The sequence below is a fragment of the Impatiens glandulifera genome, chromosome 7 (genome assembly GCF_907164915.1).
Source record: "Impatiens glandulifera chromosome 7, dImpGla2.1, whole genome shotgun sequence".
Taxonomy (NCBI): domain Eukaryota; kingdom Viridiplantae; phylum Streptophyta; class Magnoliopsida; order Ericales; family Balsaminaceae; genus Impatiens; species Impatiens glandulifera.
Genome location: NC_061868.1, coordinates 45,022,366 through 45,078,516, shown reverse-complemented (window position 1 = coordinate 45,078,516; position 56,151 = coordinate 45,022,366). Strand labels below are relative to the sequence as shown.

At 30.4% G+C, this 56,151-nt stretch overlaps 5 protein-coding genes across 5 annotated transcripts; 1 reads left to right on the top strand and 4 right to left on the bottom strand.

Annotated features, from left to right (window-relative positions):
* Positions 1-14,585: 14,585 nt before the first annotated feature.
* Positions 14,586-20,675, bottom strand: LOC124910039 (7-deoxyloganetin glucosyltransferase-like). Its single transcript, XM_047450664.1, has 3 exons — positions 20,559-20,675; positions 16,310-16,853; positions 14,586-15,523 (listed from the first exon to the last, which is right to left on the bottom strand). The coding sequence occupies exons 1-3, from the start codon at positions 20,673-20,675 to the stop codon at positions 14,586-14,588; spliced, it is 1,599 nt and encodes a 532-aa protein (XP_047306620.1).
* A 4,027-nt stretch (positions 20,676-24,702) lies between these two features.
* LOC124910449 (7-deoxyloganetin glucosyltransferase-like) lies at positions 24,703-26,358 on the bottom strand. The gene is made up of 2 exons (XM_047451092.1): positions 25,804-26,358; positions 24,703-25,715 (listed from the first exon to the last, which is right to left on the bottom strand). Exons 1-2 carry the CDS (start codon positions 26,321-26,323, stop codon positions 24,766-24,768), a joined length of 1,470 nt encoding a protein of 489 aa, XP_047307048.1. The 5' UTR covers positions 26,324-26,358; the 3' UTR covers positions 24,703-24,765.
* Positions 26,359-32,440: 6,082 nt separating this feature from the next.
* Positions 32,441-33,943, bottom strand: LOC124945816 (7-deoxyloganetin glucosyltransferase-like). Its single transcript, XM_047486318.1, has 2 exons — positions 33,448-33,943; positions 32,441-33,384 (listed from the first exon to the last, which is right to left on the bottom strand). Exons 1-2 carry the CDS (start codon positions 33,941-33,943, stop codon positions 32,441-32,443), a joined length of 1,440 nt encoding a protein of 479 aa, XP_047342274.1.
* Positions 33,944-43,205: 9,262 nt separating this feature from the next.
* Positions 43,206-44,722, bottom strand: LOC124945663 (7-deoxyloganetin glucosyltransferase-like). The gene is made up of 2 exons (XM_047486133.1): positions 44,236-44,722; positions 43,206-44,170 (listed from the first exon to the last, which is right to left on the bottom strand). The coding sequence occupies exons 1-2, from the start codon at positions 44,714-44,716 to the stop codon at positions 43,209-43,211; spliced, it is 1,443 nt and encodes a 480-aa protein (XP_047342089.1). The 5' UTR covers positions 44,717-44,722; the 3' UTR covers positions 43,206-43,208.
* A 6,689-nt stretch (positions 44,723-51,411) lies between these two features.
* On the top strand, positions 51,412-52,581 carry LOC124945972 (protein PHOSPHATE-INDUCED 1-like). Its single transcript, XM_047486516.1, has one exon. It carries the CDS (start codon positions 51,501-51,503, stop codon positions 52,467-52,469), a length of 969 nt encoding a protein of 322 aa, XP_047342472.1. The 5' UTR covers positions 51,412-51,500; the 3' UTR covers positions 52,470-52,581.
* The last annotated feature ends 3,570 nt before the right edge of the window (positions 52,582-56,151 follow it).

Sequence of the window (56,151 nt, the reverse complement as noted above, 5' to 3'; positions counted from 1 at the left end):
AATTTAAAATTTATTAATATTTGAGTTAATTAAATATAAATTCATTATTAATATTAAATTAATTAGATAGAATTAATACTCTATGAAATAAAATAAATATATTTTTTAAATAAATAATATAATAAAATTAGTTATTGAATAAATTATTTATAATTTCAAATTAAATTTAATAAATTTATAATTTTATCTGAATTCAAATAATTTTTTCTCTCATTTTAATACCCAAAATATTTTGTCAAGGAAAAACATTAATAAGTAAAATTTTGATAGCCTCATATGACAAAAAGTTCCACATCAAAATCGGTGAAACACAACCCAAATTTGATAAGTAGAAAATCGGCCCTAAAAAATTATGTGTTTTTTCATTCTAATTTAGCTTCAAATTCTATTTTGTTAAGTCTCATTTATATATATAAAAAAAAAAACACTTTTTGACCAAAAGCCTATTTGAAGAAGAAGTATCAGATTACTTAATAGGAGCTTGGGTCTTGTGAATTTTGTATGGGCCTTTTTTTCAAATGATATATGAGCTATTTTAGTGGCGCCTTTTTACTATGGATTTATTAATTTGGGTTTGCGCCCATAAACTGAAATTCAGAACTATTAATATTTTCTCTCCACTAGCTAGGTTTCTTTAATTTTGTTAGATTAACATCATCATTAAATAGTATCTAAAAAAAATCCTCACTCAAAGTTCATAAACTTCTTCCGCTTCATCTTCCCCGAACACCCTCTCTCTCCTTCAACTTTACACGTCGGGCTTTCATTTCTTTTATTGGCCGTCTTCATCCTCTCAGCTTGACAAGAATAAGAATTAACTAGCTTCTTTCCCTTCTTTAATCAGATCCATCATGTTAGGTTTTCGTTATTCTTGTTTAATCACGTTTTTTTCTCGATTCCTTAATTTCATCTCATATTTTATTATTGTTTCGTAGAAACTATTCGTAATTTGACGATACAGATGAGATGAACTCTGCCTTCACGAATATTATTTAGCTAGTTTCCGATTATCATGATGCGAAATTTAATTAATAGATCTCGTTGGTGTAGTAGCGCATTTGTTTATTTTTTCCTGTCCATTGATTGTTAATACTTGTACAATAGATCTAATTTTTGTATGTTTTAGTTACCCAACTCTAGGGTGTATTGTTTTGTGATAAAATATAATATATATATATGATTGTTGTTTTGTTCCGTCTCTGTAACTTCTCAAATTTCATGACTATGAAGTTCTCGGCCTAGATTTATCTGATCTTCTTTAGTATATATTTGTAACACAACTTTGTAGATCTTCTTATCTAAGTTTTATAAGTTGTTGATTCTGAAAACAACAAAAAGAAAATGGTAGCCTTTGATATTTGTTATAATATTATGGGTATAATCTTTCCCTTTAAGCAAATGGAAGATAATGATGATAAGATCCTTCTAATAAACCATTGATGTTGGCTTTCAGGTTCAATAAATTTGGGGTTGATGGTGGATCAGTAGCCAAGACCTAAGATTTTATCATCATTATCTTTCATTTACTTAGAAGGGAAAGATGAATACCCATAATATATTAAGAGGAATGATAAAGCCAACGAATGACTAGCGAAAGCAAGGCCACGAATTCTACGTGGCCTTGCCAGCTAGGAGAGAGAAAGAAAAAAAAAAAAAATTAAAAAGTTTCTGCATATCCTCTTTCACCCAATAGGGTTTCATATTTCTGCATTTCTTTCTCTCTCTGAAACGCTTCATTTATTTCTCTTCTCCAGCTCCGGCAGCATTTATTTCTCTTCTCCGGCTCCGACTGCATTTATTTCTCTTCTCCGGCTGCATTTATTTCTTTCTACGGCAGCATTTACTTCTCCATGGTATCCTTTTTAAGGATCTTTATTTTTTTTTGAATAGATCTAGGGTTTAGATTTTATAGATCTAGGGTTTTGATTTTACAGATCTAGGGTTTACATTTTACATAAGTATTTATGGATTTAAACCGTTTGAATTTTCAGGAAACCGAAGCACCGAACTTGAACAACCCAGTAGATGAAGAACTTAACCTGAACAGATCCACCCATGTTGAACCCGAAAGGTACCCTGAACAGATCTAGTGGTTTCGGGACAAGAAAGGGTCCTTCCTTGTCCCGAAATGGTTGGTTTCGGGACAAGAAAGGGTCCTTCCTTGTCCCGAAATGGTTGGTTTCGGGACAAGAAAGGGTCCTTCCTTGTCCCGAAATGGTTGGTTTCGGGACAAGAAAGGGTCCTTCCTTGTCCCGAAATGGTTGGTTTCGGGACAAGAAAGGGTCCTTCCTTGTCCCGAAATGGTCCCGAAACGGTTGGTTTCGGGACCCGGAAGGTGGTTTCGGGACCCGAAATGGTTGGTTTCGGGACCCGAAAGGTGGTTTCGGGACCCGAAATGGTTGGTTTCGGGACCCGAAAGGTGGTTTCGGGACCCGAAATGGTTGGTTTCGGGACCCGAAAAGGGTGGTTTCGGGACCCGAAAGGGTTGTTTCGGGACCCGAAAAGGGTGGTTTCGGGACCCGAAATGGTTGGTTTATGGACTTTTTTCTTACGGTTTCACTTAATTTTTGCAGTCACATTCCTAGTGTTGGAATGACATTTTCCTCCGAAGAACAACTTCTTGAATTCTACACATCATATGCCCACTTAACGGGATTCGGCATTACCAAATTAGGGAGCAAAAATGTAGGTGGTAAGAGGAAATACTTCAGCGTTGGTTGTGCCAAGAGTTTTCTGAAAGAATCGAAGTCAAAAAACAAGTTTCATCAGCCTAGACCAATAACGAAGACAGATTGTAAAGCAAAGATTAATGTTGTTGTTCGAAATGAAGGGGAATATGTGATAACAAGTATTTTTCTTGAGCACAACCATTCTTTAAGCCCTAAGAGAATACGTCATGTTAGATCCTACAAAGTAATTGACGGAAATGTAAAGAGAAGATTGGATACAAACGATGAAGCTGGAATAACTGTGGCCAAAACATTTCAATCACTTGTAGTTGAAGCTGGAGGGTATGAAAACATGTCTTTCGATGAGAGGACATGTAGAAATTACGTTACAGAAGCACGACGGTTGAGGTTAGGGATTGGGGATGCTGAAGCACTCACTAATTATTTCTTAAGAATGCAAACCAGGAACTCAAACTTCTTCTACCTTATTGATTTGGACGAGGAATCCCGAATTAAAAACGTGTTTTGGGCAGATGGTAGGTGCAGGGCTGCCTTTGAAGATTTTCATGATGTTATCTCTTTCGATACAACCTATTTGACAAATCGCTATGACATGCCTTTCGCTCCGTTTGTTGGTGTTAATCATCATGGTCAATCCATTTTGCTTGGATGTGGATTATTGTCTAGTGAGGATTCAAATTCTTTCACTTGGTTGTTTAGAACTTGGTTGGAATGTATGCATGATAGACCTCCAAATGCCATAATCACAGACCAATGTCGATCCATGGCGATTGCAATTGAGACGGTATTTCCTAAAACTCATCATCGATTTTGTTTGTGGCATATAATGAAGAAACTTCCTATAAAACTTGGAAGCCATACTGAATATCATCTAATAAAGAAGAGGCTGAAAAACATAGTATACAATTCCATAAATATTCAACAATGTGAAGAAGATTGGAATAGATTAATTGAAGATTATCAGTTGGAAGATAATGTTTGGTTGAAATCTTTGTATTTGGAAAGATCTAAATGGATACCTGTTTATGTCAAAGGACAATTTTGGGCCGGCATGTCAACATCTCAACGGAGTGAAAGTATGAACGCATTCTTTGATGACTACGTGCAGTCCAAAACATCTCTCAAACAATTCGTCGAGCAATATGATAGGGCTCTGTTGCGAAATATCGAGAGAGAAAAGAAATTGGATTTCAAATCGTTTAATTCTTTGATACCAACTGTAAGTGGATTTGCCTTTGAAAGACAATACCAAACCTTCTACACTCCAGATATATTTAGATTGGTTCAAGAAGAAGTTAGAGGTTTGATGTTGTGCGACATCTCAGTCATTGAAGAGGAAGGGTCAGTTAGTATATTTAGAGTTGAGGAAATCATTCTTGGGGTTAATGGAGAACATGTAAGAGATGTTTCTTACAAAGTACATTACACAGAAAATGATTGCAATGTGAAATGTCAATGTCGATTGTTTGAGTTCAGAGGTGTTTTGTGTAGGCATATCATGGCTGTATTGAAAAAAATGAGGGTGAATGAGGTACCAATGCATTATATAATGGACCGGTGGCGTAAAGATATTAAGCGTGGGTATCAAAATATCACCAACATTTATGATTCAGATATGTCTGTTGAAGAAAAAAAACGTCACAATAGTCTAACTCGATTGATGCAAGAGGTTCAACAAGTTGGAGTAAAATCTGAAGTCAGCTGTTCTTTTTGGATGAACGGAATAAAAGGCTTGATGAAACAGTTTCTGTCACTTAATCATGGAAGCCATACTGAAGCATCTAAAGACCAAAGCACAGAGGCATCTCCATCTCCATCTCCATTTCAATCTCCCGCTACATCCATTTTGATACACTCTCCTAAGAAAGTTAGAAGTCGAGGACGACCACCAACAAAGAGGAAACAATCTTTAATTGAAAAAATTCCCAAGACTTCGAGATCAAAAAAGAAGGGAAATACGGCCACAACATCTACAGTTTTGGATTCAACACAACAACAACAACAATGGAATGATCCACTTTCAACTCAATTATCCTTCACATCACTTTTGTCCTCTCAAGTATATGTCGAAGATCATGCGTGTGGTGATAACATTCAACGAAGATAGTACTTATTTTGATCATGTTATAACTTTGAATATTTCATTTTATTAATTATTGTCCTTTCATTTCTAACGAAGATAGTCCAACCAAGTTAAAGCAAGTTAAAAACCAAGAGAAAACAAGTTAAAAACCTAATTTCGGGTCCCGAAACCACTTATTTCGGGTCCCGAAAACAACCATTTCTGGTCCCGAAACCACTTATTTCGGGTCCCGAAACCACATTTCGGGTCCCGAAACCAACCATTTCGGGTCCCGAAACCACATTTCGGGTCCCGAAACCAACCATTTCGGGTCCCGAAACCACATTTCGGGTCCCGAAACCAACCATTTCGGGTCCCGAAACCACATATTTCGGGTCCCGGAACCACTTATTTCGGGTCCCGAAACCACATTTCGGGTCCCGAAACCACATTTCGGGTCCCGAAACCACATATTTCGGGTCCCGAAACCACATATTTCGGGTCCCGAAACCACCTTTCGGGTCCCGAAACCAACCATTTCGGGTCCCGAAACCACTTATTTTATACTTGGTTTTTAACATAATTTATTTATACTTGGTTTTTAACTTGTTTTAACTTAGTTTATACTTGGTTTTTAACATACTTTATACTTGGTTTTTAACTTGTTTTAACATAGTTTATACATGATTATAATTGAAGACAAAAAATGTACTAAATTAATTAAGATGATTATAATTACTTGTTATCATACAACTTATATGTTTCAGGACATTCTACTTTTAAAATGTCTACAAACTTCTTTAAGATGTTCGGGATATTTTTGTTTAAGTTTGAACGGATGATCATTGCAGTGTATTTGACTCGCAATGCTTCAAGCATTCCCCTTGCCTGTAGGAAATTATAATTCAGCGGTTATTAAAGATTTGTAAAACAAATGAAATGTAAAAAATATGTAACTTACATTTTCTATGGTTATACCACAATTGAAATTTGTTGAATCGCCCTTGTACCAATGAATATGTCTCATACAGTATACTCCGCAATCGGTTTTATTTGAACTGTCTTGCCAAGGTAATTTCAAAACATTGAACGGGAATTGAGCAATTTTATCCGCGATCCCTTGGTCGATAGTTCGGAAGTAGTCCACAAAGTTCTGTACCTGTTTTACCAAAGAAGTTAATAAACACTTTCAAAGAAGTCAATACATTATGTGTAAAAAAGACTTCAACGTTACCAGTTGCCGAGTTGTGACATATTTATCATCCCATTCAATATCTGGGTCCAGTGGGAGGTTGTCGAGGATTTCAATTGCTTGGTTTTGCATATTGATGACAACCACATAATAGTTATTTTCATATAAAATTGGGAAAATTATCTGCAAGAATATCACCAAGATTCACATATAATCAAAAATCAGATAATATAAAAAAGGACTTACCAGCTTAGCAGTTTTCATGTATTCGGGAGTTAATTCGAAAATTCTCATTTCTTCAACCAATCTTTCAATGAAAAGGTCTTTCATTCTCCAAAAGTCCTGCAAATGAAATCAACATCAGAATAAGAGAAAATTGGTTTAAACAACAATGAAAGATATAGACTTACAGAAACGACTGTCGAAAAAGCTATTTTCGAGTCGGGAGTTGATTTGCAATGAAGAGTGATCATGTTTGCCCACGCATCAATTATCCCACTTTCAACATGGCATTCATTTTTCATTGATTGAAATTGCTCTATGTTGATATTGGTAAGCTCGGATACATAGAATACTTCCTTGCTGAAACCAGATAAAGAAGAAAAGAAGTTAAAAATCAAACTTTCGGGTCCCGAAACACATTATTTGGGGTCCCGAAACCAGATTTCGGGTCCCGAAACCACCATTTTCGGGTCCCGAAACCAACCATTTCGGGTCCCGAAACCAACAATTTCGGGTCCCGAAAACACCTTTCGGGTCCCGAAACCAACCATTTCGGGTCCCGAAACCACCTTTCGGGTCCCGAAACAAACCATTTCGGGTCCCGAAACCACCTTTCGGGTCCTGAAACCAACCATTTCGGGTCCCGAAACCTCACTTTCGGGTCCCGAAACCACCATTTTCGGGTCCCGAAACCACACTTTCGGGACCATTACTTCAGCCAAACAAACATGATTTAAAAAACTATGAAATATTGACTTACAAGGCATTCGAATCAGCTGCATAAATGAATCCCACAACGACTTCATCTCGGTATTCCATATTGACATAATGATAGAACTCTACATTTCTTTGCTTGTTCTGCGTCATATATTGAGATTGAAGGCTTTTTGGAAGTTCCATCATATGTATGGGATATTTCTTCTGTTTTTTGGAAGCAACCAATTCTTTTCCCGCATGAGTTTGAGGGGCAGGCTCGATGATCTTCGTCGGCTTGTTCTGCGTCATGTATGGAGATTTAAGGCGTGCTGGAATTTTCATATGTCGCACTGGATTTCTCCTTCTTTTTCTTGGAGATCCATCTTTTTCAGGTACTTCATCTTCATCTTCCCCTTCGAGATCACCCACCTGAGTGTGAGCTACCTCAGTTTGAGCCCCCTCACTGTGAGCTACCTCAGTTTGAGCCCCCTCACTGTGAGCACGCTCAGTTTGAGCCCCCTCAGTATGAGCCCCCTCAGTGTGAGCCCCCTCAGTGTGAGCCCCCTCAGTATGAGCCCCCTCAGTGTGAGCGTTTACCCCATCATCCTCTGTGGGTGTTCGATCTTTGAAGTATCTGTGCATGGCATCCCTAAAAGGTTTATTCCTATCCATTGCTCTATAAATTACGTGGATGGCGTTGTCATACATTGGCGAGGCATCCCAGCCTGAAGTTAAAGATTCCAGTCTTCTCGTGGCCTTTTCAATAAACAGCGTACATTTAGCAATCCACGCCAAATTCTCTGTAAAAGTCAGTTTATCAACGTCCGGACCTGCCGTGTTAAGAGGTGTTATATGCATAGGTGGTAGGCCTTGATTCGTAGGTGTTGATTGCGTTGGTTCTGACCTCATCGTAGGTGGCCTAGTCCTAGGTGGTGACCTAGTCCTAGGTGGTGACCTAGTCCTAGGTGGTGACCTATTCCTAGGTTCTGCTGCTGCTGCTGCTGCCGCCGCCTTCTTTGGGGTCTCAGACACCCCCTCATTCATATCCTCCTCATCATCATCCCCCACATCATTATCCTCCTCATCGTTCTCCCCCCACATCCCCGGTAGTGGAATTCGTCCCACAACGCTTCCTTGTCCGAATCCTCCATTTTCTAACTCCGTATCCAGTCTAAACTTCAAAGTCGTGTCATTCCAACATGACAGTATTGGAAATCGACGGTCATTAACTCCTCCCACTTGTGGGTTGCTCACCCTATACACGTAGCACAACTGAAAACGTACATATGTTAATTAAAACCAATTATTTTTGCAAACAGAGAAATTAATTAACGGATAACTTACAATAAGGAAAGTCTGTGGTCCTTGGAAATGTCGTTTTTCATTCTCCTTCACTTTTGCGCATGATTGAACTAATCCTTGAAGTACAAATTTGCACCAATTGAACTTCTTGATATTTTGAACATCTGAAATAGATTTCAGAATTCTATACCTGCAAGGGGAAAAAACATATTTGAGTCATATTAACATATCATATAAGTTGTGATGCAAATGAAATAACAAAAATGATAGTACCTTGATAGTTGACCTAGGTGATCACACCAGAGAAAGCAGCTGACAACAAATAATACGAAGTCTATCTTAAAATTGTTGTCAGCAGCTTTGTTCTCAATCATTTTCGTCGGCATAGCAGTCACTAAAGGAGCGCCATTAATAGGGTTACCCCATCGAGTCCTAAATGCCTTCAGCTTGTCATCAGTCTCGTTATTCTGATATTCTACAATGTCCAACTCCCCTCTGGGGAGACCCAATACCATTTCAACATCTTCTTCTTCGATTTTCACTTCCTCGCCATTCTCTAGAGTGAAAGAACATTTATCACAGTCAAACTGCCTCACTAGATAACGGGATATCTCCCCGGGGCATTTTGAAAGTGATAATGAAAGTAGATGGCCAAAGCCTATTGACTTCACAGCCTCCTTTTGATCATTAGACAGAAGTTGGAGAAGATTGAAAAGGCCAAAAGAAGATGTCCTAGTTAAAAAAAGGTTGTGTGGGGCTGCTTTGGGAGCTGCTGCTCTGGGGGATTTCGGAACTAATTTGGGAGCTTTTGGGGATTTGTGAACTGCTTTGGGAGATGCTGCTTCTTGGGCATTCTTTTTACGTTTATTTGCCCTACAAAAACAAAAGATAAACATTTAAAAAACATGAAACAGATAATCTAAGAGAAACAAAGTTAAAGCAAGTTAAAAACCAAGAGAAAACAAGTTAAAAATCTAAATTTCGGGTCCCGAAACCACCCATTTCGGGTCCCGAAACCAGATTTCGGGTCCCGAAACCACCATTTTCGGGTCTCGAAACCCCCATTTTCGGGTCCCGAAACCAGATTTCGGGTCCCGAAACCACACATTTCGGGTCCCGAAACCACCCATTTCGGGTCCCGAAACCACCCATTTCGGGTCCCGAAACCACACTTTCGGGACCCATAACAGCCAAACATTACAAAATACGATTTATGGGTCCCGAAACCACCCATTTCGGGTCCCGAAACCACACTTTCGGGACCCATAACAGCCAAACATTACAAAATACGATTTATGGGTCCCGAAACCACCCATTTCGGGTCCCGAAACCACCCATTTCGGGTCCCGAAACCACACTTTCGGGACCCATAACAGCCAAACATTACAAAATACGATTTATGGGTCCCGAAACCACCCATTTCGAGTCCCGAAACCACACTTTCGGGACCCATAACAGACAAACATTACAAAATCAGATTTATGGGTCCCGAAACAACCCATTTCGGGTCCCGAAACTAACCATTTCGGGTCCCGAAACCAACCATTTCGGGTCCCGAAACAACACTTTCGGGACTCATAACAGCCACACATATCAAAATTCAATTTTGGGGTCCCGAAACAACACATTTCGGGTCCCGAAACAACACTTTCGGGTCCCAAAACCACACTTTCGGGACCGTTCATTCAAAACACATATCAAAATCAAATTTCTGGACTATGTAATCATACTTTCGGGTCCCCGAAACAACACTTTCGGGACCCATAACAGCCAAACATATAAAAAATCACATAAATCATCACATAGAAGCAAATAAACACAAAATAATCAACCATTTCTATCGTTAAAATCATTAGAATCAGCAGAATCATAAAAATCCATAACCCTAACCCTAAACCCTAACCCTAACCGCAAAAACCTAAACGGTCTTCAAATCATCAAAATGTTTCAGAATTCAAAAGGAGATGTTATTTACCTTGTCCTTGGAGATTTTGGAGTATTGCTTGGAGATGTACCAGCCTGAAAAGGGGAGAGGAATGACACCGCTCTGAGTTTCCAATGCATATATACAGACAATGAAGTGAACGGAAATACCCGAAGGAAAAGACCTACCATTTTCGATCGAAAGAAATAAGATGAATAAAGTTGAAGAAGTCGGGGATGCTGCCGCCGGAGAGAAAAATCGCCAGAGAAGAGAAAAATCGCCGCCGGAAAGAATAAATGAAAAGAAGAAAGAGAGAGGAAAGAAGAAGGGGAAACTGAAACGTTTTTCTTTTTTTTTTTCTTTTTTTTTCTTTTTTTTTTTTTCTCTCTCCTAGCTGGCAAGGCCACGTAGGATTCGTGGCCTTGCTTTCGCTACTCATTCGTTGAAAATATCATTTCTCATATATTAACAAATATTAAAGGCTATCATTTTCCTTTTGTTGCCTTCAGAATAAACAACTTATTAAAACTTAGATAAAAAGATCTACAAAGTTGTGTTACAAATATATACTAAGCCGAGACCTTCATAGCCATGAAATTTGAGAAATTACAGACAGAGACAGAACAAAACAACAATCATATATATACTATATTTATCACAAAAAAATACACCCTAGAGTGAGTAACTAAAACATACAAAAATTAGATATATTGTACAAGTATTAGCGATCAATGTACAGGAAAATAAACAAATGCGCTACTACACCAACGAGATCTATTGATTAGAATTCACATCATGATAAGCGGAAACTAATTAAACAATATTTTTGAAGACAAAGTTAATCTCATCTGTATCTTCCAACAGCAAATTACGAATAGCAAACTCCGAACAATAATAAAATATGAGATGAAATTGAGGAATCGAGAAAAGAACGTGCTTAAACAAGAAGAGCGAAAGCATAACATGATGAATCTGATTAAAGAGGGAAAGAAACTAGCTTACTCTTGCCAAACTGAGAGGATGAAGACGGAAATGAAGAGAAGCCTGCCAATAAAAGAAATGAAAGCATTGATGCAGAAATTCGCAGCTTAGAAGAATTTAGATCAACATTTACTCTTCTCCGAATCGATGTGTAAAGTTGAAGGAGAGAGAGGGTTTCTGGGGAAGACGAATCGGGATTTGAGCGATGATTTTTTTAGACGACGGATGACGATGTTAGTCAACCAAATTAAAGAACCTATTCGAGAGAAAATATTAATAGTTCTAAACTTTTTAGTTTATGGCGCAAGCCCAAATTAGTAAATCCATTGTAAAAAGCACCATTAAAATAACCTATATATCATTTGAAATAAAGGCCAATACAAAATTCACAAGACCGTGCTCTTATTATTAAGTAATCTGATACATACTTCTTTTTCAAATAGGCTTTTTTTTTTTTACATAAAGTGTTTTTTATGATACCAAATGAGACTTAACAAAAAAGAATTTGGAGCTAAATTAGAATGAAAAAATACATAATTTTTTATGGCCGTTTTCTACTTATCAAATTTGGGTTGTTTTCACCGATTTTGAGTTGGAACTTTTGTCATATGAGGCTATCAAAAGTTTACTTATTGATGTTTTTCGTAAATTGACAAAATATTTTGGGTATTAGAAGAGAGAAAAAGAGAGAAAAAATTATTTGGATTCAGATAAAATTATAAATTCATTAAATTTAACTTAATTTATTCCATAACTAATTTTATTATATTATTTATTTTAAAAAAAATATTTATTTTATTTTATAGAGTATTAATTTTATTTAATTAATTTAATATTAATAATAAATTTATATTTAATTAACTCAAAATATTAATAAATTTTAGGTTTGAGATAAAAATAAGTATATACTTTGATTTTAAAAAATAATAGTCTATATTATTACAAAATAAAATTTAAAATTAAAAAAGTATAAAATACAATTATAAAATATTAAAACAAAATTTTATCTAATTATTTGCTTATAATTTTTTTTTAAAAAATAATAAAATAGAGATTGGCAAAGATAATTGAAAGGCTGCCAAAATATTTTTTATTCTGACTTTTGACAACGCTTAATATGAATTGGCGAGTCGTACAAAGCCTATTTTGTTGTAGTGTTATAGTAAAATTATTAATCTAAATTTTTTATATAAAATGTACTTAACATTCTAAAAAATATTTTAAAAGTTTTAATTACTTACATAATTTAACCACAATTAATATTTATCTTTCTAATAAAAACGTTATACAAAAATATGAAAAAGTTGTATTATATAAATTTAAAAGATGGATGAGTGAATTGTAAATATTCTATGTTAATTATTAACAGTTGTGCGGTTAAGAGACTCTTAATTCTATAGGGGCATCTTATGGGATGCTTCTGGCATTATGAAAAAAAACTGCATTATGATAAATCGTATATGTTATAAATGAAATCGGTGACTCACTTACTTTTGCATTTATCAAAGGTGACTAGTATGTGGAGTCTTTGGTAGAGTATGATTGAGATTAGTAAAAAACTCATTGATGGGATAGATCCATAATTTCATTAGATGATGCACGAGTTTTTGAGTTGTTACGGTAAAATTTGGATTGAAACGACTAATATGACATGAATACATATTCGAATTACCATTCCGATTATTTTTTGGTAAACTATAGTCTATATTTAGTTGAAGTGAAATCACTAAAAATTCAATGATCGTAGTCGTCAGATGCTTAACATTTATAATGTTATTATTATGACACTTTATGATATTCGTACTAGAAAGTCTATAGAGTAGATCGGGAAGTTTTTCGTTCTTTTTCAAGATCTATGAGCTCGATAATTTGTTGGATAACGTGCTTTAATTAATATTATTTTATTTATGTCATTTTTTTTTATTACACTTAAACATTTTTTTTATTATCATTTTTATGGACAATTTAAAAAAAAATGTATTAATATAAATATATAAATGAAAAAGTAATTATTTAAACTTGACATAATAATTACTTAAAAAGTAAAAAAAACTTATTATTATTATTATTATTATTATTATTATTATTATTATTATTATTATTATTATTATTATTATTACGACGCATTATTAGATTCGTTCTGAAAAACCGGTAAAATCCGTCACGGAGTTAAACATTACTTGCGAGCTCGATAACATATTTAGTAACGTTTTTATTTTTTAATTTTTAATTTTTTAAACGATATTTATTATTTTTAATATAAATAAACCTTTAAAAAAAATATAATTGTTTAAGTTTGACATAATAATCATTTAAATTACAATTACAAATATTCTTACAAAACTTCAAAATATACTCTAAAATGTTGACTTTTCCTTTATATGAGGACTATGTAGTCAAAAAAATACACATTTATACATGTACATGTAATAAATATAAAAATGAGTTAGATACATATTTTTATTTAAATATGGAATAACATTATTTAACCACATAAAGAGTAAAAAATCATTCTAGCCTGAAATTCCTCCATTAGATCTAGAACCCGAGACTTGGAGAGACACTTAAAAGTTTATATCAATCAACGTCACAAGGATAAAGTTGTAAAGAAAATGTGTAATTTATAGTTTTCATATTTATAGTTAGGGGGGAAATTTTCGATATTAAAGGTATATCGAAAATACCGTACCGTAATATATTAAAAATATTGACTTTTAAGGTATACCGAAAAAAAGATAAGGTATGATACCGATACCGTAATTATTGGTATAGTAAAGGTATAAATTTTTTAAAATTTTGGTATATTGAGATATACCGAAATACCGAAATAATATTTATAAGTTAATATATATATATATATATATATAATACTTATAAGGAAATAATTAAATAGATTTGAAATTAATTTAATTATAGAAATATAATTTTTGAATAATATTAAAATATAATTATACTGAAATATTATTCAATATATGTCATCTCTACCTTACCTTACCTTACCGATGAGATTGATTTTTTTTAAAATTAATATATTTTTTAGGTATTAAAGGTATAATACCGATACCGTACCGAAAATAAGGTAAACCAAAATTAAGGTAAGGTAAATGTATGAATTTTTTTTATACCGAAATTAAGGTATATCGAAACAAAGTATACCGAAGTCAATGTAAGGTAAAGATATGCATTTTTTGCGTACCGAAATTTTAGGTAAAGTATAAGGTATAAATAAAATATTAAGGTTTACCGTACCGACCCACCCATATTTATAATTGTGTTTTAATGAGATAATCCACCACAAAACTACCCGAAATAAAGTTTTGTTTCTTCAATCCCGCTATTTTGATCGATATAGTTAGACAGTATATGATATTACTCACTTCTACGTTTCTTCGCAACATATACTATGACGGTTAGCTATAATACAATAGTACTTTTATTTATTATTCAAACATCAAAGCAACTTATATAAAATTCAAAAACATGAACTTAAATAATAATTAAAGTAGATAAAAAAAACTAATAATCTCTTGAAGGGAGAAGCACTTGTTGAATCAGCTTGTCAAGATTTCCATATGAAGAACCGCCATCCCCAACGGCTTCCTCCGCCATCTTCTTCCACTCCATTGTTTTATCTTTCATCTTCTTTCCTTCTTCTCCATCCATCAATCCTCTAACCAATCCCTCCACATTTTCCCTCTTCACATCGCAGTCCATCTCCTTCGCTATCCCCCATTTCTCACAGCAATACCAACAATTCGTAGGTTGCTCTGCGAAAAAAGGCCAGCATATCATCGGGACTCCATAAGAAATACTCTCAATAGTCGAATTCCATCCGCTGTGGGTCAGAAAAGCCCCAATCCCTTGATGAGCCAATACCTTTTCCTGCGGGCACCAACTCGCCATTATACCTCTTTCCTTAGTCTCCTCTAAGAACTCCGCCGGCAAGATTGCTTCATCTCCGGCCACGATGTCGGGTCTTATGATCCAAAGAAACGGTTTCTGGGTATTAGCCAATCCCCATGCGAACTCAATTAAGTGATGGGCAGTCATCACGGTTATGCTTCCAAAGTTAACGTAGACGACTGAATTGGGTTGTTTGGTTTCAAGCCAATCTAGGCACTCTGTTTCCTCTTTCCATAGATTGGAATCCAGAGAACTGAGAGCTTCGTCATTTTTGCAGAGATGGAGAGGGCCGATGGTGTATATCGGCGGTGGGAGGATGTTCGAGATAGATTGAAGCACGTCGTACTCGAGTTTGTCGAAGGTGTTGAGAACAATGGCTGAGGCTCGTTTTGCTCTGTTTGTTTCTTTAACGATGAAGCTGAACATGAAGTCATTTGGATCTGTAGTTCGGATGAAGCTGGGAAAGTCTTTCAATCGAATGCCTTCCATTCCAGCAGGGATATCCTCGATTAATGCCGTATTCAAATAACCATTTCCAATATAACTCTCATCTGCAACAAATTAAGGGATACAATCGGTGCTTGGTCATGTTCTATTCCAATTTTATATGTAAATCCCATGTTCTAGGGTTAAGTATATCATCTTCTTTGTTTTAAATTTCAATACATTGATTTGATTTTAGGCATGTAATCCTCAATCCTCATGCTCTAGTTTGTTATAAATTGGAAAATATACATTTATAAGAAACAGTATAAAACATAGGTCAAGAATGTAAACGTGACTGAAATTGGTTGACTAACTTGACTTGTCTAGCTTATGAATCACAAGAAAATAATGTAGCAGAAAATATATATTTTGGATTTGGAGTTAAATTCGTTTTTAAATCTCTCCTTTATTATTTCAAAGAGATGGGTGACTTGTATTAATCCATTTCTAAGCTAAACATTTATAATATATTTTATTTAGAGATATTTGATTAAATTATATAATTTATCTATCTTTTAGAGTTGGGATCAACAACCGATCCCATACCACATATTTTTTTTTGACAAACCCATACCACATTATTATAAAATATTATCTCTCATAAAGTTGGGATCTAGTCTCATTAAAATATTTATTATAACAACCTAACACCCAATTTGAAAATATATACATATATATTATTTTATCTTATTTTTATAAAGTGGTGGCTCAAACCCATAAACCAGACTTAATTTAGATGCACATATTATGAATACCAAACTTAATTATAAATAAATTGAAATTGTTTTTAAATGGTTAATTAAAGTGTATTTTAGAATAATAATATTAAAGTGATGCAAGATTGGATGTACCTTTGAAGGGAGTATAGCCCTTGTTCCTCAATTTGTAATATTGAAGGTAACCCAATAATCCGGATGCACTAGTCGTCCAGAAAATGATCTCGGGAAGGCTCAACTCCTCCGCCGCATCGACAGTAAAGCTCATGGCACCGTCTGAGACTATACACGTCACCGGCGGAGCAGTGAGCCTTGAGAGCAAATCTTTAAATGGACCCAAACATGTATTCGTGGTTGATTTACTGATAGAAGGAATATCCTGAGTGGCATCGATATTGTCGGTCTCAGGCAATCCATCAGGGATAGTCTCGAATCGAAAAGTGCTGAGACCGTCGAGGGAATTCGGTCCCCGAGATTTGAGGAGGCGGCGGTGGTTGAACTCGGTGTTGACGAAGGTGATGTAGAAGCCTCGAGCGTGGAGGATCTTGGCCAGCTTCAACATAGGGTTTATGTGACCTTGAGCTGGGTATGGTATGCAGACAGCATGCCCCAATATCGGATTATTGGACATGGTTAAATGGTATATGTGACCCTTTCTTTTTTCTCTTGATATTAGGTACTATGATATTGTTGAATGTTTATGAGTTTGGGAATTCAGCCGTTCAATCATTTCATTTTATAGGCTCAATTGTTTTTAGAGATGTGAAGTTATGTTTTTTTATTATTATTATTTTTTGTATTATTAGACTTTGTTCAAACTTTGAATGGTGCATATGGATTCAAATTATTAAAATTTTAATTATTTTGAGTATTTTTTTAAATGGATAAAATTTTTATTTATTTATTTGTAAATCTATATTATTTTTGATTTTCTAACTAATTTATCACGTTTATAAATGAAATATATTAAAAGATGTTTTTGACTTATTTTTAAAAAAAAAATAAGTATATTTTTCAAGATTGATGCATTCTAATTTTCGAAGAAGTTTGTTTGTGTGACTACAAGATTTCTAATCTTAAGAAATATTTCGAGAAAATTTGATAAGAGATGAATTTGGTATTTATTTTTCATATAACTTTGTAACTACGTAATTTTATGTATGATTTATCGATTTGAACATATATTTGTGTGTTTTAAATTTAGTATATTTTTGAGATATACATTTTCAAAACTCTTCACTACAACCGTTTGAGTTCATTAAAACTTTAAAAGATGTGTAGTAGGTAAGAATAATTGAAAAAAATTCATAAAAAGAAATTTAATATCTTATTTTTATAAATGTGATAAACTAGTTAAGAAAAAGAGATAAAACTATTTTAAAATAAGAAAATAGATACTTATTTGTTTGTAAAATAATTTTAAATAATTAAAATGGTAACAATTGAAACCTAATATGGCACCATTTATTTATTAAGCCTTATTTTATAAAAATTATTCAAACTGCTTGAAATAGTAATAAACCTTCTATGTAATAAATAATTAAAATATTAGTCAGTCAAATTAAGCATTAAAATTAATGGGTCTAGACAGTTGTGAGAACAGGTTACTAAAAATAATATAAATAATATAGGGACGGTAATTTTTGTAAAAGTAATATTTTGTTCTTGGCAAAAGAAAATTATATCTCCAATCAAAATATAATATGTGATATTATTTTCTTTTTTCACTCTCTCCTCATTTAATCCCTTTATCTCCAACCGTTTGGTTTCCTTCCCCCTTTCTCTCTTCTTCTCGACAACTAAGCGTGCCAACGAATGGAAGCTCGAAGCTCGAAGCTGATCGATCAACTTCCCGAGATCACGCCGGAACGCCTTATCATTTTAAGTGAAATTTTCCTGTTTTTCCGTCTTAGGTTTAGGGTTTTAGGGTGTCGTCTGCACTGATGCATTATTCGTCTTCGATGATGCATTTTTGCAGGCGAAATTGCATTTTTCACTATAAATAAATATTCACTCTATCATCCTTATAAATAATTGATAATTACTAATAAATTTAAAATATCTTAACCATAACAATATAATAATTTATAAAAATAATTACCATTATCATTTTTTAAATTATTGACGATTTTGCTCAGGATATCGTTGGCTACATTTCGTATAACTTTTTTGGTCACACCTCCCACAAATTTTGGTCTTTCGTGAATTATTCATCTTAGTTAGAATACGCAGACTTTGATCTTCTTGGTTTTCTTCTTTATTAAATTTTCTTGAGCATCTTTGAAATCGTTAAAGCTAAATTTTATGTTAGGTTTGTTCGCTAATGACTAATCTCGTTATGTTTCGACTTATTTTGGTTGCACTTTGAACGGTCGTGTTTTTTTCATTATATTTAAACGATTCTCTCTATATAATATTAGATGAAACCCTTTAAAAAAAATAATAATTGAAATGTAAATATATATATATTAAAATATAAATAATCAAATTTATAAAAATAATAATTTAAAATATATAACAAAATATAAATAATCAAATTGATAAAAATAATAATTTATATATATATATATATCAAAATATAAATAATTAAATTTATAAAAAAATATTAATTTAAATATATATATATATATCAAAATATAAATAATCAAATTTATAAAAATAATAATTTAAATATTATAATAAAAATAATAACAAAATATATATATATATATATTTAATAATGAGTTTAAATGAAAATAAAAATAAAAATAAAAAGTTATAAGAAACTGAGTTTAATATAGGTTAGTTTTTAGCTTGAAAAGTTGAAGTTGAAATAAAGTTATAATGAATTAGTTCATGCACATGACACTTTACACCACAACATCAACTTGCATATATATTTCAATGTTGAAAGAGTAACGTTTGAGATTATGCATGTTCATATTTAAAGTAGATTGTGCTATATATCTAACTTCATTATTTTCTTGATACATTTTATATATTTAGCTTCATTATTGTCTTGTTACAGATTATTTGCTCTTGTTTGGACTGGGTCCCTTTCTCTAAACGGTTCCACTTGATTTTAGATAGGTATCAAATGTTACAGAAAATTTATTACTCGATCGATTAGGAAAGATGTAAATTTTGATCTAAATCGCACAATTAGATCAAGCTCAACCCCTATGGCTGTGTGTTGTAAGTCTAAAAATCGTTTCATAAGTTACTTTACATTCCTCTCAAATTTCGTAAAATTGGACGAAGATGCGACGCTTCTAGGAAGTAACCTTGTCTAGATTCAAAACATAAAAGTTAGGGGTGACGTTTCAGGTCGAGTTCAGATTGAAGGGTTCGGGTTGATAAGTTAGTGGGTTGAACGATACTAATTTGAACCTAAACTATTTATTAATTCGGGTCAAAATCTCTAACCTGAAGCTAACCTATTTATTTGTAATTGACCCGACCCGATTGATGTAACTTAACTCGAACCAACTTGATTTTATCACTTATAATAATTAGTTATATGATTTTCTTTTTATTTAAGCTAAATTGGTGGAGTTATGAAACATAATTTTCTCCCAAATTTTATATCCTTAATTTATGGCCTTATTCTTCTTCTTCTTTCCATATTTGTAAAACTTGTATACATAGGAATTTGTATATTTTGTAACAAATATATAAAATTTATTAAGAACATTATTTCATACATGGTATCAAAGTAATACAGGATCCTCTTCTCCCTTTCCTTTTTTCATTCAACACAGAACATCGCTCCTTTTTTGTTTTGCCTCTCATGACCACAGACAACTCTTCATCTATTAGCAACCCTCATGAGTCATCAAAACCCTTCACTTGCATCACCCTCAGCATTGTCACCAAACTTCTTACCTCCAATTAACTCACCTAGAAACTTCTAGTTGAAACTCTCCTCGATGACTACGATCTTCTCAAATATTCAGATGGATCCTTTTCTACACCGATGACAACAGTCTCCACCATCCTTGAGTCTCCGATGACAACTTTGAATCCTGCTTATCAAACCTAGCATCAACATGGTCGTCTTATATACGGTGCTCTCTTCACCACACTCTCCCTTGAAGTGGCATTCCTAATATCTCAAACAAAGACATCACATGATCTTTGGACTCTTCTCCAGCGCACCTATGCCAATGCATCCCACATCCACCTCAAGTAGTTAAAGGAGCATCTCCACACAACATCTAAAGGTACCCAATCCATCACCACCTACATGCATTCTCTTAAACAAGTTATAGATCTCCTTGCCTCCCTTAGCTCTCCTACCTCCGTTGAAGACATGACTCATCATGTCTTGCGTGGCCTCGACGACAACTACAGAGTTTTCATTGATAGAGTTAATGCAAGGGACACTTCCATTCTATTTGATGACCTCCTCAAGAAACTTCTCATTCAAGAACTCTCCCTTGTTGCTGCTCAATAACAGCCTTGAATGCATAGACTCAACCCAACAATTCTGACAAAACTCGGCCTGAGCAATTTTCTTCATCATCAACTTCACTCCTTAGCATGTCAGTGGTGCAATGTCAAGGTTCATGTTTTGTCTCAATGTCACACCTTCAAGTAACAACATCCTGGTGTCCCGCCACCTTCTCGTGACTCTTTTACTAACCCTGGACATGTTCAGTTCCATGCTACAACTGCTAGCACATCTCAAAATAATTTTCTAGTTAACAGTGGTGCGACGCATCACGTCACCATTGATCTTGCTAATTTAGTGCTTCATCATCCGTACATGGGTCTGGACTCACTATTTATGGGTAACGATTCAAGTTTAAATATCTCTCATTCTGGAACACTTTTACTTAATGACTTATCCCTCTCAAATATTGTGTGCGTTCCTTCTATGCAACAAAAAATCATTTATGTTTCTCAGCTTACCAAACAAACTAACTATGTTGTTGGTTTCTTGCCAACCTCTTTTTAATGTAAAGAACTTGCAGACGGGCCAAACAACCCATAAAGTCCCGTGCGTGGATGGGCTTTATCTCTGGTCGGCTAACTCCATGTTTGTCCACTTTGTCCGCACAAACTTCTCTACTTCATGACACTATAGACTTGGGCAACCCTCCTCTTCCATCTTCACTTTTATTCAGCAACATTTTTCTTTAGGTTCAAATAAACTCTAACAATCAGATTGTAACTCATGTCAGATAAGCAAAATTCATAAACTTCTTTTTTATGAATCCACTCTTAAATCATCTTATCCTCTGAAAATAATTTTCTCTAATGTATGAACCTCATATGTTTTATCAATTGATGGTATTCGCTACTATCGCATGTTTGTTGATCATTTTACTCTCTATATTTGGCTATATCCGATAAAACGCAAATATGATGTGCAAACTCTATTTCCCAAATTTAAATCACTTGTTGAAATTTTTTTAATCATAACATCAAAATTCTTTACACGGATAATGGTGGAGAATATATTGGTCTTCGTCCCACCTCATACACCTGAACACAATGGAATTTATGAACGTCGGAATCGGCACATTGTCGAAACTAGTCTCTCTCTTCTCCATCACTCAGGTTTGCCCCTCACATATTGGCCTCACGCTTTGACAACTACCGCCTATCTCATCAATCGACTCCCAACATCAATTCTTGGGTACCAATAACCCTATTCCAAATTACTCAAAATTTCTCCGGACTATCATAAGTTAAAGTGTTTTGGTTGTTTGTGTGTTTTTTAGATTAAACCATATGCTAACCATAAATTTGCAACAAAGTCTACTATGTGTGTTTTTATAGGTTACTCGATCAATCAACATGCATACTTGTGTCTCAATCCAACCACGGGAAGAATCTACACCTCTCGCCATGTCAAGTTCGTTGAATCTGAATTCCCGTACAACTCCTTAGTTCCTCAAACCAGTCCGAGTACAGAGCGACAACAAGGTCCACTTCAGCTCTCCAAACTCCATCCCATAAACTAACCCATGGTCATTACCACCATAAACCCCTAGAGGAGGTCTCGGCTCCCCCACCTTTCTTTGGCCACTCTAAGTCCCCTCCCTCACCATCCCCACAATGTTTTGTGCCACCATCTCAACGCGCTGTCAACCCTCATATGAAACCCCAACTTGATGGGGGTGACATCATCACCCAATCTAAAAACAATATTGTCAAACCCCTTAAGAAGCTTAATCTTCATGTCCAACCCTCTCTTCCACTTGAACCTAACACCATCACCCAAGTTCTTCGCGACCCTGATTGGCGCTCCTCTATGCAAGCTAAGTGTGACGCCTTACACCGCAACAACACTTGTGAATTTGTCAGTCAGTCCTCTACTCAAAATTTGGTTGGCTACAAATGGGGTTTTCGAATCAAACGACACCCAAATGGCTTGATTGATCGATACAAGGCTCGACTAATCGCCAAAAGTTTTCAACAACGCCCTAGTTGGGACTATATAGAGACATTCAGTCTGGTTGTTAAATTGGTCACCATTCACATTGTTCTCACACTTGCAGTTCATCAAGGATGGTCCATCCGCCAACTTGATGTCAACAATACCTTTCTTCAAGGGACGCTCAAAGAGGACGTATTAATGCTCCAGCCCTAGTTTTATCAACAAAAGTTTCCCTGATCATGTTTGCCGCCTCAAAAAGGTAATCTATGGCGTAAAGCAAGTCCCTCACGCCTAGTATAAGGAGCTTCGCGCGTTTCTCCTTTCTCTTGGCTTTGTCAATTCAACTACAAATGCATCTTTCTTCATCTACCAAAAATCAAGTTCCACACTCTATTTATTAGTATATGTTTATGATGATATCATTGTAATGTGAGTTCCCCTGCAGAGTTGTCCAACCTTATTTCCACCTTTGCTGCTCAGTTTTCATTGAAATATCTTGGATTTCTTACCTATTTCTTGGGCGTCGAAATAATTCCTTCGCCACATGACTCTTTCTTTCGCAAAGGAAATACATTATTGATCTACTCCATAAGTCAGGCATGACTAACACCAAATCAATATCCACTTCCTCGTTCATTCGTCCGCTAGTGTTCAATTACTCAAAGATTTTGGTGATCTCCTACCTTCCCTAACCGAGGATCTTGAACTTGTGAGAACTCTTCAATACTTAAGTATTACTCATCCGATGTAGGACCAACAAACATTATAAGTATTTTTTAGTATTTTTTTTATAAATCCTTAAAATAAATAACTCATTATTCAATTATATATATTTATAACTTTAATTAATTTTACACAAAAATAATTTGAATTTTGTTATTAACTTTAAATATTATTATTTTTTAAAATTATATATATATATATATATATATATATATATATATATATATATATATATATATATATATATATATATATATATATATATATATATATATATATATATATATAAAAAAGAATAGATTGATTTATATAATTTTTATTAATATGTAATTTGAAATTTTATTTAAAATATTTAATAATTATATAATTAAATAAAACATTATTTATTAATAAAAATATCTGATATATAAATATAAATATTATATTATTTAAAAAAACATTACATCTATATATTCACCATAAACTAATATATATATATATATATATATATTATTAATTATTAAATAAATTATATAAAATAAAAATAATAAAAAAGTTGGTAGAATAAAGAGAATAAAAAGAAGAAAGAAATGTTGAATTTGAAAGAGGAAAAGGGAAAATTGTTTTTTCAGTGTAAAATATTTGATTAAAATTTATTTTATTTTTTTGATAATTTATTAGTTAAAATGAATGTACTTCATTATTAATCAAACTAGGTTTATGAATTATGAAAGGTTATAAGATTAATAAAATTAACCCATAATTGAGTATCTATATATATATATACAATAATGCTTAATTTTTAAAGTTTCCGGATTGTCACGAGACTTGTGGTTAACTTGGATATATATGTGAGAGTAAATGGATACTTGGGTCGGATTGTGGGTTAACCTGCCCATAAACTTATAACGCTTAAAAATAAAATTAAAAATACTATAGGTATGGTTCGAACTTACAACCTAACAAAACAAATACAACACTTTAACCAACTAGACTAATAAAACTTTGTATTTTAAATTCAACACCAAATTTGATGAACGTGTTGGTTCATCAATAGTTTTTAATAAGTCATAATTCTATTTTGAATCTGCGTTATATATTTCACTATTATTAGTGAGCAATAATAGAAGAATTTCATCATATTTATAGAGATAGGGGTAATAATTTATATGGATATAATAAGTCACGCATATGCTACTTTAATGGTAGTCTTTATATTTTCTCTTTCACTCGTATTATGGGAAAAAAGTGGAGTCTAGAGGTCAAACTAATTGAGTTGAGAAATCAAACTGTATCATTTGTTTTAAAGATTGTTCTGCAATTTGAGACAATTTGAGAGTAATTGGATATTTGGGTCGGATTGTGGGTTGACCCGTCCATAAACTTAAAACGGTTAAAAATAAAATTAAAAATAATATCACATTTTTATCCTAATATTAGTTTTATGATTTTTTATATTATTACACTTGTCCATGCAAGGGATACATACTAGTTATTATTATTAAAAAAGATAAAAAGAAATTTAAGAATTTCTTGAAGGGAGAAGAAGCACTTGGTTAATCAACTTATCTAGATTTTCCTGTGAAGATCCGCCGGTCCCAACGGCCTCCTCCGCCTTCTTCTTCCACTCAATTGCCTTATCTTTCATCTTCTTTCCTTCTTCTTCTCCATCCATCAATCCTCTAACCAATCCTTCCACATCTGCCCTCTTCACATCGCTGTCGATCTCCTTCGCTATCCCCCATTTCTCACAACAGAACCAGCAATTCGTAGGCTGCTCTGCAAAAAACGGCCAGCATATCATCGGAACTCCGACGGAAATACTCTCAATTGTGGAATTCCATCCACCGTGGGTCAAAAAAACCCCAATTGCTTGATGGGCCAATACCTTTTCTTGCGGGCACCAGCTCACCATCATAGATCTTTCCTTAGTCTCCTCCAAGAACTCCGCCGGCAAGATTGCCGTATCTCCGGCCAGGATGTCGGGTCTTATGATCCAAAGAAACGGTTTCTGGGTATTGGCCAATCCCCATGCGAACTCAATTAAGTGATGAGCCGTCATCACGGTTATGCTTCCAAAGTTAACGTAGACGACTGAACCGGGTTGTTTGGAGTCAAGCCAATCGAGACACTCTGTTTCTTCTTTCCAAAGATTGGAACCCAGAGCGTTGAGACCTTCGTCGTGTTCGAGCTCGTTCATGAGGAGGTGGAGAGGGCCGATGGTGTAGATTGGCGGTGGGAGGATGTTACAGAGAGAGCGAATCACGTCGGCCTCGAGTTCGTTGAAGGTGTTGAAAACAATGGCGGAGGATCGTTTTGCTTTGTTCGTTACGCTAATGGCGAAATGAAGCATGAAATCATTCGGATCTTTTGTTCGAAAGAAGCTGGGGAAGTCTTTCAACCGCATGCCTTCCATTCCAGGGATCCAGTCTATTGCCGTATCCAGATAACCATTTCCAAAATAACTCTCATCTGCAACAAATTAATCATGGAACAAGATCTGATGCATGCTAATTAAATATGTACGTAAAGAATGAATTAAGCTAGCTAGCTAGCTAACCTTTGAAGGGTGTATAGCCGTTTTCCATGAAATTTGTATAATGAAGATAACCCATAAATCCGACAGCGCTGGTCGTCCAGAAAAGGACCTGAGGAATGCCCAATTCCTCGGCCGCGTCGAGAGTGAAGCTCATCACCCCGTCTGAGATTATACACGTCACCGGGGGAGCTCCACTGTCTCTGATTTTGGAAATCAGATGTTTAAACGGGGCCAAACAGGTATTGGTGGTTGATTTACATAAAGATGTGATATCCTGAGTGGCATTCTCGTCAGACTCTGGCAAGCCATCAGGGATCGTTTCGAATCGAAAGGTTTTGAGACCGTCAAGGGAATGAGGGCCACGAGATTTGAGGAGGCGGCGGTGGTTGAACTCGGAGTTGACGAAGGTTATGTAGAACCCTCGACCGTGGAGGAGCTTGGCCAGCTTCATCATAGGGTTTATGTGGCCTTGAGCTGGGAATGGTATGCACACTGCATGCGCCAATATCGGATTCTCAGACATGTTCATTTGGGAGCTCATGATTTTCAATCTGTAGATAATTTGTTTATGTATGGTTGTACTTATTTGTGTAAAAGTTGACACATTTATTTTGTTCTTATTTATATTAAGAATTGTCAAGTCTATTATGGGTGATGGGAATGCATCAATTCCCCAGCTGCCCGTAACCGGAAGTTAACATCTGGAGCTGGATTTTAATTATTATTTTTTAATTATTTTATTGATATTGATATATATATTTTAATTATGTATATATTAACAAATTTTCACTCTAATTCCAATTTAAGTAATTTTCAATCTTTTTGGTGTAAAGCTATATATACAAATGGAAGTCGTCCTATGTGACTATTTGTCTTTGTGCCACTCAGAATAGGTTTAAATTAATTATTATTATTTTAATTATTTCAACCCTAGTCTAATACAAAAGATTACCTATTTACTTTAGAAAAACAAAAAAAGTTTTAACTAAAAAGAGAACTTACACCTAATAATCATGATTCTTCATTTTCATTCCAAATTAACACTACTAATAGAATCATCGAATATGTGATTTTTGTCATTTTAATCGACTTTTTCCACTTACCATTTTAGTTGGTATCTATCTTTCAATTTATGTCTCACTTCTCAAATATATTTCATTCATATCTAATTTTATTTGTGTTTTATTTACTTTTATTAAATCAATAAAGAATTTTTTATCACAAAATTATTAATAATGGATCAATCTAAACCATTTATAATAATAATAAAAAAGTAGAAAAAAAACAGCAAAATATTTTAAATTAAAAATATTTTGTAACTATAATAGACTAAACATGTATTGTCCAATGCTAAGATTATTTATACAAATAGGCATAATATTATATATTATTTAAATAATTAACTTTAATAATGAATTAAAATAATATTATGTCTTTCAAATTTATGAATTATATATACTTTACAATTTAACTAAAATAAAATAAGAAATTGACATGTATAATTTTAAAAAAGCAAAAACAATTCCTCAAATTATCATTACCAGTGTCGAATATTGATATTTCTTGTGAATTATAAGGATTTTAACTATTCAACCACTTAAATCAAATATTTATAAATAATTAATTATTATGGTTTTTTTGGGTTATCACTATTCAAGCAAATTATGAATACTACATTATGCTTAATCTTATATTTTGAAAAAATAAGCAATTGCATGGTTTGATGCAAGTAGTTAGATTAATTCCTAAAGTGAAAATCAATCTTATTAAATATGAACTATTATATAATATAGTTATATCTTATGTTTGTGATAAATAATTAGTTTTTTATATTATTAATATTTATTTAGTATGAGTATTTAATTTTTTTTAATACAAATTAGGGGTGCATATATATTAAAGTTGAAAGCTCGTCGTAAAATAAAAAATAAAAAAATGTGACATAACTTATCTCAAAATTAAAATATATTTCCTTAGGTCTCACATTTTCCTCTATACTACTAAGAAATACTAATCAATTAAATTAAAATATATTTTTATTAATTTTAATATTAAAAAATTATACATTTTTATACTATTTTCAAAAAGATGTTAAAAAAAGTACATAAACCCCAACTATATCAACCTCATAACCATCCTGATTCATCAACGTACCAAGAATATGTTCAAATGCACTTTTAAATTGATAAATCATTTTGAAATAAACTTATTAATCATATTATTCATATATAATTAATATAATCAAACATAAAAATACTTGTGAATTTGTGCTAAATAATATTATATTGGTATTAAATATATATTTAATTAACCATAATAATATGAATGGATTATTATATTACGTATGTATTTCTTGAGTTCAATTATGAATGAATTGAATTTTTTTTTTTTTTTGAAGTATGGGTTTAGTTAAAAGCAGCCAAAGAAAGATACAAACAACATTAATGAGTTTGGACCAAAAGACAAGTACATATCCTGGCTACCTTGATATCACGGTAATCACTCAAGATTTGCTTTTCTAAAAAAGGAAGAAAAAAAAAAACATTTCTGTAATAAATAATCCTTACTTATACAATAGTTTTTAATTGGGAAAAATGTCAATTTTATCATCGAACTATAACGGAATATTCACGTATATCACTAAACTAATTTTTGTTCGTTCATACCATTGTACTTGAGTTTAATGTTCATCTATATCATTGCTAGACAAAAACATCCAAATCTGTTAAGTTTTCCGTTAAATGATGACACGTGTGATTGACCTGTCATTTTTTTAAAATTAATATATATTATATTTTTATTTTTATTCACTATTTTAAATAATAAAACTTAATTTACATTTTCAAATATATTAATCAAATAAATTATACATTTTGAGAAGTATTAACAATAATTCATTTTTTTTAATTAATATATTTTCAACATTTATTTTTGTTAACATTTTTAAATAATAAAATTCATTAATAAAAATAAATGTTAAAAATATATTAATAAAAAAAATGAATTATTATTATTGTCTCTCATGTCTATATTGTTTGGTTAATGTCTTTGAAGATATAAAAATTTTATTATTTAAAAATTATGAATAAAAATTAAAAATAATATATATTAATTTAAAAAGAATGACATGTCAATTAAATGTGTCATCATTTAACGGAAAACTTAACGGACTTGAATGTTTTTGTTAACCAGTGATATAGATGAATATTAAGTTCAACTACAGTGGTATGAACGAACAAAAATTAGTTCAGTGATATACATAAATATTTCGTTATAGTTCGATGATAAAATTGACCTTCTTCCCGTTTTTAATTTAATATATATAAATTATTAATATTATTATTATTTTAATACAACTCATACTCATATCACCATATTTTAACTTATAGACATTTTTAATAAGAGTTACTTAAAATTTTAATTATTTAAGTTCTAACTTAACAACAATCAAACAACAATCAGATATGTATAGTCTCAATTTCCCGATATCCTTCGAGTCAATCAGCTGACAAATGTTCATAAAATTAGTTGCTGCAATTTAACCATAAAAGAATTACTTAATGAAGGCTTAAATTATTTGTACCTATAAACTTAACATTTACCAAATTATTTGATTTTATATTATATCTTTTGTTCCAAAATTAACTAAACACATAAATGAAATGACGAGATAATTACTTTACCAGAAAAAAAAGTTTAATTAAATAGAATTATTAAAATAAAATATTCTTAACATTTATGTTTATTTTCACATAAAAATAATACTAGAACCCCAACAGTGACATTCAATGTCACTTACTCATACGGTACATGCCAGCTGTGTGTTAGTTCTGGAAAGTATTAATTGGATCAGGGAGATGTATTATTATTATTATAATCTATTGGAAAAATCTATAACTTATATATATTATATATATATATTTAAATAAAAATATTATTTGTATTAAATATTATATTAATAATTATATATCAACATTATTTAAAAAAATGTCAACATTATTAAAAAAAAAAATAAAAAATTGTTTGGGCCCTCTTATACCTGAACTCATTTATTGACACTCACCCAAATTTAAAAAAAAAAAAAAAAAAAAACTTATGCCAAATTAGCTAAAATAAAACTAAAATAGAGATCATCTCTTTTCAATTTATTTTCTTAATATTAATGTAGTCTTGAACAAAATAAACTGAAGTATCAGGAAATTAAAAACATAAATTTTATTTTTACTGTTAATTAGTAATTCATGTATGATGTGTGTTTATTAGAATGAATTGAAATCGGGTATGTGTATTTGTTACAGTTATGAGTGACCTAATTAACATGCTTATTTAAATGTTGAAGAAGGAGTAACCGTTTGAGATTATTATATATGTATGTTTATATTTAAAGTAGATTGTGCTATATATCTAACTAAGGTCTTCACACACTTTCTTTGTTCTTGGTTGGAATCAGTCCCTTTCTCTAAACCGATAGAAATCAAGAGAAAACTTATAAATTGATTTATCATATTTAAAGTAGATTATGCTAAATATCTATCTCATTATTGTATTGTACACTTTCTTTGATCCTTGGTTCAGAATCATTCCTTTCATCTAAAATATTGGATAGATATCAAATACTAGAGAAAAGTTATAAATTGATCAATCAAAATGATGTGAATTTCCAAGTTCGAACAATAAGTTCAAGTTCAACACCCATTTGGTTGTGTGTTATAACGTATAAAATTTGTTTCGTCTTTTAGCTTGCTATTTTTTTTTTAAAAAATTAGTAAAATGTGTCAAAGATGCGGCACTTCTCAATAGTAGTCTTGTCTAATACGAGATGAGAAACCAAAATAAGGTTCGACTAGATTTAGAATAATTTTGATTTCATAAACCATCGTCACTCGGTTTTCTCCCTGAGAATATTTATATTAGATAGACCATCACCATAAAAAATCATTTCAATTGAACCTTTAAAGTCGACTAAATCGCTTAGTCAAACCACTGCATTTTAAGTTTGCTCACTAGGTAACCAAAACCAGACCAAAATCTTGTTAAGATAAAAGTATCAAACCAAACAATGAAATGACATAATTGGTTCGAGCTTGTCACTTTGTATAGATGAAATCTAGACTGTGACAAAATCTTAGCCCATTTGGACATCTAGAAGTCACCTAAGTCACTTAGCAAAATTTCTACACATTTTAAGGTTATGACCACAAACTTTTACTAAATAAAAGTGTGGAGCCAAACATGAAATTTCCATAATCTACTTTGGCTCAATTATTCTTCTAGATGAAATCAAGGTGGTGATAATTTTTTTTAGCTCATTTGAATCATTGGAAGTCATATAAATCACTTAGCCAAAGTTATCAAATTTAAGGTCAAGGGCTAAATTTGTATCAAATGTTCTTGTTTTTTTAAATCTTTTTGTTTTGAAGTTAGGTTTATTTTAGTGATTGAATTATGGGTTTTGAATATAACACTAGATAATCCAACATCAAATAATCAAATTCAATTCACAAATCAAATCAAATCAAAATCTAAAATCAAACAAGATTTGGAAAAATTCAATTATTATCCTAAACCATTATGAAAAACATTTTTATATTTAAAAAATTGTTAAATTTAACTAAACATCTTAATTGTTTTACTCAATGGGCTATCTAAAATAGACTATCATAACATTTATCTTGTTATATCACTTTGGGCATCCCAACACCCAAAATGTACTTTTAAGTTATAATTCACAATCAATTATTTTCATTGAAGTTTCATTTTAAAAAAATTTAAAATTACATGAACTCGCAATTATACAACCCAATTTTAAAAAAGAATACACTTATGTTGAGAGGGAGTGACACATTAAAATTTTAGAAACTAGTAATTTGTTAATTTACCATCACAATTATTTTTGAAAATTGTAGGATTAATTTACCAAAGAGATTTTATTTTCATTTAACATGAAATATATGATTAAATTGATATTTTTGTAAGTAAAAGGTTGATAAATAAAAACAGACTTTAATAAATTTTTAGATTAAATTACATCATTTTTTTTATCTAACTTTTAATAACAATCATTACTTGTTTTTGTATTTTAACAAAAGAAGAAAAAAAAAAGGTTGCAGCAAAAAAGTTGCGCTTAAATTGGCGAGTCCTAAGGAATTGTATAAAAATTTCAGATAATGTCAACAAGTGTTGATGGGTCTAAATGAATTTTAGATTATTTAGATATCTATATTAACTTAGTTGTAGAAATGCATACTTGTATGTATAGATTTTTTTTATGAAATAGTTATAAAATAATGATTTAAAACGGTCTTAAATTTAAAAGAGTTAATAATTATGGTCATACTCTCTATCAACCATTAGAAAAAAGTTTGAGATTAAATATTATTGTTACTATTTAGTTTAAGTAAATATGATATATTTAAACAAATTTCTATGTGCATAAACATAAACAAAATACTTTAATACATAATCAAATTTAACATTTTTGGTCTACTCGAAAAGACCTAGAACTTTCGATTACCAACTAATACGATTAACTTCACGACTATATAAATAAATTTGTTTAGCTAGACGTTAATCGGGTGTTATTTAGTTTATTGCATCTTATTGTTTAAATTATGTTATTATTTTGTGATTTCTAACATCAATCATCTTCCCTTCAACTTCAAGGGAGAAGCACCTCGTGAATTAACTTGTCAAGATTTCCATGTGACGAACCGCCATCCCTAATGGTCTCCTCCGCTTTCTTCTTCCACTCCATTGCATTTTCTCTCATCTTCTTTCCTTCTTTTTCTTCTCCACCCATCAATCCTCTAACCAATCCCTCCACATTTTCCCTCTTCACATCGCCGTCCATCTCCTTGGCAATCCCCAATTTCTCACGACAGAACCAGCAATTCGTAGGCTGCTCTGCAAAAAACGGCCAGCAGATCATCGGAACTCCATAAGAAATACTCTCGATCGTGGAGTTCCATCCGCTGTGGCTCAAAAACCCCCCAATTGCTCCATGGGCCAATACCTTTTCCTGTGGGCACCAGCTCGCCACCATTCCTCTTTCTTTAGTCTCCTCGATGAACTCCGCCGGCAAGATCGCAGTTTCTCCAGCCGCCATGATGTCGGGTCTTATAATCCAGAGAAACTGTTTCTCGCTATTAGCCAATCCCCATGCGAATTCAAGAAACTGATTCGCCGTCATCACGGTTATGCTTCCAAAGTTAACGTAGACGACTGAATTAGGTTGTTTTGAGTCGAGCCATTGAAGGCACTCTGTTTCTTCTTTCCAGAGATTGGAACCCATAGCCCTGATACCTGATTCATTGTTTTGAAGCTCTGATTTTGTAAGATGGAGAGGGCCAATGGTGTATATTGGTGGTGAGAAGATAGTAGAGAGGGAACGTAGAACGTCGGGCTCTAGTTCATCGAAGGTATTGAGAACAATGGCGGAGGCTCGCTTAGCTCTGTTTATTTCGTTAATGGCGTAGTGAACGGCAAAATCATTAGGATCTGTGGTTTGAATGAAGCTGGGAAAGTCTTTCAACCGCACGCCTTCCATTCCAGGGATCCAGTCTATGGTCGTATTCAAATAACCATTTCCAAAACAGCTCTCATCTGCAAATCAATATATGGTTATTATAAATATATAAGGACATTGGTATGCTAAAATGATCTCACCTTTGAGCGGAATATAGCCCTTGTCCTTCAAATTCGTATATTGAACGTAACCCATAAATCCAGTAGCACTAGTAGTCCAAAAAAGGACATTAGGAACTCCCAACACCTCAGACGCATCAATAGTTAAGCTCATCGACCCATCGGAGACTATACATGTCACCGGAGGATCTCCCAGCTGCTCCTCCCTGACCCTGAGTCTGGAGAGTAAATCTTGAAATGGACCCAAACATGTATCTCTGGTTGATCTAAAAAGAGACAGAACATCCTGAGTGGCATCAACATTGTCGGACTCTGGCAAGCCATCAGGGATTGTCTCGAATCGAAAGGTTTTGAGACCATCAAGGGAATGAGGGCCACGAGATTTGAGGAGGCGGCGGTGGTTGAACTCGGTGTTGACGAAGGTTATGTAGAACCCTCGACCGTGGAGGAGCTTGGCCAGCTTCATCATAGGGTTTATGTGGCCTTGAGCTGGGAATGGTATGCACACTGCATGCATTTTCTTTCTTTATTTCTTATCTATCTATGTGTTAATTAATTATGTGTATCATATTCATATTTATAATAACAAAGTTCGATGAATTATTCATATAATCCACATTATTAGTTTGACATTGAAAGGCCAAATTATGTAGAATTGATACAATGAATCAAACCACGTTTATTAATTATTTAAGTTAATTTTAATTTTTTAATAACATAATAATTCTAATATATATAAAAAAATACTTTTAAACAATGGTTTTATTTAAAAAAAAATTAATAAGATTTTTTTATATATAATAAATATATTTTTGTATGACCTGATTTGTTATAGTTACCTATGTTAAAATCTTTAATCTAAATCTTTAATCCTTAAATCTATATTCTTAATTCTCTATGTCAATAAATCGAGATAAACTGTAATTGCGGAAACGTACCTGGATCTTTAATGAAGAACGGTTCATTAAGCCGTTCTTCGTTATTCTCTTCTTCTTGTTCTTGGATTTGGACCTGAATCTGAATGTGGATCTTCTCGTTCTAGATCTGGACCTGAATCGGAATGTTTGATGTGGGTGGGGTTTAAGTCTTCCAACCCTATATCGATAGCCTTCTTCTTTAGTGTTCTTGAGAGATGAACATAACCTTATTGTTCTGATGAGAGAAAACAAATAGGTAGGCTATCTATATGGGTTGGGGACCTAGCCCTAATATACCTATTTATTATTCGGCCCATCAACGAAATAATGAATGGTATTTCTGCTTCTACACAAATATCCCCCCATACTTATTATAGATGTCTAAATAAGCCCATAACCTTTATACTTTAATAGATCACTTTATTTGGGCTTTAATCTTTATTATGATAACAACTAATATACAATTATTAAATAATATATGTACCCAAATATTGGAAATAATTCCAACAATCTCCCACTTGGGTCATATAATATTTCCTTCAATTGTATATTATAACCTTAAGAGCTCAAAATATTGTTATCATTACAAATACATCTATATCAATCTCGTCCATCAATTATACCAACATAGGATTAAAACGGTTTTTGTTACATTAATTCGTAACTAAACCCTCAATAGTCACATATGTCAATACAATCAAATGACATAGATTAAACATGGGTGTGTAGTGTGAATTAACATGTAGTGTGATCTTTAACATGTCTAATACTAACTCTTCCTCCTTTATTCCTTATAGAGATCAATCTGAATAACTTTTAAAATCTTGATTTTCTTTAAAAACTAAATCTTTAATTTCTTTAGAAACTAATTCTTTAATGTGCACATAAATTCCAAATTGTATCTATACAAGCATCACAATACAAACTCCCACTAAAACTGTATATCATCTAAATATGTAATATTCATATGAACAATATGTTCATGAAAGACCTCGGATAACAAATATTTAGAGAACGGATCCGTAATTTTAGAGTTTGTCCAAATATGCTCAATAGATAAATAAACATTCTGAATTCTTTATTTTCTAAATAGTTCGACTTAGTCAAACTCATATTACTATTAAAGTAAAAGAACTGCAAATTATTGTCCCATAATAACTTTAGTGGTCTTTCTATATCATCCATAATTTGCAACCTCGTGACAAAATTTTGCAGTCAAATTCTTTAATTGAATGTCACAAAACACCTAATAAATTCTGCCATCATGTCGAAATAATTCTAGTGTCTGCTTAACACTCTTACAAGAATTAATTCTTTAAACTAATGATTAAACTAAAAGTATGTGGCACGAATTTCCGACTGTTTTGGTATCCAACAAAATTCGAATCAATATACCAAATGATCTCTATCCGATTCGATTTAACTATATGAGTATGTAATGTTTTGTTCTTAAAATATCACATTAGTTGTTTGGTTGCTTTCTTAATGATCCAAACCAGGATCCTTCAAGTATTTGTCCAACATCATAAATATTCTTAATTTCTTGATTCATATAATCTAGAGAATACATTAGACTCTTGTTTAAGGAGTCTTATGTATGTATTTATTTTCAAGGCTAATCTTGAAGTACTTATGAGACTAAATTTGTCTCTAGATCTTTTAGAATATCCAATAATTAACATCTAGAAATTCTTTAGTCTAGTTTATTTTCTTTAGACCTATAAGGCCTGACCTTAATTGGACAACCCCAAAAGAATTTACTAGTTGTTTTAGTTGAATCTTTATTCCATATATAAGTTGTAATTCTTAACTCTTCCTTCCAAATGAATCAATTACATTAAGATATTCCATAAATGTTTGTTTCCAAATAAAGAGTATCTAAAGTAGGTCTTTATTTCTTCATCTTTAATATGAATTGCCAATGTCCACACCGATGTTTCTTTCACCATCAATTGACTTTTGACAACTAACTCAACCGTACATCAACACATTTACTTTATATAGTAATAATGAAGTTACCATCAAATGTGTATGAGTACTAAAGTTAAATTACTCTTAGAACAAACAAAACAAACTATAATATGTATTCTTTTATGCACCACTTTCTTTAGTAATTTTCTTTTAGGTGCAATATCTGCAATTCTTACAACTTTATTTCTTTATTATGTATTAAGGTATTTGCTAAGTGAACACTATTTATGTTATTTTTGTTTCAATCTTTTATTTTTCCTACACACAATTGATGTGAGTTCATATAGAGACTATGTCTCCTTTAGACAACTACAATTCACATCAATTAACTTAAGTGTAAATAAGAAAATCCAAATTAGATGCATGAGAATACATTATTGTAACTCTGACTTTAATGCATTACTTTTGAAACAAAATAAAACATATATTATTTATGAAATCTTTATTCTAATAATACCCTTAGCAATTTTAACCATTTTAGATATAAATCTTAAAAATACAACAAATTCTAAATATGTCTTAAAAATTATATCATATAAAATGAACTTAAGATGTTGACAAAAAAATAATCCGTATAAGCAGAAGTGTTAACTTGATTAGATAACAAAACAAATGAACAACCATACTCACAAAATTTTAATAATCACATAAATTCAAAATAATGGTACGTCTCATCATAAGATACCAAACGCAACATTAATATTTAGTCTTTGGACATTAAATATTAACTTGCAAACGGTACTCTTTTGTAGTAATCAAATGTTAACAATAAGTCCTGTCAAATAATTGGTTATCTTTAGATATTCCAATTATTCACATGGCCCACCGAATAATTGTTACATATTTATTACCACATGTGCATAATGTTATTCTGACCAATTATTTATCTTCCTTTGGGCCGATTAAATAACCGCATGAAATACATACACACTACCTTCTTAATTTATAAAACATATTAACTTTTACAAGAGAGCCTACTTTGGTAGGATGTTGCTTCAATTAATTGATTTAATAAATTAATAAATTATGTACATACTTTAAGTGTGTAACTCGACCAATTATTAAACTTTCTTTTGTCCGATTAATAATCGCATAGTTACAAACACAACCGTCTTAATCTTATAAAACAAATATGTTCTATAAATTAATAATTTGTACATTATTTAAATTTGCAATCCGACCAATTATTAATCTTCCTTTGGGCCGATTAACAACCGCATAATTACAAATTTAAGTGGGCCTAAAATTGTACCAAATTTTGAATGTGTTATTAACACCGAAAATCCGAATGTTGTTTTATGTATCAAATTGCATAAATTCCATATGTGTTACACAAAACAAATAATTGTGATTTTACTAATCACTCAATTATTTCTTAATATCAATCAACACAATATATACATAAAGACCGAAATATGTATATATATTCGAATGTGTAATATAACATGATTGATTATTCATCCAAATATAATAATCATAATAAATAATTAAATAATCAATTACAAAGATTACCCAAAATTCTAAATTTATCAATTATTAGGTTAATTGATTTCCTTAATTCTGGATAAATAACTTAATTCTTGATAAATAAGTTATTGATATTTATTTATTCTTTAATTGTAAATTATTATTATTAATAAAATAATAATCTCTTTATTCTTGTCTTTTCTTAATTTCTGAATATATTTATATAAAATGACTTTTTCTTAATTTCTGAATGTATTCCATACATTAATTAAGTCATAAATTAAATGGACGATACATCCGGTTTTATACTAATTCATTAACTATATTACAAATTTAATGTAATCAATATTTATAGAAAGATTATAAACATAATAAGTAACTATTTTTTTTTACTTAATTCTCAAATCATAATAGATATATATTAAAGTTTTAAAATTCTAGAATTCCATAATATATTTTACTTTATTTTTAATTGTATATAAATATATTAATACATTAACAATTATTTCAGGAATAAATATTTCTTCAATCTTTAACTAATTAAAATAATATTATCATTATTTTAATTCCTTAAATTAATTATAATAAGTATAATAATTAATTATTATTCTAAAACTGAATTCCTTAATTCTTTATGTAATTATATAATTAGAATGATAATAAATTATTATTCTAAAATTCAAAATTTCTTAATTAACTTAATTAATAGTTTAAGATTCTTTTATAATTATTATTAAATTCATACAATTCTATATATATATCAAATATAACCAAAATATATATAATATATTAATTAATATCTTCTTAATTATCTAATCATATTTCAGTTTCTTAATTATATATATATATATATATATAACTCTTCAAATATTCTTACTAAAAATTATATATATAATTCTTGATTTTATTTTTGTTTATCCTTAATTTCTTTTATGACATATACATTAATTATTATAAATAATTAATATCTTAATTAAGTTATAAAAAAACTTAATTAGAATTTGAAGAGTTCTTTATTCCATCCTTCCTCAATATATATAATTACATTCCTTAATTAATAATAATAATAATAATTATTATTATTATTAAAACATTAAATTCCTTAATTAATTCCTCAATATATATAACTAATTTCTTAATTAATAATATTAATAATTAATTATTATTCTTAAAATATTAAATTCCTTGATTAATTATTTAATTATTAATTTGACAAATTCTTTAAAAAAATTAGCATAATTATATAATTATATAATTCCTTAATTAATAATAATTAATCATAATTAATTATTATTCTAAAATCTGAATTCTTTAATTAATTATAATTACTAAATTCCATATATTATATATATTATATATAATATATATTTCTTTAATTAATTATTTAAATAATAATTAATATAATTAATTCTATAATTAATAACAAATATATAACTTCTATTGATTATCTCATTTTTTATTTTATATATAATATTTAGAATTATTCTCTTCTTAAAGAAAACCAAAAAAACCTATTCAACTCCCCTGTCATTATCATCCTTATCATTAAACCCTTACAAATCCAATAATCTATACTAATCCTTATTATTATATACTAATCCTTATTATTAGTTCTTATCATCCTTACTAATATCATTAAACCCTTACAAATTCAATGATCTATACTAATCCTTATTAGTTCTGATCGAAATAGATGAAGAACATATATGAATATGTCATAAAATTCTTATAAACCTAAATTTCAATAGATAGACATAGAGATGGCTCTGATACCACTTGTTAAAATCTTTAATCTAAATCTTTAATCCTTAAATCTATATTCTTAATTCTCTATGTCAATAAATCGAGATAAACTGTAATTGCGGAAACGTACCTGGATCTTTAATGAAGAACGGTTCATTAAGCCGTTCTTCGTTATTCTCTTCTTCTTGTTCTTGGATTTGGACCTGAATCTGAATGTGGATCTTCTCGTTCTGGATCTGGACCTAGATCGGAATGTTTGATGTGGGTGGGGTTTAAGTCTTCCAACCCTATATCGATAGCTTTCTTCTTTAGTGTTCTTGAGAGATGAACATAACCTTATTGTTCTGATGAGAGAAAACAAATAGGTAGGCTATCTATATTGGTTGGGGACCTAGCCCTAATATACCTATTTATTATTCGGCCCATCAACGAAAAGCCCTAATATACCTATTTATTATTCGGCCCATCAACGAAATAATGAATGGTATTTCTGCTTCTACACAAATATCCCCCATACTTATTATAGATGTCTAAATAAGCCCATAACATTTATACTTTAATAGATCACTTTATTTGGGCTTTAATCTTTATTATATTATGATAACAACTAATATACAATTATTAAATAATATATGTACCCAAATATTGGAAATAATTCCAACAACCTAAAATCAACATGCATATTTAAATGTTGAAGAAGGAGTAACGTTTGAGATTATGCATGTCTATATTTAAAGTAGATTGTGTTATATATCTAACTCTCAATATTATTGTCTTGATACACTTTCTTTGCTCTTGTTTGGACTCAGTCCCTTTCTCTAAACATGTTCCATTGACATTAGATAGAGATCAAATACTAGAGAAGATTTGTAAATTGATCTATCATGAAAGATGCAAATTGAATTTCGAATTCAACCCCGGTTGAGTGTTTTAATACTAAAAATTGATTTATAATTTACCTTACATTCCTCTCGAATTTCGTAAAGTGAGACGAAAATTGCGACATTTTTAGTAAGACATCTTGTATATATTCAAAACATAAAAGTGCATAAAACCAATTTTTCAAATTTTCAAATTTTGCTCGAGTTACATGAGGTTTAGATCATCACAAAAATTTAGTTTAAGTTGATCAATAACTAGATCACTTAACTAAAATACTGCATTTTAGGTCGTTGAATAGATCACTAAATACCGGTCAGAATCTTATTATGCAAAAAGTCTCGACCCAAACTATAATTTAAAATATTTGGCCTGAGCTAGTTTCTTAATCTAAATTGAAATCTAGGTTCTAACAAAATCTTAAGCTCATTTATACTAGAAAATCACTTAAATCAGTTAACCAAAGTTCTATATATTCAAATGTTATGACTACGTACAAACTATTTTAACTAAAAGTGTCGAACAAAATATAGAATTTCTAAATTTTACTTTCTAAATTTTACTTGAGCTCAATTATTTTTCTAAATGAAATGCTTGTTTTGGTCTATTTTTTTCTTTTTTAATTTAAATTTTCAGTTTTAAAGTTAGATTTGTTTTAGTGATTGAATTATGGATCTAGGATCATAATACAAGATAATCCAACATGAAAGAACCAAATCCAATAATTCATTAATCAAATCAAACCCTAAAATCCAATAAGATTTGGAAAAGCTTAAACAAAGTGATAATTCCAATTGGTTATACTTTTTTTTATAACAAATTCCAGTTTTTTACATTACATAACATTACAAAATAGTTCATACAAGGATCATTCATAAATGCATAAATGCGCTAAACATAAGCACATTTGATTATTTGAAAATATTAATTTCTACCAATCAAGCCTAAATGTTTCAATTTTTCACCACATCAATATAATATATAATCATCATGAACAAGAATATCAAGTTAGAACATCATCAAACACCTCATGATTTAAAAAAAAAAAAAGTGATTATTAGAAAATTATAACAACAATGAAGTTTGAATATAAGCACATTTTGATTATTTGGAAATATTAATTCTTACATAGTTTAAGTCTCAACTTGACTTAAGATAATTCAAACTATGTATTGACTTTATAATATATATATATATTGTGTGTTTCACTAAAGGTAGTTTATAAAATAAATAATTACTCGTAAAAGTTATGAGACCATTGGTAAAAGTCGGTTTAAAAGACCAAAAGGTTACGAGTTCGATTCCATTTGAAATTGCTTTGAGTTTAAGCGAGGACCATAACGGTAGGGTGTCATAGTACGTAGTTCTCTTTTAATTAAAAAAAATAGATAATTAACCAACTAAATTAAGTTAATTTTTTATAATTTCAACTAATTCGTTATATTATTTTAAAATAGTTTAAAAAATATACACAGACCCACGGTACCTCACCCTTATCCGCGCAAACTAAATGTATCTGTAACGGGACGGACGGAGCTTATGGAATTTGGGATTTTTTTGATATTATTTGAGAGAGAAGAATAAAGAGATGTTAGATATAATTGTTTATTTATTATAATAATTATTTAAATTTTAGTTATTTGTTTTTAGTAATTTTTATGGGATTATTTTAGTGTTTTTATAATATATAGGTATTATTTTTTATTTTTTTTTATGTTCTAATAATATTTTATAATAAATAATTAACATTAAAATAGTATATTTCAATCTTTTAAAAATATTATTATTATTATTTATCTAGTGACTAGTTTGACCATTTTTATAAATTATATTTCATTTATTCTTTTTAGTTATATATTATTTAAAAAAATAATAATTGGAGTTCATCCCTAATTTTTATTTTATTTTTTATATAAAAAAAGTTTCAATTAAAATTAATTATTTATGTACTAATCAATTATTATTTTATTAATTTATATTTAATAACAAATATATTATTATTTTCATAACTCAAATGGATAACGGTCCTCTCTTATTTGATTGGACTATTTTAATTATTTTATTTTTCACAAATCAATTTAAAAGATTTTTATTATATTTATTGGTATAAAATCTTAGTTAAAATATTATTTTATTAAATTTATTTTTATCTCTCACAAATTAATTTGAATTTATTTTATTATATTTATTTGTATAAAATCTTAGTTAAAATATTATTTTATTATATTTATTTCGGTTTCATAATATATATTTTTTAATATTCCATTATATATATAAATTACTTTCTTCTAGATGAATTTAAGTTAGGACTGATTTGAGCTTAAATTAAAAAATATATATATATTATTTTTTGAGGGTAAAAAAAGTGACATACTCTTGATTTGATTTTTATTTTTATTTACTATTTTCTTATATAAATTTTAAAAAATGTTAAACATCTATTCATTTATTTTTTTTATTCACAATTTTCTTTTTATTTTATTTAACTCCTCCAAAAAAAAAAAAAAAATTTAAATTTTTTTCAAGTACATCCTAACTAACTGAAATTTCTAGATATGTACCCTGTTCTTGTTGATGAATGCATGGTGAATAAACCCGAAGTAAATGGACAATTAATTAAGTTTTATTTTGAAAATATTTTATTGTTTTTCACTTATAAACTTGTGAGGCCCAATCCCTTCACACAAACTAGTGGAACAACCAATTCAAATAAAAAGTCCAAATCCACTCTATAGTCCATATTTATTGTGGTTATTTAATTGAAACCTTACAATCTTTCCAAATTATTTTGTGTGATTTCTAACATTAATAATCTTCCCTCAAAGGAAAAAGCACTTGGTGAATCAACTTGTCGAGATTTCCATGTGAAGATCCGCCGGCGCCAACGGTCTCCTCCGCCTTCTTCTTCCACCCCATTGCTTTCTCTCTCATCTTCTTTCCTTCTTCTCCATCCATCAATTCTCGAACCAGTCCCTCCACATTTGCCCTCTTCACCTCTCTATTCATCTCCTTCGCAATCCCCAATTTCTCACAACAGTACCAGCAATTCGTGGGCTGCTCTGAAAAACCCGGCCAGCAGATCATCGGGACTCCGGCGGAAATACTCTCAATTGTTGAGTTCCATCCACTGTGGCTCAAAAAACCCCCAATTGCTCCATGGGCCAGCACCTTTTCCTGTGGGCACCAGCTCGCCACCATTCCTCTTTCCTTAGTTTCCTCGATGAACTCCGCCGGCAAGATCGCAGTTTCTCCCGCCGCCACCATGTCGGGTCTTATGATCCAGAGAAACTGTTTCTCGCTATTAGCCAATCCCCATGCAAATTCAAGAAAATGATTCGCCGTCATCACGGTTATGCTTCCAAAGTTAACGTAGAGGACTGAATTGGGTTGTTCTTGTTTGGAGTCGAGCCATTGAAGGCACTCTGTTTCTTCTTTCCAGAGGTTGGAACCCATAGCCCTGAGACCTGATTCGTTGTTTTGAAGCTCTAATTTCGTAAGGAGATGGAGGGGGCCGAGGGTGTATATTGGTGGTGAGAGGATGGTAGACAGGGAACGAAGAACGTCGGGCTCTAGTTCATTGAAGGTATTGAGAACAATGGCGGAGGCTCGCTTAGCTCTGTTTATTTCGTTAATGACGAAGTGGACGGCGAAATCATTGGGATCTGTGGTTCGGATGAAGCTTGGAAAGTCTTTCAACCGCACGCCTTCCATTCCTGGGATCCAGTCTATGATCGTATTCAAATAATCATTTCCCAAATAACTCTCATCTGGAATTCAATATATGGTTATTATAAATATAAAGACTTTTGGTATGCTAATTAATTGATCTCACCTTTAGACGGAGTATAGCCCTTGTCCTTCAAGTTGGTATATTGAACAAAAGTCATAAATCCAGAAGCACTAGTAGTCCAGAAAAGGACCTGAGGAATGCCCAAATCCTCGGCTGCGTCGAGAGTGAAGCTCATCGTCCCGTCTGAGATTATACACGTCGTCGGGGGAGCTCCTGCGTCTCTGATTTTGGAGAGAAGATGTTTAAACGGGGCCAAACATGTATGGGTGGTTGATTTACATAAAGATGTGATATCCTGAGTGGCATTCACGTCAGACTCTGGCAAGCCATCAGGGATCGTCTCGAATCGAAAGGTTTCGAGACCGTCCAAGGAATGAGGGCCACGAGATTTGAGGAGCCGGCGGTGGTTGAACTCGGAGTTGACGAAGGTTATATAGAACCCTCGAGCATGGAGGAGCTTGGCCAGCTTCAACATAGGGTTTATGTGGCCTTGAATTGGGAATGGTATGCAAACGGCATGCATTTTCTATGATTCTTATATGATATATCAATATTTCTTATTTATGTGTTATGTGTATGATATTCATATTTATAATCGGGCCAAGAAGAATTAGTTAATTAAAGATTCAATGTAAGTAATCTCATGTGAAATAAATACATAATTCTAGCGCATAATACATAATCTTAATTAGTTATTATAGTATGTGTAGTTTTAGTTGATAATTGAATCGGGTGTGCGTATTTGTTATAGTACTTTTACCTAGCTAATATGCATGCATGTGCATGCATATAACAAGTAAGTAATTAAGGTTTGATTATGCATGCTTATATTAAAACTAGATCGATTGAGCTAAATATCTAACTCTCATAATTGTCATGGTATGTTTTATTTGAATATTGGATCGAACTCAATTTCTTTTGCATCCCATTGATATTTGAAGTCTAGCGAATTTTGGTGTTTTAAACTTGAATTGCACAATTAGTTCATTTTCAAACCCCAATTGGTTGTGTGTTTTTCCCAAAATACTTTTTTTTCTTCTTGTACTATAGTGGTTTAGATTAATCCTCCAACTATTCTTTTTTAAAGATTTTCTAGACCTATTGCCTTTTCAAATATGTCAAAATATATTTTCTATGCTTTGGTTTTTAGATTAGATAGATTCAATTAATTTTGAAGTATCACTAATCAAACATTTTAAACCTGATTGGTAGAATCATGAATATGAAAGCAATAGCCTAATATTTTAAATACAATACAAAATTGAGAAAAATAATCAAACACCTAACAAATATAAGCAAAAATAAAAAAGAAAGAGAACAAAAAAAACTATGATGGTATTGTCATCCATTTCTCTATTACATAGGCATCTATTACTCAACATTAGATTTGTTAGAATATACAATGGTGAGAGGCAATCCAGAAAATAGATTCTAAGAAATTTAAAAGAAGACGATATATAATAATGTTCAAATAAATTGAGCTCTACGAGAGCTTAACCTATAAAATAGATGTAATATACGTCTATATCTTAGTCAAATCTCGTTTGGTATACAGTGTCAAATAATTGGAAAAAAAAAATTATTCTTACACCTTCACATTCTTCATAATTAAAAATATTCGATGAATAGTAGTATTAAAAATAAGCAACTTGAAAACATAAGTGTAGTAGTCCCAAAGTTTTATTTTCATTGTTGGGGTACTTATTTGCTTGGTTGGAAAAGATTTTTTTTTCTTCTCTAAAAGTACAATCATCTTCCCGCCAGCCCTCTTTCCCCTCCCTTCAAAGAAGCAAGCCCCGTTTATGTATATTTACATATTTTACCGTGCTAAATTGTCTATTTTTTTAAATTTTAGAAATATTATTTTGATAATCTCTCACAATTTACTCTACTTTTGAATTTGTAAAAAGATATGAGTAATAGATCTAAAAGATCAAGAGATCATGATCGATTCCCACAATCCCACGGTAAATAATTTGAATGAAAACAGAGATTGTGTGGGTGTAGTTCAAAAAAACTAATGAAATATTAATTTAAAATGACTTGCCTTTTGAATTTTAAATGTTGGCACTTAAATTTTAAAAAATTAAAAAAATAATTTACGTTTACGTATATCCAGAAATTCATTTTGAGTTTGTTGTAAATATTCGGGAAAAGTTTTCGCACTATGTATTATATACTCGTTAAAAACGGTATTTACTTTACAAAATTTTGACTATTTAAAAAATTACATTTTACATATTATTTATCTAAATATTTTTTAAAATTCTAAACATGTATTTAGGTTTGGCATTTTAATTTTAAAATATTAAAATAGTGATGATACTTGCGATTGATGTAGATAATTATAATAAAAAAAGACCTTAAAATATCAATTAAAAAAATAGATTTAAAAAATATATCTAAACAAGTCTTTAATAATAATAAAAATATTTGTTCTACAAATATTTTAAAGGCATTTTATATATTTTTTTTTGTTTTTTTTAAAACAGTTTGAAGTCTTCAAATATAAAAAAAAAATATTATATTAAAGAAGTAGCAAAATAAACCGGCCCTAAAGCATTTGGACCGGGTACAGGGTGGACTTTCTTTACTTGGGGCGATTTGGGAGCATTTTAGACGCGGTCTGGGTCGAGGTCAAAGTTGTTTGGGTTGAGGTCAACACAAAGTGAGGGAGAGCGGGTGGACTAGGCGCGACACGGGAGTGACTCAAGTGTAAGGGTCGGGTTTTGGCCGGGTCGCCTTCGTATTCAACTTTCAACAAGTTTTGATTTTGCATTTGGAGTCCTCAAAATCCAAACCAAGTATATGGAAAGCTTCCTGTAACCATTTCAATTGATTGATTCAATTTTATTTGACATAAAACTTGTATCTTAATATCAAATTCTAATAAAAAAAATTAATAATAACGCATAAACTGAAATTTATAAATTTCAAGTTCATGTTTATAACATGAATTATTGATTACAGTAAGTTATAAATCACTTTAGCCATTTTTCTTTTGAAGCTTTTGGCTTAGCCACAACTGGTTTTTAAAGATTTTACCAAATGTTCTAAAAATATCAAAAAATTGAAGAAAATTATTAATGATGGATTGTGGTAAAGAATGATTGATAATTTAAATTAATACAACATTTTTCTTAAATAATTATTTATTTTATTTTGAGTCTTAATTTTAATTATTTTGGAATTTAACATATACTTACAATGTTATTCCCAAAATAATTATTTATTTTTATCATTTATTGAGTCTATAATTTTTAAAAAATTATTTTAGTAACTCTGAATTTATTTAAAAAAATTATAAATTGAGAGATCTAAAATTAGATCTCTACAAAAATTAATCAATCTAATCAATATAACATAAATTGATCGAAATATCTTTTATCAAACCGAAGATTTTAACTTTCAAACTTTGTATTAAGAGTTACTACAACATATCTAGTCATAAGATATAATCTTTAATTATGAATGTTTTATATCATTGCATTAAATATCAATTCAATTTATTAGTAATAGGGGATATAATTAATATCATATTTGTCTCATTCTCTGTCAACTAGATAGTACTCTCGGGAAAAAACTGTCCAAAACCAGACAATTAGGATGTAATTATAATTGATATCCTTCTTTGTAATCCTAACATAGAGCAAAAATATATTGTTTTTGTCATTAACGAGGGTATATTTACCATTGTTAATTTGTTATTAGTATAAAATAACAACGTTAATGGTTCAGTTCACACTATCTACAAGTATTAACAGCTGTATTTTACCATGGTTAATTCCATTATATTTGTTAGTAGTTATTCTTCATATTGCTTATAATTAAGTGCAATAACAATATTGGACGTTAAAGATATTTATAAAAAAATATGAATGAATAGCTAGTTTGCATTTTTACTCTTTATTTGTTACTAATAATATTTATTAATTTATTTATTTTCTCATGACATCATTAATTATCCCACAAGGTTAATTAAGAGTAGACAAGGTTAACTAAGAGTAGAAATGTGCAATTTCATCTTAAAATGTTTCAATCTGTGTGAAAATGTTTTCAGTTGAAATAAGAGTAATCACAGTAAGGTGTTACATTAATTTTATTTAATTTTAAAAAGTAATAATAATAATAATATTTTGTTGATATTAAAAAGTTAGAAAAATTCTAACATACCTCTTAGTGGGAAATTTGATGAGATGACACTAAATATCACTTTATTTGCTATAAGTACTAGCGCATAAAATTAAATGCGTTGGTGACACTTTTATTTTTTCCGGACGATTTTGTCCATGTCGCGAGACGTTCACAATCGCGAGACGCAACCGGCATTCGCTAGACGCAAATCGGTATTTGCGAGACGTAAACCGGTATTCGCGAGACGTAAACCGGTATTCGCGAGACATAACCGGCATTTGCGAAACGCAAAATTTTTATTTATTTATTTATTTTTAAAAAAATCGTCTCGCGATTGCCGGTTACGTCTCGCGAATGCAGGTTGACGCAACTGAATCTTACGTCTCGCAACGGAGGCATTTTTGTAAAAAAAAAATGTCACCAGCACATTTAATTTTTTATGCTGACACTTATAATAAATAAGGTGATCTTTAGTGATTTTATCAAATTTCCACTTTAGTGATAGTGACAAACACATGTTACGATATTTTTCATAAAAAAAGTTATTTTTTAAAATTCCCACTTAGTGAGAGTGACAAGCACATGTTACGTTTTTCTACATAAAAAAAAAGTCTTATTTTTTAAAATTAAATATTGTACTTGTGTTTATATTTATATAATAATCGAGATCTTACTATTTGTATACAGCTAATTTCATATATTCCAAATTAACCCATTGCTTGTAAGTCAAATTGTTTACCTTGAAGTTAACGCCCCTAGAATAATTATTATGCATGCTCACTCATTCAAATACATTTTTTTTACCCACTTGTCATTTATATATCTTATAATAATATCTCCTCTGATTCACTTGGATACAAAATCGGATACGGAACTTAATTGGATTTATATATAACTCATTCTATTTTATTTTTCTTAAATAATCTTAACTTTTATATATATATAACTTTTTTTTAGATTTTAAATAGTATGTGGTTAATTAATTCGTAAGATGACATTTAGATTAAATAATTAATTATGAGATATTCCATGTATGGAAATGAGCAAACATGGGAAACTTGTGGTTAAACATCCATCAGACACGCTTTGTCCCTTTCAACAAATAATTGTTTAATAAAATATATAAAAAAAAATTGTGCTGAAATTTATGCTATTGAATTGTATAGATTAATATTAAATCAAGGGGTTGTTAATTTGAGATTAATTTAAATATATTCTCCTTTTAATCTATTATAGTTATTTTAATTTATTTTATGTTAGAAATTTAGAAGGAGTGTGTAACTTAAAAGTTATGTTATGTTTGTAAGCATTTATTTAGGTTAGAGGCTAAGGATTTGATTAATTGTGAAATCACTCTCTTAAATAAGTTGCCATCAAACAGGCCTAATGCATTTTCCGTCTAAATACAATGGCAGAAAACCTTGAGCTCCTAATTAAAAATAATAAAGTTTTTATTTTGACCCCAAAAAATATTAATTTTAATTATAAATTATTTTTAATAAAATAAACTACTTTAAATAAAATAAAAAGTCATAAATTATTGTCACAAACTACAATTCATCCTAGGATTGAATTGTAGTTCAATTTAAAGAATATGGACCAGATGATGAGAATGGAACTAAGAGATATTATTGACTATTTTTTGTTTACTTTCTCTTTATATAAATTTTCTTTTTTAATAATTAATTATTTCATCTTTCAATTTTTCTTTCATATCACTCTTTTAATAATATATATATTTTAAAAAGAGTAATGACTTTCTACCATTATTTAAAACAATTATAATTAAATAAAATAACTATAGTTTTCTTTAAACTAATATTTACAAACTCTTCTTATCGTAACTATTAATATATATGGATGAATACTATTTTTTTTCCTATGTTGAGTTATTTAGAATTTTTATTAATCTTTTTTAATATGATAAAAAATATTTAAAATTCTAATTAATTAAATTATTATAATATTATGTTGTTTCTAAAATTATTATTTTATAAAATTATTTTAATATTTAATTAATAAAATAAATAATAACTTAAAAATCCCAAACATAAAAATAGATCTAAGTGATAAGATTTTCCATAAAAAGAAATTGTATAGGTGTATTTTAAATAATAGATCTAAGTGATAAGGTTTTCCATGAAATTATCATAGAATTAAATCAACCCAATAACAATAAAAGCGATGGCTTAATAGAAATTTAATAATTTTATTTTTATTAAAAATGAATAAAATAATAATATAATATTATTTTGACAGTATCTGAAATGTGATAAATATAAGTCAGGCAGAGTAATAAAGGTTGAGTGACGTGGCTAACAGCTGGTTGTGTTAGCTTGATCCAGCTGGACGATTCTATATATTATTTGCATGAATAATAATAAGGTCACGAGAAATTTCGCGATTCTAAATGAACATACATTATATTATTAACGCCTTGTTTGATGCTGTTCCTTTTTTTGATATATTATACTATTATTTGGATTTGGATTGATAATAAATTAAAATGATTAATCAAACAAGGCATTATAAAGCGCGTAGGTATCACGTGAATTTTGTCCTAGGATACTGTGGATATATCGTGCCAGCTGGGCTGAGTCTGTTTCCGCGCCTCCCAATGAAAACGTTAAACAAATGTCCCCTTCCCTCTCCAGCCTGTCTCTCTTCAATCAACCCATTAATCTCAAATTCCCTTACTGCCCCCACCAATCTTTTCATCCATAGCCTTCTTTAAGGGTCCATTTGGTCAATCAGGGCCCAACTGTATCTAAGCTGGACTTTCTAAATTAATATTCTATTTATTTAATATTTATTTAATGCGCTTTTATTCTCTTATTTCACAAATACTCACATGTATTACTTTGCTAACGGCTATAAATAGATATTTTTTTTTTAAAATATTAAAAATAACAGCTGTAACATAAAAGAAAAAGATAAGGGTGAAGAAGAGAGAGAAAAAGAGTGGTGCTTTTACTTCTCTGATGTCTTTTTCCCAGTGGCTTCCTTCTTCTCCATAACGTGTTGAATTCTTTAGAGAGAGAGTAAAAGGAAGGTCCTATATAAACACCCTGGTTCGTCTCTACCAAAACTCATCTTACTACCAAACAACAAGAACAGAGCATCTTCTCTCTCTCTCTCTATAAGTTCCTCTGCTCCCCCAACAACAAAAAAAGATGTCTTCTTTAGTAGTATTCATTTTGCTTCTGATTTCACTCTTCAATGTCTCATTCGCCGTTAGAAACCTGAACGAACTAGTTCAGGACCCAAACACACTGTTACATTACCACAACGGTCCTCTATTATCCGGTAAAATCTCCGTCAATCTCATCTGGTACGGTAAATTCACGCCCGTTCAACGTTCAATCGTCGCCGATTTCATAACCTCTCTCTCTTCTTCATCCTCCCCTGTTCATTCCAAACCCACCGTCGCATCCTGGTGGAAAACAACCGAGAAATACTACAACCTCGCCTCCACAACCTATTCCACCTCCGCTGCCAAGAGGAAATTCCGCAGCCCGGCGCTATCCCTCTCACTTGCCGACCAGATAATAGACGATACCTACTCTCTCGGAAAGTCACTAACCGAACAACATTTAGTGACGCTCGCGGCAAAGGGTGGGCAGAGAAACGCGGTCAACGTTGTTTTAACGGCGGCGGATGTCGTCGTTGATGGGTTCTGCCAGAACAGGTGTGGTACACACAGGTCTTCAAAAGGTGCCTCAATTGATGGAAAGAATTACAAGTTCGCTTATATCTGGGTTGGAAACTCTGAAACACAATGCCCTGGTTACTGTGCTTGGCCATTTCATCAACCCATTTACGGTCCACAGAGCCCACCGTTGGTTTCCCCTAACAACGATGTGGGTCTCGACGGAATGATCATTAACCTCGCCAGTCTTTTGGCCGGAACCGCCACGAATCCGTTCGGTAACGGCTATTATCAAGGTGCAGTCGATGCTCCTCTGGAGGCAGCTTCTGCTTGCCCTGGAATATACGGAAAAGGTGCCTATCCAGGATACGCCGGCGATCTGTTGGTGGATTCTAACGGAGCTAGTTATAATGCTAATGGATGTAATGGTCGGAAGTTTTTACTTCCGGCCATGTATGATCCTGCTACATCCACATGTTCCACGTTGGTCTGAAAAACCCTAGAGAGAAAAAAAAAAACAACAAAATACGTCATTTCTTGTGATGATGTGTTCTTATATATATATATATATAGTGAATAGAACCTTTTGTATTTCATTGATTCAATTATATTTATTTGTTTTGCCACTTAAGAATTTTGTTCAATCGTATTCCATGGAAAATCTATTAATCATAAGCTACAACACCATGTTAATGTTGAAACAATGTGACAAGATGACAATTCATCATCTCATCTGGATCTCTATTTTTAACTTAAACCCAACTTGACAAAGCAAAATAATTAAAGTGAATATGTTGATCATCTGATCTTATCTCTTCATTTAAAATGTAGATATTATATTAAAATATAAATATTCCATAATGAATAAAACAAAAATGTAAAGCAAAAGGCAGATGGCATCGCAGAAAAGTTTATTTCATACACTGCCACTGTCTCCTCCTCTGCCTCATTGAGTCATTGTGGATAACTACGGATTTTATTTTTCTAATCTAAATTAAAAGAGAATGGATATTCATGGATCTATTTGCCTTATTTGAAAAATGACCATTTCTATGTAGGTATATGAAGTTATTTGATTATATGTAGTATTATTCTCTCTCTATATATTATCTAAATTATAAAATATTATTTAATATTGTTATGATAAATTTTAAAAGAAAGGACAGAGAGCAAGTGGGGCTGAGACTTAACGGAATCTCTAGAAATAAAATAATTTAAAAACATGAATTCATTCTCAAATCAAATAATAATTCATCTTTAACTTAAAAACTTATTTTTAAATTTAAATAATATTTTTAAAATATTTCTTTCTTATAACTAACTTTTTAATTTAATTAATATTATCTATATATTTATTAACTTTACATATTTAAATTCAATCTTTACTCTTTTATTTAATAAAATTAAGATAAAATTTATTATATATCAATAATTTATAAACAATAAAATAATTTAATACATTTAAATAAACAAACATATTATATTAAAACAAATATTATTAACATATTAGAAGATAATTTATAAAATTTAAGTTATAAAATATAAATTAAAAATATAAAATAAATTAGATTAAATTTGAAGTATAATAAATTTAATTATTTAATTATTTATTTAAAAAACAATTTAAATTTTTATATTAAAAATAAAAAAAAATATAAGTTGAAGATTAATTTAAATGTAAAGAAATTAAAAGTTATTAAAAAAAATTTAACATATCGCCCATTTTTTAAAAATAAATGCAATATTACCTTCCAAAGGCATACATGCGTTTGGCCGAAAAGGAGGGAGAGAAAACTATTTTGAGTTTTTTTTTTCCTTTCAGTTGGAGCAAAACAGGGCACACAAAATTCATTATGCGTGATTGTTGGAGATGGTTGGTCCATTAGTAACTTATTTTTGCAACTTAAATATAACTAATACATTCTTTGAGAATATGTAACTTAAATTATAACATAAATTTTAAATAGTGGAAATATTGTAACATTTTTTACATTAATTGATTGTTGATAAAAAAAATTAAAAACTTCAAATAAATTGTTGTTAAACAAGTCACTAAAGAGGGAATAATGTTTTATTAATTAAAATAGTACAATTTTTTATAACAAGTAATCATTACAACTTTTAAAGCCACATTAATATAGAGAGATAATACAAATAATATTGTTAATATTTTAACTACCATATATATATAAATATTCCAACGCTTTCATCCACTTTTATAATTATAATGTTTTATTCCAATAAAAAATAAATAATAAGTGACCATAAAAGTTGGAAACTCTAATCTTATCTTATTGTGCAACTAAGTTTGTGTTAAATATTATTAACACTAATATGTAACTTGTTTCGCAACAAAACTATAATTATATGTTGCCAAATGAAGTTACAAATATAAGACAATATAATTTGATTTATTATTTATTTTATTAAGATGCTTTCATTCTTAATTAATTCTTAATTAATTTTAAAATTTATTAATTATATGTTAAATAAAAATTCAATATGTTTTGCATTAAAAAAAAAAACTGTTTTACTTTACAATTTTTTTTGCAAGTTTAAAATAAAAAGTAAATTAAACTACTTTTAAATATATTTTGAATTATTTCTAAACTAATTTTGTTATTTATCTTGCATTACAGATAATTGAATATAATCTTCTAACTTATTTCGTAATCAAATTTAAAAACTTATTTTGTATTAATAAAATGTTAATTTTATAATTTTTTTCGCAACTTTCATTTAAAGTAAAATTGCAAAATAAATTGTATTTATAATTTTGGAAATGAAAAGAAAAAGAAAAAACTTAATAATTAATTAGTTTAAAAAATTGCATAATATTACATAACTATGAATATGTGAAACTAAAAAGTTTACAAATAAACAAGACATGTTTATATATATAATAAGTTTTTAATTAAATTGTTTTACATATGTTTAAAATCAAGGTAAATATTTTTTTGGATCATAATTTTTTTTTTTGGATAGAGTAATAATCGGAATAGATATAACTAATGTAGGGGAGATTTAAGGTAGCTTCTAAGAGACATGGTATTATGTAGCTTAGAATATTTTTTTATTCAATAATTTGAATGTGTACATAACTTGTAATTTCAATGCTATTTATCAATTGTTATAAAACTAATATTGGAATTTAAGTTGAATAGTTATTGACATATTGTTTAATTTATATTTGTTGTTTCATTTAGAAATAATAGTAATTTATTTTGTATTAAATTTATTATAGAGTTATTTTGTAACTTGTTTTACAATGTTAATACAAATTCAAATTGCAATTTTTGTTTTATATATAAAAATATATATATATATAATTAATTGTATATTACATTATTTTATTGAATAAGAATCAATGAAATTTAAATTTATCTATAAACTTATTATTTATAAATTTACTAACTTAATTCTTAATTATTTATACATATTGTACGGAGTATCCATTTATTTTTGTATATAATTATTTATTATAAATTAATTATACTAATTTTGCAAAAGAATAATAATAATAAAAAATAAATAGTTATAGAATAAGTAAAATTAATAATATTAAAATTAGATATAAGCAACTTGTGTAGGAGCTAACCCATTGGGTTTTTACTAACAATTTTAATAAACAATGTACGTATTGTAACTTTATAAAACTAAATATTGCAATATAAGTTGAATAACAATTGATATGGTATAATCTATCTATTAGTTTCATTTATAAATAAATAAGTAATGTATTTTGCATTATGTATATTAGAGTTATTTGTAATTTGTTTTGTAATAAACGTATCAAATCACAACTGGCCTTGCGACTTTCATATAAAATAAAATTACAATTTGAATTGCACATCCCATGGTATTAATATTTGAACATAAAATTAAATAATCATATAAACTTAAAAAGAGTTTATACATCAAAAACAAAGATAATCTTTAAACATAACAAAGAGTTGAACATTTAAACAAATAAACTTACTAATTAAGGAAGCAATTAGGGTTATCATAATAAATAATTAATATATATATATATATATAATAAATTATCTGGAAAGATAAAATAGTTTAATTATTAATTTTTATTACTTAACATTCCTTTATATAGAATAGCTTTTCCATATATATCATATGTCCTGCTGTATTGTTGGAAATTAGGAGAAGCAACATGTAAGAAA

Coding starts and splice junctions, on each gene's coding strand:
- LOC124945972 (XM_047486516.1), top strand. CDS start 51,501: ATGTCTTCTTTAGTAGTATTCATTTTGCTTCTGATTTCACTCTTCAAT.
- LOC124910039 (XM_047450664.1), bottom strand. CDS start 20,675: ATGAAGAAAATTGCTCAGGCCGAGTTTTGTCAGAATTGTTGGGTTGAG. Junction 16,854..20,558: donor ATGAGAAGTTTCTTGAGGAG/GTCATCAAATAG, acceptor ACAATATCATAG/TACCTAATATCAAGAGAAAA. Junction 15,524..16,309: donor GGGCTATACTCCCTTCAAAG/GTACATCCAATC, acceptor AATTTGTTGCAG/ATGAGAGTTATATTGGAAAT.
- LOC124910449 (XM_047451092.1), bottom strand. CDS start 26,323: ATGAGCTCCCAAATGAACATGTCTGAGAATCCGATATTGGCGCATGCA. Junction 25,716..25,803: donor CGGCTATACACCCTTCAAAG/GTTAGCTAGCTA, acceptor AATTTGTTGCAG/ATGAGAGTTATTTTGGAAAT.
- LOC124945816 (XM_047486318.1), bottom strand. CDS start 33,943: ATGCATGCAGTGTGCATACCATTCCCAGCTCAAGGCCACATAAACCCT. Junction 33,385..33,447: donor GGGCTATATTCCGCTCAAAG/GTGAGATCATTT, acceptor ATTGATTTGCAG/ATGAGAGCTGTTTTGGAAAT.
- LOC124945663 (XM_047486133.1), bottom strand. CDS start 44,716: ATGCATGCCGTTTGCATACCATTCCCAATTCAAGGCCACATAAACCCT. Junction 44,171..44,235: donor GGGCTATACTCCGTCTAAAG/GTGAGATCAATT, acceptor ATTGAATTCCAG/ATGAGAGTTATTTGGGAAAT.